We start from the raw sequence: 64,953 nt of genomic DNA on the forward strand, positions 1-64,953 counted from the left end.
AACGCTGTCCACCGCAAGGCCTCACAAACACACCATACCGCTGGAAAGCTTTATTGATATACTCCGTTGTACGCTTCGCAATCATGCGAACTTGATTAAATGAAGAGGCACAAACAGCAAATGCGAATGAAGATATATACATTTTAATACAAAGAAATCTCACCACATTGTACATGTATATTGTGACTAGTCATACCTCCATCCGCATGGTAATCCATACCTTTTAATAAAAAAAATATCAACTTTGCCAAGTACATAGTGTAATTTTTTTCTCTGGCTTTATTAACTGTACTTATGCCTAAAAATACATCACAAAATTTGATTCTAAAAATTAAAAACATAATATATCCAATGATAGGTTTAATATATATAATTTGGCAAATATATTTCTTTGTTCTTAATTACACAAGATGTACATATAAAAATATATATAAATGTATCTGAACTTCATTCCCTTTCCCATCATTATTACTACATGTATTACATAGTAAAAGTTTCAAAAGCCTTCACAAAGTCGCCCCTTTTGAAAACACACAGTACCTTAACATCACTTGCTGAGATAAAGGATTTATTCCACAAAACGTGTTTTGTATGCTAATAATCTATTCTACAGGTTCCCCCCCCCAAAAAATGCATGTTTTCAAATGTTTTATTTGACTGATGATTTACACCATATGAATGCATATGAAGGCAGTCATGAAGTTTGCAGGTGATTGTGTGATTGAGTTTCTGAATGAATGGATTAATTCCTGGGGTTTAACGTCAGACAGACAGACAGACAGACAGATATAATATTATTGGCGTTCCATTCGTTGGAATGATTCACGCCAAAGCAATACAACAGCATCGATTACAGTTCATGGCACAACACACAAAAAGATAGGCAGAGAAAAAAAAACAGTTCATAACAGCAGCATACAAACGCAAATGGACTGAACCAGAAAGTTGCAGAATGGAATTCTGACCATGCAAACCAATAATAAAACACACCATCAAAACCTACGGCAACTGAAAACGTAGTTTCCAAGAGCTTGGAACACTTTTTCCACGTTTCTTACCGGCTTAAGCACAAATTCCATCCACGATCTACGCACTCCTGCACAAACGAGATCATGGAAAAGTTCAGTTCTTTGGGCTGTAAACCTGATGCATTTATAAAAAAAATGTTCAACAGTTTCTTTTACAAAGGCTCGAATCATGTAATTTAAACCTGTGGAGATATGAATTTAATGAGATATGGTTTGTTTGTAATCTATAAAACATAACTCCGGCTCTACGTGATGGGAATGTTTAACAAATGAGAGGAAACTCTGGGGTTGAATTGAAGAAAGAACCCTCCTTTCCCAGAGGTTTCCTACTGACTCTGCCACAGACCAATAAAATTTGACTGCATATTGCTACTAATGGCTGATGGTGTAAAACTAATGTTTCGGTTGACACTGGTGCAAGCAAGAGCTTGTTTTGCTAGGAAATCTGCCAATTCATTTCCAGCTATGCCTGCATGTCCTGGGACCCAACCAAGACTGAGTTTAACTCCTTTAAAATGTAGCACTGTACAAATATGTAAAACCTCTAAAACCATGGATAAGGATACACTCCAACTGAAGTTTCTTATGGCTTTCTAAGCACTTAAAGAATCCGTAAAAATAACAACATTATTCGGATTACAGTCCAGCAAAAAATACAGAAATGTTAAAATAGCCATAAGTTTAGCAGCAAATACTGAACTGAAATCGGATAACCGGAAGCTTTTATTATATTTAAGCCCTGTGATACAAAATGCTGTTCCCGCTTTGCCACTCTCCGGACATTTGGATGCATCCGTGTAAATATTCAGACAGTGTCTGAAATTTTCGCAGAAGTAACTCATTGCAAAGGATTTTATGACATTTACCGGATCAGATTTCTTAATTATATTTTAAAGATCTAATGGGATGTAGGAGGGAACCAAGTGCCAATGTGGAAAGTTAGGGACAGAGATTTTTTGAAGGCAACTTGTGTTACAGTCAGAACGTTCAATTATATCCAGTGCTCTAAGATTAAATGGCTTATACTTCTCATGAACATTCAAAATGCTGTCATATTCACACGTGTTAAAACAGATGATGCTGAGTTATTAGGAGATGCTTCAATACAAGAGAATATTTCAGAGTTGATACCGATACTGGTTAATGGTCACTTCCACAAGGAGAGTGATAATCTATTGACCACGTGCACATAGAGCCTAGTCTTTTGGATGATAATGTCAGGTCTATTGCTGAAAGTTTCCATGAATACGCATTTAAAAGAGTTCCAGAACCTTCATTTAATAAGACCAGTTCATAATCTTGGATAACCTCATACAAAATTCTACCATTTGTGTCAATACCAGTGCTGCCCCACACAGGGTGGTGCGCATTGGAGTCACCAGAGATAATAACAGGATTCGGAGCACATTGACCCAGTAAGGTCTTAAGATGATTGTAGTCTCGCTTCTTACATGGGTTATATAAGTTTACAACATTATCCGACCTGTTACTGTCCTTTACCACCTGCAAACAATGGCACTCAATAACTTTGAATGGGGGTAACTTTACTTCACTAAATGAGAGGCCATTCTTGATAAACATAGCCACCTCTGCTCCCACATAACCTGTCTTCTCTAATTATACCATATCCAGGAAAACTAAAATCATACTCAGGCTTCAAAAATGTTTCCTGTAAACAAACTATGTCTGGTTTTGGATCAAGATTAGAAAGGAAAAAATTAAATTCCTGACCATGGGCATACCACGACGGGGTGTTTTGTTGCAAGATGTTGAAGGACATTATAGTAAGTATACAACCCGAGATTCCACACAAATATACATATTGGAACTTATCCAGTATTTATGCGTAAAGATTTACTGCTGCGTTTTTCCCCACAATTCCTTAATATCGACGACAGAACTACCAAGATGACGCTCTGCACATTCAGCAATATGGTCAATTACTTTTTTCCCTTTTGACCCAGGGGCCTCCGTGGTTCAGTTGGTTAGTGCGCTAGCTGTGAGTTCAAAACCAGTTCATGCTGGCTTCCTCTCCGACCGTATGTGAGAAGGTTTGCCAGCAACCTGCGGATGGTCGTGGGTTTCCCCCAGGCTCTGCCCGGTTTCCACCCACCATAATGCTGGCCGGCGTCGTATAGGTGAAACATTCTTGAGTACGGCGTAAAACACCAATTAAAATAAATAAATAAATAAATTTCCCTTTTGACACTTTGATATAATGAAACAGTATCCCTGTTAGCAGAGTAACAACACTTATTACTGTAGACGAACTATTCATTTCGGTCTGAACAGCCGCCTCAGAATCAGTTTCGGTACTAGTGCTTTTCTTTGAACATTTGCCTAAAGATACCTTTATGATCTACAATGTGAACTACATGGAATTGCATGCTCTTGACCAGTCGGGATATCCCAAATGGATTCGTCAAAACCAGGATCCTATGAAAAATTCATGGCCTTACTTTCCTGGGTTCTCGAACCTTGTGAGTGTCCTTCTCAGCGAAGGACACTTTTTCTGTAACTCTAATAAACTGGGCTTTATTCGCCTCTTTAAGTTTTGGGCAACCCCAATTTACTGAGCTGTGGAGATTTCCACAGTTTACACACTTAGGGGCATTTTTGTTAGGGACAATCGTTGTACTCATGCCTTTGGCTGCATCGAAGGCACCTCTGATTACCACGGCATTCGGAAGCTACACGATTAAAACGTTGGCAACGGAAGCATCGAATAACTGAGGGAATATATTGTAAAACCTCGAATACCCCAAAGCCCAAGGCCACTTCATTGAGGATATTAACATCATCAATGGGTTTAACGTATTAACAATACCTATAACGTAACTTAACAATACTTTCAGTCATACGACCAGGAGTCATTAGGTGTGTGTACATATTTTGTGTCTTCTTGTGGCAGGGCGAGTCCATGACGCCACAGTGCTGCCGCACTGGAGCATCATGCCGAAGACACCAGACATGACACCCCAGTCAGTCAAATTATACTGACGCTAGGCCCAGCAGTCATGTTTCCTAGCTCTAACCTGTCAGTGCTGAGCTTCAAGCGTGGCACCAGCAAGTACGATTTTTAAAGTCTTTGATATTGCCCAACCCGTGTTTGATCCCGAGATCTCCCGGCTTTGAGGCGGAAGAAACAGTCAACTAGACACATGTACTGGTACCTATACTATTGCGGAAAACTGTATCTATTTCTCCCAAATGTTTAGTAAATGGCAAACTTTTCTGCAAAAGACTAATCAGAAACCAGGCCGTATCGTCGAGAAAAATAGGTTAATATAGCTAAGACATGGGTTAACATTTACAAGGCGTATCGCAATGTCAGGCATCAAAGGGGAAGAAACTACAGAGACGTTAAATCTAGATATTGACAATTTGTTCTACAAAAAACAGTCAAAAGGCGGACATAAGAGAACTTTTTCGTTGTGTGACTGAGTCTCTCCTTATGTTTAAGGAGGAAGCGCCTTTACATAAAGTACAGTAAACTACAAATATGGTTGCACTTTTTTGTTTTCACAAACAGTGAATAAGACACCTGAGACAATCCACAAACGTTAACTTTTGTGTTATTTTGAGGTATGTTTGAAAGGCAAAACAGCCTGCTGGAAAAAAACATCAGTACCGTATCAAAAATAATATCTTAATAAACTTGTGTTTCTAAAATGATTTACAATTATTTACTCCAGAAGTACATAGCCTTTTTGTTGAATATAATTCGTCAATAATAGCGAAACCGATTAAGTCATTTCAGAAGATTGAAAGTTGGTGCAAGTTACCAATTATCATCTACTGTCTATTTTCAGATCCAATGAGATTTGTTGGAAATATTCTTTATACTGGGTATCAATACCCCTGATTTAAGAGTAACAGGAAATATGTCAATTCACATTTTTTTCTGACGGAGATGCCTATTATCATGCCATGTAATTTATAAATGATACAAAGGTTGGGGCCTCCGTGGTTCCGATGGCTGGTGCCCTAGCCCAGATTTATGACCCTGGAGCTTCTCACCCATGCGGTCACTGTGGGTTCAAGTCCAGCTCATGCTGACTTTCTCTCCGGCCGTACGTGGTCTGCCAGCAACCTGCGGGCTCTGCTCTTCTGTAAATATACAAATGTATATCAAAAAACATCCCGTTAAAAACTGTCCAAGACATTTGGACATTTTATCTTTTCTAAGAACTTTCCAAGCAAGTTACACCAGGTATGATAATTTTACGTATGATAATTTACAGTGACCAGATTCCTGTTGCGAGCAAACACTTGTGAACTCAAGTTCACCCTGTGCACTGTCTCGATTTGTTAAACTTCATAATTCAAGTATGCACATCATGCAAGTACACACACCATGCACTTACGGTAATTTATTTATTTATATAATTGGTGTTTTACGCCGTACTTAACAATATTTCACTTATACGACGGCGGCCAGCATTATGGTGGGAGGAAACCGGGCATAGCCAGGGGGAAACCCACGACCATCCGTAGGTTGCTGTCAGATCTTCCCACTTCCGACCGGAGAGGAAGCCAGCATGAGCTGGACTTGAACTCACAGCGACCGCATTGGTGAGAGGCTCCTGGGTCAATACGCTGCGCTAGCACGCTAACCGACTGATCCACGGAGGCCCCTCCACTTACGGTAAAAGTAACAAGCTATTCATACAAAACACTTCTTATGAGATCGTTCGGGATCACATGATAGTGTATGGCAGGCCTAGAATCCAACCTTTGAAATTTTTGTAAATCGCTTAGAAAAAGTTTTAAAAGATAAAAGAAACTTTCTTTGACAGTTTCTGATGTAGGCCTAAACTTAAGTGTTATGACTATATACCATTGTTTTCATACCTTTGTGATATAAAGTATGACTTCAATTACAGAGTGGTTAATCATCGTTTCAGAAATGAAAGACAATAAATCTTCTGACCATTTACATTTTCAACCAGGCATCACATTACTTTTCAAAGTGCTGTAAAAATCATTCGAAATTCTTTTTTAATGATTAACAGCAAAGTACAGTAGTAATATACAACCTTTGACAAATCAATCCTCCTTCTGCATAGTGATAATGATAATTAATTATAAATTTAAATCCTGATATATTTTCCTTCAGCCGTATGTAATCATCATGATTGACATTAGGATAATAACTCACAGTATACATATTTGAAACATCCCGCCATTTGCCCTTTCTACAAGGGGCTATTTGTCGTATCATCTTATTGTTAAATTTGTCTAGTCAAGGGCTGACTATACCTTTCAGCAATTTCATAGGCAATTCACACTTTTCAGTTTTGTTCAATGCAGCTTGAATGGCACATCAACACTCGAACCAATATGGTGGAGTGAGTGAGTGAGTGCTTGGGGTTTAATGTTGAACTTAACAATGTTTCAGTCATATGACGACGAAGGAATCTTTAGAGTGCATGTGATGTGCCTCCTTGTTGCAGGATGGATTTCCATCGCTCTTTTATCTAGTGCTAGTATCAAGTACCGAAGGCAAGTAAGCCACCCCGCCTGAGCCATTATACTGATACAGGTCAACCAGCTGTTGCATTATCCCCCTTCATGCTGAATGCCAAGCAAGGAGGTTACAACTTCCTCTTTTAAAGTCTTAGGTGTGACTCGACCCAGGATTGACCCTAGATCCAATATGGTGGAGTTTATGCCTTGTACTTTTTTATGACGACGAGTAATCATATGTGTGTGTGTACATATACTGTGTCTCTTAGTGGCAGGGTGGGTCCATGCTGCCAAAGTGCTGCCACCACTAATGACTAAATAAAAATTCATCATTTCTTCTTTAATATGTACCTTTGTCCTCAGTCAATATCTCAGTCAAGGTATCCATCAAATTTGACTGCAAAAAACAAATAAATAAATAAATAAATAAATTAGGGAACAATTACATGTATTTACTTTGGATTTATAATATCCCGTGTTAGCTATCTTTCAAAATATCCAGTGTGTTTGATACGTATAATGTAATGTAATGTGATGTAATATGTAATATACGTATGACCTTCATCATTCACTCGCTACGACGTAGCGTTAAGCAATAATCATTCACTCCTTCATCATTCACTTTACTCATTAAATGTATGGGATAATTAACAATGGTTCAGGCAACGTGCATTAATGCATAATGCAAATGTTGGTATGGTAAATATATCCTAACATTAGACATGAAGACAATTACCTTTGAGGACTGCTTGTGTTCATATCCACTTTCTTTGATACAGAAGACATAAGTTGTTCTACCACCCATGGATGTGAATCCTTCAGAGATAAGCAGAAAACCTCGAAAGCCTTTGGCCCTCGCTTCGGTAACATGTCCAGTAAACAGACCATTCGATCTTTGGGTGTAGTCTGACACTGACATCTCTGCACATCGTCTTCACTCAATATTTTCTTCTCAAATAGCAAATCTCGCACATCTTGAAATTCAACTTCACTTAAAATAAACGTTCTGTTGACCCTCAACCGTTCTTTGTCCAAGTTAACCATGCCAAACTCTGAAAAACATCAAAAATAGTTGCTTGAGAGTTGCCTGTAACATAAGAGAATTGCTTGGGGGGAGCTGGTGATTACTCTGTAGCCTGCTACTTGTTTGCCTGTAGCCTGCTGGTGCTTTGATAATTGTACCAGAGGGCAATGATAATTGTACCAGAGGGCAATGACAATCTTATCAGACAGCAATGATAATCTTATCTGAAGGCAATGATTTTCTTACCAGAAGACAATGATAATCTTACCAGATGGCAACGATAATCTTACCAGAAGGCAATGACAATCTTACCAGAAGGCAATGAAAAACTTACCAGGAGGCAACAATAATCTTACAAGAAGGCAACAATAATCTTACCAGATGGCAACGATAATCTTACCAGAGGGTAACAATAATCTTACCAGCTGACAATAATACTCTTACCAGATGGCAACGATAATCTTACCAGAAGGCAACGATAGTCTTACTGGAAGGCAAAGCCAGTCTAGCCATCCGGCAATGGTATTCTTACCAGTGGTGGGATTAGGTACTATGCCAGCTTCAGAGTCGTGAATGTCAGCACAAACGTTTGGTAGTGTTTCCAGAGGACTGTGGACATTTCCAGAACTGGAATGTCTTTCACTCGAAGAATTGGAGTCTTGACTTGTAACATTCATTTATTTTTTTAATAGTTGTTCTAGAATTTTTTCTCTATTATTATCTCTCCATTACTGTTATTCTCACTAAAACTGTGAAGTGTTTCATTTTTTTTTTTTTGGAGAGAACGGCTAATCAGACATTTATGCAAGCTCAGTATGTTTTAGGTAAGGACCTGAAATTAACTTCTGGAAACTTCTGATCACATGATTTGGCAGCCATGTTGAATTTTATGCCTTGTCGCACCAGGTCCTTTGTTCATGTTCAAATCCTGTTACCTAATGTCCAATATTGTAGAATGCTCCACGAACCTCATCTTCTTGCAATATCAAGGTATCATAGTAATCATCAAAGCAATGATGATGTGATGACTGCTGTTTCACTGATGTCTGAATCAGTTGTTTGTCAATTTTGTGAAAAATTTTGTCACTCATCCCACTTGTTTTTTGAGAGTTGTACAGTGCATGTGTAATGCTTATCAATATGGTACTTTGGAGTTTTATCGCTAAAGGTAAAGAAAAATTCTACTGCATCACATGACCAGCCCAAAAAAATTAAGAAAACTATTTTTGACCACGTTTACTATTACATGGTCGTCTGAAAAAAGTTTCACAAGTATTTTTGAGTAGACGAATAATGGAGAACATCTAGGCAATACAGTGTATCTCAGTGTACATGCACTCCCTGTGTGCACACCAAGTCTGAAAGTAGGTGCCAGACATTTTTCAACACAACCCTTTAGAGAAAGTGGTAAAGACTCACATTGTCTATACTGGACCTAGATGTAGCATGCATATCACTTTCTACAAAAAGGGGGTTTTCAATAATACATGGGACCAGAGACAGGAAAATCAGCAATTAAAAGTCTCACCTCCGGAGGTACTGCCATTCATGCCATTTCCACCTGGGACAAAAACAAAGTATCAACATTTCAACATGTTGTATTTCAGCTAAAATGAGGTATAAATGTACTATTTCGGTACATTTATTTTTCCATAAAGGCCTTAAAATTAGACCTCTAATGTTAACACTCACATTTTCCTAACAATGAATTTAATCAAACCTGGCCAAATAAAAAACAAGTGGCTGGAAAAGTTAATCCATCAGAACCAAGCAAAATATGTCACTTGAAAAATGCTAAACTTACATGTGCTTAAGATACAGAACATTTGATGTCAAACCGTTAGTAAACTGCTTGTAAGTGAGAAGGTTTGTCCGCAACCTTTGAATGATCGTGGGTTTTTCACGGGTTCTGCCCAGTTTCCTCCAACCGTAATACTTCATACAAGTGAAATATTCTTGACTATGGAGTAACACACCTATCAAATACTAGTAAATAAATACAAGTAAACCGCTTGTGTTGTACTATAGATGGATCATATATCAGGTGGGCATAAAAAATAGGCCGTAGTTTGATGCTCCATTCCTACATTCAAATGGCATGATTTTGTTAATATACTGACTAATTATCAAGGTCATAGCTAGAGTAGTCTGCACACAGGGTTAAAATGAAAACATAGCCTCAAAAGCGCACGTTTCGGTGACCCACAGTGCATCACCACATTGCATCACCTGTCAGGTGTCTTGAGGGTCACACAGAAAAATTCACTGAGGATGAAATAAAAGCACGCATCAAGGACTGCTGGAAAAATTACTCTTAAGGAGATTCAGGACTCAATCAAGAAACATTTGTGAGCCGTCTACAGTGAAGATGGAGGACCAATTGATCTCCTTTTCAAGTAAAATAAGGTAGAACATCATTTTGAAATGTCCGCAACATGCGTTTTTGACTCTATTTTGATTTTGGTCCCATGAACAGAAGTCTTAAAGAATGAAATTGAAACTTGGTCTGTATACTTGGGACATATTGGCTTGTGAGTGTGTAAATTTTTAGAAGCTGACGGAAGAGAGTTTCAGAGATATTGCGTCTCAAAGTACGGCCCATTTTTTTTTTACCCACTCGATACTATTGCAAGTTTGTTATCACAGCATGATATCAGGATTATTCTGCAAGATATCACATGATCATGTTCTTAACATGTCTAATGTGTTGTTGAGTCAGCCAGATAGGACATCTCGGAAGAAAATTTTTGTATAACATTTTCTCATTGAATTTATTTGTTTGATACTTATTTTGTACCATACTAGAGGAGTTTGGCTCATTGTAATCCTTCAACCTTTTTGTTTTCTGCTTAGGCATTCTTCTTAGCAGACTGTTGAAGTTACGCTTTTTGTGAAGCCCTGAATCTGGTGAATCCAACTGGTGTGGTTTTGTCTCAAAAATCAACTTATAAATGTGTATTAATTGCACTGAAAGTTGCTCTTTCACGAGCAAAAAGCTTGAGGATCAAGGGTATACGATGGCCAATACGATGGTTGTAAAGCACTTGTTGTTACCAAAGCCTCATGAAGAGTGACCAACCTTAAATCTACAAATACATTCTGCATGCTTTGTTTCAGAGTTTCTTATTACATACCTTTAAGACAAAACCGGATTTGTGATATTTTCCTGGTCATTTTATTCACATCATTAAAAAGACAGATCATTATAGCCCATTAGGCTGTTTCATATTGAAAATATTTGGCTATCAGCTATAGCCTTTTAAATTACATTTTCACAGTCAGCCTAAAATCTTGAGTCACGCTAAAACCTTAATGGGACACCTACATTGCCACTTCCACTCCACCCACAAAAATGAGCAAGTGAGAACTCTTAAGCAGAATGAGCCACTGAGAACACTTAAGCAGAATGACCTAGTGAGAACAATTATGCAGAATGAGCCAGTGAGAACGCTTCAGTAAACTGAGCCAGTGAGAGCATACTAGATGGCTGCTTTCAGCTTGCATAATAGGTGGCTGCCATCAGTTTGCATACTAGATGGCTGCCATCAGTTTGCATACTAGATGGCTGCTTTCAGCTTGCATAATAGGTGGCTGCCATCAGTTTGCATACTAGATGGCTGCCATCAGCTTGCATACTACATGGCTGCCATCAACTTGCATACTAGATGGTTGCCATCAGCTTGCATACTAGATGGCTGCCATCAGCTTCCATACTAGATGGCTGCCATCAATTTGCATACTAGATGGATGCTATTGGTTTAAATACTGGATGGTTGCTATCAGCTTCCATACTGGATAGCTGCCATCAGCTTGCATACTAGACGGATGCCATCAGCTTGAATACTGGATGGCTGCTCTCAGCTTGCACACTGAATGGCTGCTTTCTGCTTAAATACTGGATGGTTGCCTTCAGCTTGAATACAGGATGGACACCTTCAGTTTGCACTCTGGATGCCTGAAGCATGCATACTGAATGGCTGCACTGCTGCATATTGTCACAATATTCAAACAATGTGATGTTTCATTTTATGCAAAACTTGAAATTTTTCAAAGGTTTTAAATTCAGCAGTCTTTATTACTTAAGTTCTATGTATGTTTAATAATTCTGCCATTGCCATCTGGCTCACGAAGAGAAATGCTAAAACTCACCAAGTGTGACTGTTCGTTCTCCTGAGGCTGGGGATGTGACACCATTAGACTCAGACTTGGGTGCTGATGGCAATGGTGACAAAACATAAAACATAAACATTGCTGGTGATTCACAGATCACTGGAGAAATATCAAACTGGCCAATAAGTCCTGATTTATATTGCAATTTCTTTCTTTATTTGATGAAAAGAGAGCACTATTTTATTTAAGTATTCCAACGACTTGAAAGCTTCTTGTTTTTCCACTGTCTTGTGTATTGGAAGGCTTTGCCAGCAATACAGTGTATGCCAGTGTACATGCAGTCCCCGTGTGCATACCAAGTATGAAAATAGGTGCCAGACATTTTTCAACACAACCCTTTAGAGAATAAAGTATATTACATATACTGGACTTAGATTTAGCTTGCATATCACTGTCTACAAACAGGGGGTTTTCAATAATACATGGGACCAGAGACAGGAAAATCAGCAATTAAAATTCTCACCTCCTGATGTACTGCCATTCATGCCATTTCCACCTGGGACAAAAACAAAATATCAGCATTTCAACATGTTGTATTTCAGCTAAAATATGGTATAAATATACTATTTCTGAAGTACATAAGGACCTTAAAATTAGATGTCTAATGTTAACACTCACATTTTTCTCACAATGAAGTTAATCAAACCTGGCCAAATAAAAAACAAGTGGCTTGAATAGTTAATCCCTCAGAACCAAGCAAAATGTGTCATTTGAAAAACGCTAAACCTATATGTGCTTGGGATACAGAACATTTAATGTCAAACCATTAGTAAAGTGCTTGTAAGTGAGAAGGTCTGTCAGCAACCTTTGAATGATCATGGGTTTTTCACGGGTTCTGCTCAGTTTCCTCCAACCATAATGCTGAGTGCTGTCGTAAAAGTGAAATATTCTTGACTACGGAGTAACACACCTAACAAACACAAGTAAATAAATAGAAGTAAACCACTTGTGTTGCACTATAGATGGATCATATATCAGGTGGGCATAAAAAAATAGTCCGGGCTTTTATGCTCCATTCCTCTATTATCCTTTTTTTAAACCCTTTCAATCTTCAGACATTCAAAAATGGCATGATTTTGTTAATACACTGACTAATTTTAAAGGTCATAGCTAGAGTAGTTTGTACACAGGGTTAAAATGAAAACATAGCCTCAAAAATGCACTTTCCGCGTGTCCGGTGTCATGAGGGTCGCACAGAAAAATTCACTGAGGATGAACTAAAAGCACGCATCAAAGACTGCTGGAAAAAAATTACTCTTAAGGAGATTCGGGACTCAATCAAGAAACATTTGTGCGCCGTCTACTGAGAAGATGGAGGACCGATTGATCTCCTTTTCAAGTAAAATAAGGTAGAACATCATTCTGAAATGTCCCCAACATGCGTTTTTCACACTATTTTGATTTTGGTCCCATGAACAGAAATCTGAAAGGATGAAATTGAAATCTGGTCTGTATACTTGGGACATATTGGCTTGTGAGTGTGTACATTTTTAGAAGCTGACGTAGGACAGTTTCAGAGATATTGAGTGTCAAAGTGCAGCCCATATTTTTATACCCACCCGATACTACTGCAAGTTTGTTATAATACTCTGGTCTCTGGTTTCTTCCATAATGATAATGATATCAGGATTATTCTGCAAGATATCACATGATCATGTTCTTAACATGTCTAATATGTTGTTGAGTCAGCCAGATAGGACATCTCGGAAGAAAATTTTTGTATAACATTTTCTCATTGAATTTATTTCTTTGATACTTATTTTGTACCATACTAGAGTATTCTGGCTCATTGTAATTCTTCAACCTTTTTGTTTTCTGCTTAGGCACTCTTCTTAGCAGACTGTTGAAGTTACGCTTTTTGTGAAGCCCTGAACCTGGTGAATACAACTGGTGTGGTTTTGTCTCAAAAATCAACTCATAAATGTGTATTCATTGCACTGAAAGTTGCCCTTTCACGAGCAAAAAGCTTGAGAATCTAGGGTACACGATGGCCACTAGAGGTGGAAGAAACCAGAGACCAGAGTATTATTATGGATAGGCACATCATTTTGGACAAAGGCAAAAGTGGCTTTCAATATTAGACTAGGCTAACAGCCACACAAACCTTGTTAAGCACTTGTTGTTACCAAAGCCTCATGAAGAGTGACCAACCTTAAATCTACAAATACGTTCTGCATGCTTTGTTTCAGAGTTTCTTATTTTTAAGAAACCTTTAAGACAAAACCGGATTTGTGAAATTTACCTGGTCATTTTACTAACATCATTAAAAAGACAGATCATTATAGCCCATTAGGCTGTTTCATGTTGAAAATATTTGGCTATCAACTATAGCCTTTTAAATTACATTTTGACAGTCAGCCTAAAATCTTGAGTCACGCTAAAACCTTAATGGGACACCTACATTGCCACTTCCCCTCCACCTACAAAAATCAGCAAGTGCGAAATCTTAAGCAGAATGAGTAAGTGAGAACACTTAAGCAGAATGAGCCAGTGAGAACACTTCAGTAAACTGAGCCAGTGAGAGCATACTGGATGGCTGCCATCAGCATGCATACTAGATGGCTGCTTTCAGCTTGCATAATAGGTGGCTGCCATCAGTTTGCATACTCGATGGCTGCCATCAGCTTGCATACTAGATGGCTGCCATCAGTTTGCATACTAGATGGATGCTATTGGTTTAAATACTGGATGGTTGCCATCAGCTTCCATACTGGATGGCTGCTTTCAGCTTACATACTAGACGGATGCCATCAGCTTGAATACTGGATGGCTGCTCTCAGCTTGCACACTGGATGGCTGCTTTCAGCTTAAATACTGGATGGTTGCCATCAGCTTGAATACAGGATAGACACCTTCAGTTTGCACTCTGGATGCCTGAAGCATGCATACTGAATGGCTGCACTGCTGCATATTGTCACAATATTCAAACAATGTGATGTTTCATTTTATGCAAAACTTGAAATTTTTGAAAGGTTTTAAATTCAGCAGTCTTTATTACTTAAGTTCTATGTATGTTTAATAATGCAGCCATTGCCATCTGGCTCACGAAGGGAAATGCTAAAACTCACCAAGTGTGACTGTTCGTTCTCCTGAGGCTGGGGATGTGACACCATTAGACTCAGACTTGGGTGCTGATGGCACTGGTGACAAAACATAAAACATAAACATTGCTGGTGATTCACAGATCACTGGAGAAATATCAAACTGGCCAATAAGTCCTGATTTATATTGCAATTTCTTTCTTTATTTGATGAAAAGAGAGCACTATTTTATTTAAGTATTCCAACTACTTGAAAGCTTCTTGTTTTTCCACTGTCTTGTGTATTGGAAGGCTTTGCCAGCAATACAGTGAATGCCAGTGTACATGCAGTCCCCGTGTGCATACCAAGTATGAAAATAGGTGCCAGACATTTTTCAACACAACCCTTTAGAGAATAAAGTATATTATATATACTGGACTTAGATTTAGCTTGCATATCACTTTCTGCAAAAAGGGGGTTTTCAATAATACATGGGACCAGAGACAGGAAAATCAGCAATTAAAATTCTCACCTCCTGAGGTACTGCCATTCATGCCATTTCCACCTGGGACAAAAACAAAATATCAGCATTTCAACATGTTGTATTTCAGCTAAAATATGGTATAAATATACTATTTCTGAAGTACATAAGGGCCTTAAAATTAGATGTCTAATGTTAACACTCACATTTTTCTCACAATGAAGTTAATCAAACCTGGCCAAATAAAAAACAAGTGGCTTGAATAGTTAATCCATCAGAACCAAGCAAAATGTGTCATTTGAAAAACGCTAAACCTATATGTGCTTGAGATAAAGAACATTTAATGTCAAACCATTAGTAAAGTGCTTGTAAGTGAGAAGGTCTGTCAGCAACCTGTGAATAATCATGGGTTTTACACGGGTTCTGCTCAGTTTCCTCCAACCATAATGCTGAGTGCTGTCGTAAAAGTGAAATATTCTTGACTACGGAGTAACACACCTAACAAACACTAGTAAATAAATAGAAGTAAACCACTTGTGTTGCACTATAGATGGATCATATATCAGGTGGGCATAAAAAAATAGTCCGGGCTTTTATGCTCCATTCCTCTATTATCCTTTTTTTTAAACCCTTTCAAACTTCAGACATTCAAATGGCATGATTTTGTTAATACACTGACTAATTTTCAAGGTCATAGCTAGAGTAGTTTGTACACAGGGTTAAAATGAAAACATAGCCTCAAAAATGCACTTTCTGCGTGTTCGGTGTCATGAGGGTCGCACAGAAAAATTCACTGAGGATGAACTAAAAGCACGCATCAAAGACTGCTGGAAAAAAATTACTCTTAAGGAGATTCGGGACTCAATCAAGAAACATTTGTGCGCCGTCTACTGAGAAGATGGAGGACCAATTGATCTCCTTTTCAAGTAAAATAAGGTAGAACATCATTCTGAAATGTCCCCAACATGCGTTTTTCACACTATTTTGATTTTGGTCCCATGAACAGAAATCTGAAAGGATGAAATTGAAATCTGGTCTGTATACTTGGGACATATTGGCTTGTGAGTGTGTACATTTTTAGAAGCTGACGTAGGACAGTTTCAGAGATATTGAGTGTCAAAGTGCAGCCCATATTTTTATACCCACCCGATACTACTGCAAGTTTGTTACAATACTCTGGTCTCTGGTTTCTTCCATAATGATAATGATATCAGGATTATTCTGCAAGATATCACATGATCATGTTCTTAACATGTCTAATATGTTGTTGAGTCAGCCAGATAGGACATCTCGGAAGAAAATTTTTGTATAACATTTTCTCATTGAATTTATTTGTTTGATACTTATTTTGTACCATACTAGAGTATTCTGGCTCATTGTAATCCTTCAACCTTTTTGTTTTCTGCTTAGGCACTCTTCTTAGCAGACTGTTGAAGTTACGCTTTTTGTGAAGCCCTGAACCTGGTGAATACAACTGGTGTGGTTTTGTCTCAAAAATCAACTCATAAATGTGTATTCATTGCACTGAAAGTTGCCCTTTCACGAGCGAAAAGCTTGAGCATCAAGGGTATACGATGGCCACTAGAGGTGGAAGAAACCAGAGACCAGAGTATTATTATGGATAGGCACATCATTTTGGACAAAGGCAAAAGTGGCTTTCAATATTAGACTAGGCTAACAGCCACACAAACCTTGTTAAGCACTTGTTGTTACCAAAGCCTCATGAAGAGTGACCAACCTTAAATCTACAAATACATTCTGCATGCTTTGTTTCAGAGTTTCTTATTACATACCTTTAAGAAATTTGTGAAATTTACCTGGTCATTTTACTAACATCATTAAAAAGACAGATCATTATAGCCCATCAGGCTGTTTCATGTTGAAAATATTTGGCTATCAACTATAGCCTTTTAAATTACATTTTGACAGTCAGCCTAAAATCTTGAGTCACGCTAAAACCTTAATGGGACACCTACATTGCCACTTCCCCTCCACCTACAAAAATGAGCAAGTGAGAATTCTTAAGCAGAATGAGTAAGTGAGAACACTTAAGCAGAATGAACCAGTGAGAACACTTCAGTAAACTGAGCCAGTGAGAGCATACTGGATGGCTGCCATCAGCATGCATACTAGATGGCTGCTTTCAGCTTGCATAATAGGTGGCTGCCATCAGTTTGCATACTAGATGGCTGCCATCAGCTTGCATACTAGATGGCTGCCATCAGTTTGCATACTAGATGGATGCTATTGGTTTAAATACTGGATAGTTGCCATCAGCTTCCATACTGGATGGCTGCTTTCAGCTTACATACTAGACGGATGCCATCAGCTTGAATACTGGATGGCTGCTCTCAGCTTGCACACTGGATGGCTGCTTTCAGCTTAAATACTGGATGGTTGCCTTCAGCTTGAATACAGGATAGACACCTTCAGTTTGCACTCTGGATGCCTGAAGCATGCATACTGAATGGCTGCACTGCTGCATATTGTCACAATATTCAAACAATGTGATGTTTCATTTTATGCAAAACTTGAAATTTTTGAAAGGTTTTAAATTCAGCAGTCTTTATTACTTAAATTCTATGTATGTTTAATAATTCTGCCATTGCCATCTGGCTCACGAAGAGAAATGCTAAAACTCACCAAGTGTGACTGTTCGTTCTCCTGAGGCTGGGGATGTGACACCATTAGACTCAGCAATTACACTAACAGTGTAAGTCTGCCCTTTCTGCATGCTTGATGCGGCTATGATACAACTCTGTGGTTGGTTATCGTACACTCTTACTTCTTCACGGACTGTATCACCGTCTTGAGGCTTGGCAGTCACGATGACCTTGTCATGGTGACCTTCAACTGACCACATCACCTTGATGCTTCCCGATTCTTCATGGACACTAGTTAGGGTGGGTGCTGATGGCACTGGTGACAAAACATAAAACATAAACATTGCTGGTGATTTACAGATCACTGGAGAAATATCAAATTGGCCAATAGTGCCTGATTTATATTGCAATTTCTTTCTTTATTTGATGAAAAGAGAGCACTATTTTATTTAAGTATTCCAACTACTTGAAAGCTTCTTGTTTTTCCACTGTCTTGTGTATTGGAAGGCTTTGTTAGCAATACAGTGTATGCCAGTGTACATGCAGTGCCCGTGTGCATACCAAGTATGAAAATAGGTGCCAGAAATTTTTCAAAACAACCCTTTAGAGAACAAAGTATACTTGTGCTGTACCATAGATGGATCATATATCAGGTGGGCATAAAAAATAGGCCGTGCTTTGATACTCCATTCCTACATTATCCTTTTTTCAAACCCTTTCAAACTTTAGACATTCAAATGGCATGATTTTGTTAATATACTGACTAATTTTCAAGGTCATAGCTAGAGTAGTCTGCACACAGGGTTAAAATGAAAACATAGCCTCAAAAACGCACGTTCCGGTGACCCACAGTGCATCACCACATTGCATCACCTGTCAGGTGTCTTAAGGGTCGCATGGAAAAATTCACTGAGGATGAAATAAAAGCACGCATCAAGGACTGCTGGAAAAATTACTCTTAAGGAGATTCGGGACTCAATCAAGAAACATTTGTGAGCCGTCTACTGAGAAGATGGAGGACCGATTGATCTCCTTTTCAAGTAAAATAAGGCAGAACATCATTCTGAAATGTCCCCAACATGCGTTTTTTACACTATTTTGATTTTGGTCCCATGAACAGAAATCTGAAAGGATGAAATTGAAATCTGGTCTGTATACTTGGGACATATTGGCTTGTGAGTGTGTACATTTTTAGAAGCTGACGTAGGACGGTTTCAGAGATATTCAGTGTCAAAGTGCAGCCCATATTTTTATACCCACCCGATACTACTGCAAGTTTGTTATAATACTCTGGTCTCTGGTTTCTTCCATAATGATGATGATATCAGGATTATTCTGCAAGATATCACATGATCATGTTCTTAACATGTCTAATATGTTGTTGAGTCAGCCAGATAGGACATCTTGGAAGAAAATTTTTATATAACATTTTCTCATTGAATTTATTTGTTTGATACTTATTTTGTGCCATACTAGAGAATTTTGGCTCATTGTAATCCTTCAACCTTTTTGTTTTCTGCTTAGGCACTCTTCTTAGCAGCCTGTTGAAGTTACGCTTTTTGTGAAGCCCTGAACCTGGTGAATCCAACTAGTGTAGTTTTGTCTCAAAAATCAACTCATAAATGTGTATTCATTGCACTGAAAGTTGCCCTTTCACGAGCGAAAAGCTTGAGGATCTAGGGTATACGATGGCCACTAGAGGTGGAAGAAACCAGAGACCAGAGTATTATTATAGATAGGCACATCATTTTGGACAAAGGCAACAGTGGCTTTCAATATTAGACTAGGCTAACAGCCACACAAACCTTGTAAAGCACTTGTTGTTACCAAAGCCTCATGAAGAGTGACCAACCTTAAACTCATTTTACTCACATCATTAAAAAGACAGATCATTATAGCCCATTAGGCTGTTTCATGTTGAAAATATTTGGCTATCAGCTATAGCCTTTTAAATTACATTTTGACAGTCAGCCCAAAATCTTGAGTCAAGCTAAAACCTTAATCGGACACCTACATTGCCACTTCCCCTCCACCTACAAAAATGATCAAGTGAAAACTCTTAAGCAGAATGAGTAAGTGAGAACACTTAAGCAGAATGAGCCAGTGAGAACAATTACGCAGAATGAGCCAGTGAGAACGCTTCAGTAAACTGAGCCAGTGAGAGCATACTGGATGGCTGCCATCAGCATGCATACTAGATGGCTGCCATCAGCTTGCATAATAGGTGGCTGCCATCAGTTTGCATACTGGATGGCTGCCATCAGCATGCATACTAGATGGCTGCCATCAATTTGCATACTAGATGGCTCCCATCATCTTGCATACTACATGGCTGCCATCAGCTTGCATACTGGATAGCTGCTTTCAGCTTACATACTAAATGGATGCCATCAGCTTGAATACTGGATGGTTGCCATCAGCTTGCATACTGGATGGCTGCTTTCAGCTTACATACTAGATGGATGCCATCAGCTTGAATACTGAACGGCTGCTCTCAGCTTGCACACTGGATGGATGCTTTCAGCTTAAATACTGGATGGTTGCCTTCAGCTTGAATTCAGGATAGACACCTTCAGTTTGCACCCTGGATGCACTGCTGCATATTGTCACAATATTCAAACAATGTGAGGTTTCATTTTATGCAAAACTTGAAATTTTTGAAAGGTTTTAAATTCAGCAGTCTTTATTACTTAAGTTCTATGTATGTTTAATAATGCCTGTCATCAGCGGCCATTGCCATCTGGCTCACGAAGGGAAATGCTAAAACTCACCAAGTGTGACTGTTCGTTCTCCTGAGGCTGGGGATGTGACACCATTAGACTCAGCAATTACACTAACAGTGTAAGTCTGCCCTTTCTCCAGTCTTGATGCGGCTATGATACAACTCTGTGGCTGGTTATCAGAGACTTTTACTTCTTTGCGGGCTTTATCACCTTCTTGAGGCTGGGCAGTCACGATGACCTTGTCATGGTGACCTTCAACTGACCACATCACCTTGATGCCTCCCGATTCTTCATGGACACTAGTTAGGGTGGGTGCTGATGGCACTGGTGACAAAACATAAAACATATACATTTCTGGTGATTCACAGATCACTGGAGAAATATCAAATTGGCCAATAAGGCCTGATTTATATTGCAATTTCTTTCTTTATTTGATGAAAAGAGAGCACTACTTTTTTTTAAGTTTTCCAACTACTTGAAAGCTTCTTGTTTTTCCACTGTCTTGTGTATTGGAAGGCTTTGCTAGCAATACAGTATATGCCAGTGTACATGCAGTCCCCGTGTACATACCAAGCATGAAAATAGGTGCCAGAAATTTTCCGAAACAACCCTTTAGAGAATAAAGTATATTATACATACTGGACTTAGATTTAGCTTGCATATCACTGTCTGCAAAAAGGGGGTTTTCAATAATACATGGGACCAGAGACAGGAAAATCAGCAATTAAAATTCTCACCTCCTGAGGTACTGCCATTCATACCATTTCCATTTGGGACAAAACAAAGTATCAACATTTCAACATGTTGTATTTCAGCTAAAATATGGTATAAATATACTATTTCTGAAGTACATAAAGGCCTTAAAATTAGACCTCTAATGTTAACACTGACGTTTTTCTCACAATGAATTTAATCAAACCTGACCAAATAAAAAACAAGTGGCTCGAAAAGTTAATCCATCAGAACCAAACAAAATATGTCACTTGAAAAACGCTAAACTTACATGTGCTTGAGATACAGAACATTTGATGTCAAACCGTTAGTAAACTGCTTGTAAGTGAGAAGGTCTGTCAGCAGCCTGTGAATGATCCTGGGTTTTTCACGGGTTCTGCTCAGTTTCCTCCAACCATAATACTGGACGCTGTCGTACAAGTGAAATATTCTTGACTACGGAGTAACACACCTTTCAAATTACTAGTAAATAAATACAAGTAAACCGCTTGTGTTGTACTATAGATGGATCATATATCAGGTGGGCAAAAAAAAATAGGCCGTAGTTTGATGCTCCATTCCTCTATTATCCTTTTTTAAACCCTTTCAAACTTTAGACATTCAAATGGCATGCTTTTGTTAATACACTGGCTAATTTTCAAGGTCATAGCCAGAGTAGTCTGTACACAGGGTTAAAATGAAAACATAGCCTCAAATCGCACTTTCCGCGTGTCCGGTGTCATGAGGGTCGCACGGAAATATTCACTGAGGATGAACTAAAAGCACACATCAAAGACTGCTGGAAAAAAATTACTCTTAAGGATATTCGGTACTCAATCAGTTCATGGAAGAAACGTTTACACGCCGTCAACCAAGAAGATGGAGGACCAGTTGATCACCTTTTCAAGTAAAATAAGGTAGAACATCATTTTGAATTGTCCGCAACACTCTATTTTGATCTTAGTCCCGTGAACAGAAATCTTAAAGGATGAAATTGAAATTTGGTCTGCATACTTAGGCCATGATGGCTTTTCAGGATTATTCTGCAAGATATCACATGATCATGTTCTTAACATGCCTAATGTGTTGTTGAGTCAGGCAGATAGGACGTAAGACAGTCTTTGTATGACATTTTGTCATTGAATTTATTTATTTGATCCTTATTTTATGCCTTACTCAACAGTATTTTGGCTCACTGCAATCCTTCAGCCTTTTAGCATGTTAGCAAAGTGTTTATCCAAGCATATTCTGAAGACATTCTTCTTAGAAGACTCTTGAAGTTACGCTTTTTGTGAAGCCCTGAACCTGGCGAATCCAACTACTGTGGTTTTGTCTCAAAAATCAACTTATAAATGTGCATAAATTGCACTGAAAGTTGCTCTTTTACAAGTGAAAACGTTGAGGATCTAGGGTATTCGATGGCCACTAGAGGTGGAAGAAACCAGAGCGACCAGAGTATTAATACAGATAGGCAATTCATTTTGGAAGAGGACAAAAGTGGCTTTCAATATTAGACTAGGCTAACAGCCACACAAACATTGTAAAGCAATTGTTGTTACCAAAGCCTCATGGAGAGTGACCAACCTTGAATCTACAAATACAATCTTCATGTCTGGGTACATTTGAATTTATTTATTTATTTGATTGATTTACACCATACCCACGAATATTTCACATTTACAACAACGGCAATTTCAGAGTTCCTTTTCATATGTCCTTTGAAGTCAAAAACAACTTTTATGAAATTTATCGGTCATTTTATTCACACTCTCTAGCCTATGAACCTGGATCAGGAACAGATCAGGAACTTTTTCACTTAACAAACACTATTTGTTTATCTATTTAATTGGTTTTTACGCCGTACTCAAACATATCTCACTTATACGATGATGGGCAGCATTATGGTGGGAGGAAACTGAGCAGAGCCTGGGGGAAAACCATGAAAATCTTCCCACGAATAGCTTGTGAGGAAGCCAGCATGACCTGGAATTGAACTCACAGCAACTGCATTGGTGAGAGGCTCCTGTGTCATTGTGCCGAGCAGGTTTAAACTTGCTCCTCCTGTGTTCTAGCGGCTGACAGGCAAGCACCTTAGCCCCTTAGCCAAGGGTTACACTCCTTTCGTGACCTTATCAGTATTGTTCTAGTGTAGCTCTCACTTTCAAGTCTACTTCACACATATGTGTCTAGCCCTCATGGTAGCAGCCTTAACAACATATATGTTAATTTCAACTCATGACTGAATTATTGATTGAATGACATTTAACATCGTCCTTTCAATTATATGACGGTTGAACTGAAAATGGAGTGGAGGAAGCCAGAGTTCCGGCCCTCTTGGCAGGTAAATGACATCAACACGAAAAAAAGTACGCAACAAATATAGAGGTACTGGTAACTAAGAGATATAAAATGTGTCTCACAATTTATTCAAGAAAAGTTTTGGGGCTTACATTTCTCCATTTTCATTAAAACTATAGCCTTAGTTTTAGAGTTTCTTATCAGGTACCTATTAAGACAAAAACTGGATCTGTGAAATTTACCTGGACATTTTACTCACCTTCTATAAGACGAGCATTGCTTTCACCTGGATCTGGAACAGAAAAGTATTATTTACTTTATTTATTTATGTATTTGATTGTTGAATAATATAACTTTTCCACTAGACCTTACTTTGGCCCTCTCTATTATGGGTAAAAGAAGTCAGAGTGCCTATCCCAGACAAATGCAGTCAATTATATCCTTGAGAAGTGTTGTTTAATAACTCGCTGTTCAGGAATAAGAAAAATAACTAAAATAACACAAGATAATCACATTTTGCATATATCCTTGACTTTACCATTCTCACATTGCAAACACCCTGAAGGTTAAGAGTTCAATGGCAAAGGAAAGTGGATGTTTTCTATTTGTCTGATGGTTTGGGCAAATCTGAACAGTCATATTCTTGACCCTCAGGTTTATAAAATGAGAATCAACAACCCTGCACCTGATAAGAATTAATCTTGCATTCTTGAACCGCTCTCCCGTACACGTGAGTTGTAAAAAGCGGGTCTCCCGAGCAGAATGACAACATCATTCTTCCCAAATACAATAAGCCCCTATACAGTCCAATATCGACACCAATAGTGATCACTGTGGCGAGAGGTTCATGGGTCATCGCGATGCGCTAGTACACCCAACCTCTCGGCCACAGAGGCACAAACACCAATAAAATAAATATACATAAATAACATTTTCCGGTCAGTTACATGTAGAACATCCCATGTGCACTTTTAACGAACCAAGGTAAATGACTTAACATTCCATAATACCATAAAATATAATTATTAACCAAGATTAGGGGCAGTGTGCAACTTAGTGCAGGTGAAACTTTAGGTTTAATTGCCCTCACCTTCGTTGTTTCCTGGGGCATTATTGTTCATGTTGGTAACAATGAATGAATGAAATATGAAGAGCACATCATTAAAAGACAGATCATTAGCATAATCAAGTAGCATATTTGTCTAAGTCTTTTCACACTGAAAATATTTGGCCATCATTTACACTGCATAGCCTTTTAACTAATATTTTGAAAGTTAGCCCAAAGTCTTTAGTCATGCTAAAACTTAATCATTGCCACTTCCCCTCCACCCACAAAAATTGGCCAGTGAGAACACTACAGCAAGATGAACCATTGAGAACACTTAAGCAGAATGAGCTAGTGAGAACTCTCAAGCAGAATAAGCCATTGAGAACACTTGAGCAGAATGAGGCAGTGAGAACGCTTCAGTAAACTGAACCAGTCAGAACACTCCAGCGAAATGAGCCAATGAGAACACTTCCGCCGAATAAGCCAGTGAGACAGCAAGATAGAGAGTGGGAGAGAGGAATATAGAGGAATATAAATTTTAATTTATTTATCTGATATTTGTGCTACACCATAGTCAGGAATTTCTCATTAATATACATGTATAGAATGGCAGACTGGATTGCCTTGAGTAAGATACCATTTTCAGGGATATCTTCCATGCAGTCCCGATTCCTACATGTAAAAATCATTTCTGACTTAAAAGTTGAAATATGATTATCAAATTTATTTTGGGCACTAGAAATGAAGAGTTTGCCCACATTTTAAATGTTACCTTAAAACAAATGAAAACTTCAAGTATCAAAAAGTATTGAACTAAACTAAGTTTTAAGTTTTCATTTGATGTCTCTTTTGACATGCACTGCAGGTTCCCAAGTTACTCTAAATCACCTGAAATTTTATCCATGACTAAGCTGCTCAAATTTCCAGATTCTGACAGTTTTATTTATTTTAGAAAGCGGTGCTTCCATGGCACAGTCAGCTAGCACGTTAGTGCAGCGTAATGACCCAGGAGTCACCAATGTGGTCGCTGTGAGTTCAAGTCCAGCTCATGCTGGCTTCCTCTTCGGCCGTACGTGGGAAGGTTTGCCAGCAACCTGCGGATGGTCGTGGGTTTCCCCTGGGCTCTGCCCAGTTTCCTCCCACCATAATGCTGGCCGCCGTTATATAAGTGAAATATTCTTCAGTACGGCGTAAAACACTAATCAAATAAATAAATCAATAAATTTTAGAAAGTTGTTCTTAGGTTTGTTTGGAAGATATATGTACAGCGATATCCTATTGAGAAAATGTACCTTTCAGAACCAAAAGAAATATTTTATTACATTTATTTGCCTCAAAAGATGCACTTTTGTGGTCGTAATGTCAGGCTATTTAGGATATATCATGTTAAGCTCTGCTCACAGGAATTAAGCATAACACCCAACTCAAATGGCGTTGAGCTCAGGTCTTTATGTACATGCCAGTCAGTCTTACAATCACACATGTATGGACATCAGTAGCTGGGACCAACTTGGTACGACAACTTCTGTTGAATTTGGTTGTGTCTTAAGCTTAAGTGTAAGCCGAGCTTTAATGTTTCGACAGGCTTGGACCACATGGCAGGTTGTAACAGTAAATCTTTTATACCTACCTTCTTGACATCTAGTTCTACACATGTACCATAGAAAAGCTGAAAACAGATGATAAAGATGTAAAAGTGTATTGCTGAAACTGATTAGTTGCCAACAAAAATATGTACCAGTAGTCAACAACTTAGTGTTCAGGGCCCGTTTGTTCAAAAGTGTTTAATTATCCAAATAGTCAATGCCGATATTAGTTTGGTATTAGACCAAGACTGCAGGTACTAACGTTCAAGTCTGACTTAACTTTTAATACAGTTTTGAACAACCAGCCTCAGGTCAACACAACACATGCCCAAAGAAATGCATTTCAATGAGATGTATACAAAAATACCAGAGCAGCATTGTCATGAGTAAACCTCTGAGGGGAATCTTTATGGGTGTTGATGACAGGTACATATCTGTGGTTACCATGGCAATCGTGGAAATGAGCAAATGTGAGTTGCGACCCACATCATTACATCTATATATACATGCATGTATCCACAAAAGATTAAAACTGCACATGGACAGAAAATCATATCTGTCTATTTCGTATATGTAGGGATGATGGTAAGCTGGTTACCATGGCAATGCTGAAAATGGACTTCACAACATATCATCACCTCTATGTCAAAGTATCCTTTAAGAATTAAAATTAAATATTGGAAAGTTTTGGAGTTGTAGCCAGGACACGAAATTCATGCTTAACTATACAGTAGATAGATCAGGAAAATAGCACTCTAGTTACCATGGTAACCACAGAAGGCGACAAAGGTGAGTTATGACACAATGGCGAACACTGACCATTGCAAACAAACAAGCTCAAATACAGCTGGGAACGAAAGCCGTCATCTGGTGCAAAGTCTTAATTAATCCATTCTACCGAACTTGAATTCAGTGCCATTAAGCGCCAAATGTAGTAACCAGCTTTCTGCTCTCACCGGATTTCGTTGAGGTCCACACTCTATTTATTAATTGTGTCAATGCATCTGTGCTGTTTCCTGTCTTTTGTGCCATCAAGTCTAGCCAACAAGAGGCTTGAAGAAGGCTTCTGTGTTAAACCAAAACATTTCTAAACAGTCCTACTCATCGGGGAAAATGGGGGGGGGGGGGGGGGCGCAAATCAGCAGATGAAACTCCTTTATGAACACAGCATGTGCTTGTATGTGGCATCAGTCAGGCATTATGCTCTTTATGAGTTACCGGTAGGTGGAGAAAGGTGACAATCAATTTGAACAGAATTTCAACTTTCACTCGTCAACAACTTTCCAATTTCAATGACAACCCCTCGTGTCAGGGGTTTTATCATTTCACTCTGTGGGCGAAACCATTTTACCAGACGGGTGGTGAGAGTTTCATAAACCAAAGCTGGATATTACACACACTACAAGTGGCTACGTACAAAATTTATTATTATTCATCCAAAAAGTAAATAAAAAGTACTCAGGAAAAGAAAATATGCTGGTCTGGCCCTTGAAACGCATGTGATTCTAAGCAGTTGTATGACAAATATGTTTTATAGTTGCTGCCCTACACGGCATGCATGATAGAACATCCCTCTTGTGTCTTTGCACTTAATGTATATGCAAATCGAGGACTCAATATATAATATGTGTTCTTGAGATATTTGACCTTTAATGTGAGTTAAGGATTAAACATCGACTAGACCAGGACGCTGAACTTCATTGTCCATTTTGCTATTCATATTTATTACATTTATTTAATATTTATTTGACTGTTCTTTGATGCTGTAGTCAAGAATTCGTCACTTTTATGTACGCGGTCAGTTTTATAGGAAGAGGATGCCACGCAGAAACATGAGCACACATAGCGGCAAAGAAACACACGCACACACAGTGGCACATAAAAAAAAAACACACACATCGGCACGGAAACATGCACGCACAGTGGCACATAAAAAACTGCACACAGCAGCACAAAAACACACGCACACACAGCGGCACAGAAACATGCACACACAGTGGCACATAAAAAATTGCACAAATTGGCATAGAAACATGCACGCACAGTGGCACATAAAAGAACGCACACAGCAGCACAGAAATACACGCACACACAGCGGCACAGAAACATGCACATACAGTGGCACATAAAAAAATGCACACATCATCACGAAAACGTGCACGCACAGCGGCACATAAAAAAATGCACACAGCGGCACAGAAACATGCACGCACAGGGGCACATAAAAAAATGCACACATCGGCACAGAAACATGCACGCAGGCAGCACGTAAAAATATGCACATAGAGGCACATAAACACATGCACTCAGCGGTACTGAAACACACACAGAGCGACACAGAATGCAGGCACACAACGGCACAGAAACACACAGCGGTACAGAAACGCACACACACAGCAGCACAGAAATGCACACACACACACAGTGGCACAGAAACGCACAAACACACAGCGGTACAGAAACGCACACACACACAGAGGCACAGAAACACACACACACAGCAGCACAGAAACACACGCACAGCGGCACAGAAACACATGCACACAGTGGCACAGAAACACACACACACAGCGGCACAGAAACACACGCACACACAGCGGAACAGAAACACATGCACACAGCGGCACAGAAACACACACACAGCAGCATAGAAACAAACGCACACACAGCGGCACAGAAACACACGCATACAGCAGCACAGAAACACACACACACAGCGGCATAAAAACACATGCACACAGCGGCACAGAAACACGCACAGAGTGACATAGAAATGCATGCACACAGCAGCACAGAAACACACACACACAGCGGCACAGACACACACACACACAGTGGCACAGAAACACACACACAGAAACACACACACACATTGGCACAGACACAAAAACATGCACACACAGTGGCACAGAAACACATGCAAACAGCGGCAGAGAAACACATACACAGCGGCACAGAAACACACGCACACAGCGGCACAGAAACACACGCACACAGCGGCACAGAAACACATGCACACAGAGGCACAGAAACAAACAGAAACACATACAGACAGCGGCACAGAAACACATGCATACAGCAGCACAGAAACACACACACACAGGGACAAAGAAACACAGACACAGCAGCACAGAAACACACACACACGCAGCGGCACAGAAACACGCACGCACAGTGACACAGAAACACACGAACACACAGGGGCACAGAAACACACACACACACAGCGGCACAGAAACACACGCACACAGCGGCACAGAAACGCACACACACAGCAGCACAGAAACACACACACACAGCGGCACAGACACACACAAACACAGTGGCACAGAAACACACACACAGCGGCACAGAAACACACACACACAGCGGCACAGAAACACATGCACACAGCGGCACAGAAACACATGCACACAGCGGCACAGAAACAAACAGAAACACATACAGACAGTGGCACAGAAACACACGCACACAGCGGCACAGAAACACGCACACACAGGGACAAAGAAACACACACACACTGCGGCACAGAAACACACACACACAGCGGCACAGACACAGAAACATGCACACACAGTGGCACAGAAACAAATGCAAACAGCGGCACAGAAACACATACACAGCGGCACAGAAACACATGCACACAGCGGCACAGAAACACATGCACACAGCGGCACAGAAACAAACAGAAACACATACAGACAGCGGCACAGAAAGACGCACACACAGCGGCACAGAAACACGCACGCACAGTGGCACAGAAACACACACACAGCAGCACAGAAACACACACACACTGCGGCACAGAAACACACGCACAGAGTGACACAGAAACACATGAACACACAGGGGCACAGAAACACACACACACAGCGGCACAGAAACACACGCACACAGTGACACAGAAACACATGAACACACAGGGGCACAGAAACACACGCACACAGCGGCACAGAAACACACACACAGCGGCACAGAAACACACACACAGCGGCACAGAAACACGCATGCACAGTGACACAGAAACACACACACACTGCGGCACAGAAACACACGCACACAGTGACACAGAAACACATGAACACACAGGGGCACAGAAACACATGCACACAGCGGCACAGAAACACACACACACACAGCGGCACAGAAACACGCATGCACAGTGACACAGAAACACATGAACACACAGGGGCACAGAAACACACACACACAGCGGCACAGAAACACACGCACACAGCGGCACAGAAACACACGCACACAGGGACAAAGAAACATGCACGCACAGTGGCACAGAAACATGCACGCACAGTGACACAGAAACACACGCACACAAAGGGGCACAGAAACACATGAACACAATGGCATAGATATGCGGACTGGTTCAAATCCAGATATCACCTAGTCCATTCATTCACAAGGGTACAATAAAATCAACTGTCTACTCACCTGCTACTACCATTACAACTAAAAGGATAATCCCTGGTATCAAGGTCCAGGTATTGTTACCCATGGTTTCCTTATCTGGCATATTGGTAAATAAGAAAATAGAACAGATTTGAGATACAGCACATTTTATGCATTGTTGTTTACTCAGTTTAAAACTACGACATGTAAGCAGCATCAGTTTGAAGAGACAAGTCTGAATTCAAATTCTGACAAACAACACACAAGAAAGACAACATGGAAAACTTAGATTTGACTAAGCAAGAGCTCGAGTGTTGGAGACAAGCGAATGCAAAACTTCAGCTCAACACATAAAATACTTAAGTCATGAATTTGCCAGTTTGTGGTAATTAATACGCACACAGACGAAGCGATGGAACTTCCCCCTCATGTGGTTAATATGTATGTAAAACTTCAGGTGGCTCCTCTGGAATAAGTGAGACATTCTTCAGCACTGCACAAAACACCAGTCAAATAAATACATAAAATTTCAGCACAATACATGCAGTACTTCTTGAGATAACACACCTACTTGTAACATTTACTTAAATTCCGTAATGTATGGTATTTAATATGAAACACAGTGCATCAACAATAGAACATCCCCTTTGGGTTATTACACTTTACATGTGTGCAAAACATGAGGTCAATACAGGCAGTACTTTTTCAAGATATAACCATTAACATTTTGTTGAACATTATTTTGCTTGTTAATGGAAGCCTATGCCGACGTTCAGGACATGACTTACTGTATAAGCTTAAGCACAAGCGAGCTAATAATTATATAAGCATTAATGGAACTACATGTACATGTCTATCACATTCCTATGATCTGAATAGAGGCACAGGCCCAATGACCTTGAAAAGTAGGTCAAGGTCAATGATAAAAATCAGTGCCCTGAAAAGGCCGAGTCAACATTTCAGGAATTTAATTCACAAGTTCAAACAGGTTTGGATGAGACAGGGTGGGCACTCTCACATGGACAAAAGGCAATGAAAATGCGATTTTAGCTGGGTTAGTTTGCGAGAGCCCCCACACTGTCTCGTCCATATCTGCATGAGCTTGAAGGACCCCTGGAATGTCGACTGCTTATACTCAACTAGGTTCAGCCGCCTTTGGTAAAGTTAAGGAAAAGTACAGGAAACTTATAACTGGAAATCATTTAAAACTTTGATTGATGCCAAATTCAAGCAATTTAATTTTATATGATGGCAGTGAGTTTTTAACTGTAGTGTCACCACTCATCTCGTAGGAAATGTTACTCTATGTATAAAGTGTAAAAAATGGCAGACAGTTACCAACACAGAGGCTTGAACTCCTGACTTTGTAGTCATTATATGAGAAGAATGGCTTACCTAGAGTCGTGTTGGTCTCAGGCTGGCTTGTTGTGCTTCTGTTAGACTCAGCCTTGTTAGTTGTGGTGGGCTCAGTCTGACTTGTTGTGTTAGACTCAGCTGTGCTAGTCGGGTAAGGAAACCTGAAAAGATCCAAAGAAAACAGCTTTACATATTTATATGCTAATGGACATACCGGTACATTATTAATTTACTTATCAATTAATTTTGATACATTTTAAATATCCTTGACTTGCCCACTTTCCTTTATATTGAGACTTCTATTGGTCTTTGGTAGTTGTTCTTCAATCAACTAGCTTACCTCCGAAACCTGCCATTAAAAATATTCTGAGGTCGCACCTAACCACAGCTTACTCTTAAAACCGCACGTTTAAAACGAGAGTGGCATCAAGGGAGGTAACTAGGTGCAGCCCTATTTGTTGTTTTTTTTCTTGACAGGCTGAAATATATCAATCTTACCTGGGTGTTCATGGAGATAAGAAAAAATCCATGAAATAAAAGGAAGCAAGTGATAAATGGGTAAAAAAGTGTAGAAAAATTTTTTCACCCTTGATGGCATGAACATTATTTCCCGGGTATATTGTACATAACCCAGTAACAACTTTAACAACAATGTATTGTTTTTGTTCAGGAAGAATGCAGCAAGACATTATGTTTTTATTCTTTGCACAAAACATCACAGACTTTTTGGATTTTGGCTTTGTAACTTGCAACCTGTTTTGAAAAAGGACGGCAGAATGGTACATGTAAATATGTGTGTGTCTTACCTGGGTGTACACGGATAGGATGAATTTTTGGGTTTATGGGTCCCTGGGGGGCAGGGGACACAGTTGCCTATTAAAAATTAAATGGAAACAAAAAGCAGAATTTATGGAGTTTTCATTTTTCCATAAGAAAACACTTAAAGAAAAAAATATGATGGAAGAATCAAGAGATCATCAAAAGATTATTGGATAAATGACTGCTTAATCCCATATTCATGGTAATTAAACAATCAAAACCTTTAAACCATTGGCAAGTCACTGACAAACTTTCCCAAGAATTATGCAGAGATTTGCATGCCCAATAGGGGAGTGTCGAGTTGGAACTCTTTTGTCGTCAAAGGTAAAAACAGTCTTACTGTGTCATGTGAAAAATGTTAGGCAAGCTTTCTTGACATTAGTTTACTGATCACCTGTCTTACACTTTTCCACTGGCACAAATGACACCTCTTTCCTTGAGGAACTTCTCAAGTTCACAAATGTTCAGATTCTCAATTTTCTGTATCATTTGTCTCCTGTAAATTACTTTTTACGACACTTTTCACAGACGCCCATGTCATAGCGAATGAGATAAATAATAGCTGCCTAACATTTTTGACAGGTCACATGATACAGCCGGACTTGAATGAGTTAGTCCTTGAAACTCCCATATTATTGCTGGAGGACAAGTTGTCTTCAGAGAACAATAAATTGACTGCATGTGTAAACTTCTCTTTGTAAACTTAGAAGCACACCAGTCTTATACTTCGATCATCACAGATATATAGTGCTCTTTGTGCACAAGCATTACTATCCTCGATATCTATTACCTGTAAAGTTCCTGAAAACATTTAAAATAATTCAGAATATTTCTTATCACATAACTAGACACCTTTCACTTAACCTATTTCAGACTAATTATGAGATCACATATCTCCCTCCCTCTTCCTAAAATCTACACTCGACGCTTTACCATGAAAATGGAATTGACGCTTGCAGATTAAATGATTGGACACATTGAATACATTCACAATAAAAATTTCATACACAGGGACAAAAAACCCAATAATTTTTTAATGGGCATTGGGAGACAATGAAATAAATTGCCTGACAATCTTGAAGTAGTGTAATGTAATGTTGTCAAGTTGTGTCACTCTTAAAAAAATTGAAGAATTTTAATATAACTTCTGATATACTGTACTAACAGTTACTGGTATTACTGTAATATTATTATTGATTTTCACCTGTATTTTCAACTGCCAAATCATCCGAACATGTCAACATTTTAGTGAAATAAACACTTCACAGAGTTCAGGGAACATGAGGAAGTAAAAGTTCAGGTTAGTACGTAAGTCGGGAATTTGTAATTTATGGCAGTTAAAATGCACCCCCCAACACTGCCCCGGCCCCCGTGTTATCGTACTCCACTTGTATGCAACAGCTGAGCTCAGTACAACCAGTACATTTTAAGGCACCACCCCTCACATTACTTTCCCTCAACTTAGATCACCATGTATGTCCCCTACACCACACATATTGATTACAGATTCATCTACATAATTTCTTTCTCCACATAACAATAAACTTTGCTTTTGAGTTACTTCCCCAAGATCCTTTAAGTTACGGGGTGAATAACTTCTGCTTTGCAGAGAAAGTTCCTACCCTATAAAAACAATTTTTTTCTCGAGCTTGATGCTATATATGACCACAATCCACAGGTTTCTGGCAGGCATTCACATATACTATTACATTCATAGTGTTACATTAAAATACAGTGATAGCAATGCTGTTCCACTGATTTATTTATTTGATTGGTCTTTTACGCCATACTCAAGAATATTTCACTTATGCAATGGCAGCTAGCATTATGGTGGGAGGGAACCGGGCAGAGCCCAGGGAAAAATCCATGATCATCCACAGGTTGCTGGTAGACCTTCCCATATACCTGTTCCACTGATACGGTATTATTACACTAATAGTGTTACAGTGTTATATTATTACTGTTACATTAATATTCTGTTACTATGCTGTTAAACTACAACTATAAGGAACTACTGTTACATCATTAATATACACGTAGTACTATTGTAGTATTTTACATTACAGTACTGTCCCAGCAATACTGTTATATTATTATACATGTACTATGATAGTAATTTATTTATTGTACTATGACAGTAATTTCTTTCATCCGCATGGATTCTGAATCTCAGTGTCCAAATGGACAATAAATCTGTGTGAATGGATGCTGAATCTCAGTATCCAAATGGATGCTAAATCTGCGTGAATGGATGCTGAATCTCAGTGTCCAAATGCATGCTAAATCTGTGTGAATGGATGCTGAATCTCAGTATCCAAATGGATGCTAAATCTTTACGAATGGATGCTGAATCTCAGTATCCAAATGGATGCTAAATCTGTGTGAATGGATGCTGAATCTAGCTGAATTTATGTTGACATTCTTCATATGGATGTTGTCTGTCAGAATGGATGTTGTGGATTTGCCATTCATTTCTTTATTTCTTTCTTTATTTATTTGATTGGTATATTACACCTACACTAAAATGTGACAGGAGTCAGTATTATGGTGGGAGGAAACTGGACGGAGCCTGAAGGAAACCGACCACCATCCGCAGGCTACCAGTAGACTTTCATAGGTATTATTACAGTCATACCTTTACATTATAATATTGTTACAGCAATACAGTTTAATTAATATAATACTATTACAGCAATAGTATTACAGCAATAGTATTGCACTGTTACACTATTAGAGTACTACTGTTAAATTATAACCCTGTTACACTATCACTGTTATGATATAGTACTAATACAGTAATACTGAAACACCATACTTTTAGAGGAATACTGTTTCATTACAATTAATACTATTACATCAGTATTGTTGCACTATTACATTATTACAGTAATAGTGTTACATGGTCTGTGTTTGTTATGTGACTTCTGGTGTCCTTTTTGACTGAATAGTAAATGAATTATCCATAGTAGATCGACTACTTGACGTTTTATTGTCGCGATAAAACTGAAATACTGTTGAAAGCGATGTTAAAACTTTCACTCGCTCACTCACTGTTGCACTATTACAGCAATTTTTTTTTCATGATAACCCTATTACAATACCGTTTCAGGGATATCATGATTACCGCACAGCAATCCTTACCTGATTCATTCAGCTGTCTCCCAGAAAGACAATTTCCTCGTTCGCAGTCACAATCATTGACCTGACATGTATAGTTTGCTTTTCCACCATGATACCCTTTTTCAAGATTGCACTTGCACACAGCATCATGCGTGCGGTTTCCCTTTCTATAAAGAATGAGGCCCTTGTCCGAACAATTATATATTGGCCAACAAGCATCTACACAGCTGAGTTTGTCCGAGGAACACTCGAGATCGTTAAATTTGTCCTCATCACAGGGAAGGCAAGTTGGCAGAATTTCTGGAGGGGAACCTTCATACCATGAATAGGTCCCTAATAAGAACAAAAACAATACAAATGAAAATGAATGGGGAGTATATATGTCATGTATGTTTGGTAATTTTGGCTATAAGCATTCAGGAGACAAAGATTTGTACAGACAGAATCTGAGTGCTGCAATTCTGTGTTTTCGTAAAGCACAGATTACTTCCCTTGTCATGGATTCTCCGCCCCTGACGGCAGGTATTAGTCCAACTACCCAATGTTGTTAGCACTTAGAAAGTATCAGTGATGGAAGTTCAACAACCTCAGTGATCAACTGTGACTAATCCACCTGTGAAATTTCTTGTAATGTTAACTACTTCTGAATCAGTCAAGAAATTGAGAAATTGACAAAGTAAACAGAAATAATTTATATAGTGCCAGGTGCTTTCGAAATGAAAAAGAGGATAGATATACATCTATGTACTGTCAAAGGAGGTACAACCTGGAAAAGGGAGGTAATCTATGTATTACGAAAATACAAGTACCTCAAGCAATGACCAAAGCAAGTTTGGTCGTGGGATAGTTAAATTAGATTCAACAATGAGGTATATTTTGAACAATTTCTAATATTAACCTGCTTCGGGAGTTCAATTAAATTAAACATTGAGATCTATTTTCAACAATATCTGGTATTTACCTCCTAGGTCGAGGGGTAATTAAAAAAAGGCCATATTTTATGTTCATTTCACGTGCCACTAGACTGGTCGAGGAGGTTAGTAACTGTTTGTTTTCCTTCATTTACCAAACATCCTACAGAGGTGAATTATTTGATAGGACCCAGCCATGTTTACGTGAGTGCCAATTCAAACATAAAAAAGTTAAATGAGCAGTCATCCTGGCAAAATTACGTTTACAGGATATTTTTACAAAAAATCTGGTAATATTAAGAAAGGCGAAAGATAAATTTGTTCATTCTTTTCATAAAAGAAGTTGTCTATATTTGTCACAGTGCCATATAAGGCGGTGTCATTTATGGGAAAAGTTGCGAAAAACTGATTTAAGAAGTTCCGTGAAAGTAGCCCCAGGTATATATAGACCTTTAAAAAAAAAAAAAAATTTACCTTTTTCACACATTATAGGCTTTAAACATCCCCCCACAGCATGATCATAATCCGTATCCCAGCAATGTTCCTTAAAGTCACCATGACAGGTTTTTCCATCCACACATTTTAACACTGCTCTCTTTTCGGGATAGTTTCCAGCAATCACAAAGCAACTACACAAGATGAAGATCTGCAGTAAAGCATTCTTCATAGTTATCGATTGGAAAAGCAAAACAACAAGAATAAATAAAAACGTCTGTTGAAAGTCTCTCAGCTCTTTGCCGTCCACAGAATGAACCGGTTCTGTCGGGTACGGTACTTCCCCAGCTCTGTTAATTTGGTTGCGTGCCGATGGTGTGTTCGTGGGCACGGTACGTATGTCACCCAATAACAACTTATAGCCATGAAACAACACACCGACCACCCCTGAACGATTCACAGAAGTTAGTTCTTCTAATTCTTCCTTCGTTAACCCGTCAATTTGATGTAACCTTCTACTAACTTTCAGTCACTTGCCTACTTACTTTCACTTTCTGCCGGATGTGCGTGGCTCAATCAGATTATATCTTACAAAGTATGGCATGGCGCCATTCGACCAATCAAATGCCACAATACAAAGACCAAATTCAAGGCAAAGTAGAAACGGGTGAAACAACAACAACGTGTGTATTATTTACAACATACGTACAGAAATAGATTAGGTACCAGTGTGCAGTACCGGTATGGTACCGAGCATTTATAGTTTAATAATAATATATTTTTATTAATGCATGTACCTTATAGCATGAAAAACTCGTTTAATTGCATTTGGTTCGCCTTTAAACATGTGAATTTCAAACCTTGAAATTCCGCATGGGACTCAGCATTCATACATAGTTTCGAGTACTCGGGATTCTGGCAATGACCAGTACGTCATAAATAATAGAGAGGTAAATGGACCTAAATGCTGATTTTCCATGTGCTGCAATTACTGTAGTTCCCCGTTTTGCCACTAGGGGGAGTTAACTGGTAACTCCTGTCCCCCCAATTTTATCCGTGTGTGCAGTATTACAAGACAGTATAATCCTCGGTCGCAGTTGGGTGGCAGAGTTAAATGATAATTTAATTATAATTATGTAATTATAATTTAACTCATTTATAATTCATGAACAACACACATAGCATATTCCTGCAGTCACTGCCCTTCACAACTATACTTCAGTTTCAGTTTTTGCTTTCAATACTTGTTCACAACATAAAACACGAATCAAATAAATAATGTGATCAACACATGTTTAAGTACATGTATGTTGGCACGGTAACTTACAAATCTTGTATGTAAGGTGCATTAGTCAGGGTGGGTCACCAGGTCCTGCTCTGAGTGTCTGTGTAAACAAACATATGTTTCCTTGATAACTGGGTCTCACAGCAGTGTATTTATGTAACGGGAGCAGCTTTCCAGTGCTTAAACTAGCAGTAGTTAGCAGGAACTTCCCTTAAGCTCAGTTGGTAGAGTGCTGGACGTGGGCTGCGGAGACCCAAGTTGGAATCCTTGTGTCACCCATGTAGTGAAATCCTTCAACCATTACATATGTACATGTAAGGAAATTGTACACTCTAAATTGGTAATTCTGAAATTGATGTATTGTTATCATACATTACATCCAGGCTACCATATTTTATCCTGGCCAAACGAAAACTTTCTGTGTATTTCACACTTGTACCTGTAATGTGCTGTCAGATATCTCAATTCACTGGAAACAACCTCAGCATTCTGCAAATAAGTTTTAAGTTATGTTAGAAAATTACCATTACGCATTGCTTTCAAATTAAGTTTCATAAAGGTCAAAGGGGAAATGACAGCCATTTTGCAATAATCACTTCTCATTTCTCATTTCGTTATGTGCTGCCATGGGCAGTTATCTGCTATAAATTTCACTGACAAACAATAAAATTTACCCTCAAGTTTCTTGATATCAAGCTTTCTCCAGTATTCATATTGTTTTCGGTTTCAGTGTGCGCTCTCACCAAATGTGCTGTGAAGTTCAGACTGTCAACTCTCCAGTCACATTGATGGACATTTTCAAAAATTCAGGCTTGTTTGTACACTTTATTTTTTTGTATGTATAATTTAAACATAGTTGTTTGACTATGTCTAGTAATGTTAAGCACTTATATATTGTGTATTCTATCACTGTTTTCTTTCCTGGCTTCCTGGCTGTAACCCAGAGTTTTACTTTACATACTACTTAAGCCAATAATCAATTTATTACACACATATTTTTTTTTCTACAATTTTATCATTTTTTTGTATGCACATGTAATTCAGCTGCCAATATCATTTTAATGTCTAAACAGTGTTTCCAATTCTTGAGTGACAAAATAAGAACTCTTGTTACAGGTTATCCCCTTCATATGGAGCCGACCTCTCTTAGCTGATGTGTCTAACTACTCAGTGCTCACAAGTGGTGGAGCTGTGCAAACATGTCCTTGGAGAGTTCAACATTGACTGATACAGAGGGTGGTCACTTAATTGTTTTTACCTATTCATTCATATTGTTTGTGGTTCATTTTTACATGTCGCGTAGTTTGTTAGGTTGTTTGTCTTGTAAGTACATCTGTAATCAATACCCATCTTAACAATTTAGGTTTAAAAATTTTTGGCTATCTGTATTTGTCATACAGGTATGCCATTTAATGTATTAGCCTTCAGCATGCATATTAATAACTGGGTCATATCTAGTATCTTCATATTTCTTTGGGGTATTTTAATCCATTTTAATGTTTTTTGCTGCTGTTATTTTCTGTTCAAAAATTTTCTTAATTGCATCAATGGGGAACTCGTAAAACTCCTTCACGCCTGAATCAAAACAGTCCAAATCATGAACTCATGTGTTCTTTCTTTTATTAAGCCACAGTTATCACGATATATGTGCTCATGTAACATATGTGAAGTACACATGCACTGCAACGTCACAGAAGACAACAGTGCGTTTTACTGTCATTAAGACCTTGTGTGTAGCTCATCCTGGAGTCTCCCATAACAATGTATGTTGTTCAGGCCTAAGTATTTCACAATGGCCTTTGTGGCAGAGGGTTTAGCTCTGTCTGTTTTCCTCCGACCATAATGAGTCTTCAGTAAGCATGGTAAAATAAATAAATAATTAATCAACTGTTTCACACATATCAATATCAGTCTGTAGCATGAATTTCCACATTGTGCGACTGCTTCGCTGGCCTAGTAGCTACAGCGTCCTCCTCGATGTCAGGACACCAGTCCTGGGGACAAAGCCAGGTCAAGTCATACCAAACATTTTACACTTGGTACTTGTTGCTGCCTTGTTTGACGCTCAGCACTGACAGGTTACAGAAAGTAAACATAAGTGGTTGGGCCCAGTGTCAGTGTAATGTCACTGCATGAGATGTTTTGTGGCATTACACTTAAGTGGCGGGATGTACACACCCTGCCACTCCTCGTGATCATATGTCTGAAAAATTGTTAGGTATGACGTTAAACCCAAGTATACATATTTACATACTACACTTGGTATCATACATGTACTGTTTTTTTGTTTGGCAATTCATTTATATGAGTAAATATCATTTTATGTATTTTATTTCATGGACACTTTTAAAACCATACTCTAGATGTATATCGGAGTATCCCTCATTGCAGAATTTCTTACCTGAAATTGCAGTTTATTTAAGGTACCTGATATTATAATATGTATTGTCTGTAAGCACTTTTGGCTTCCCCCTCATTTGTACAACAGGCTTGGACATATCCTTTTGGTTTGCCGCACACTTTCGGCTCTCTATTGCTACATTTTCATTTTCATTTTCTTTCAAAGTCGTGCTCTTTTGTCTCGAAACTGCCATTTATAAAGTCCTTGTGCAACATTTGAACTTTTTGTTATGGGCACTGATGTCAATTCTCACTGTTTCATCACAGATGTGGCTATTCGTTGACAGCATTCCAGTTCTCTCTTCAAAATTTCGAGAGAAAAGTTTGTTTTTGGGAACTCCTTTACTAATGGCCCCGTTAGCAGCCTCAGCCTTGTTACTCAGCAAGTGGCTGGATTATCCAAGGCTAAAAGCCGCACGTTGCCTGATTGTAGGGCTAGCAATAAGTTCAAAATTGTCACTCACAAAACACTGTTTTTAATGCAGTTATCTCCCTTGGTTCCTCCCCACACATATTAATAATATAATAATAATAATATCTTTATTTATTGAAGGTAGCTTGGTCAATTTCCAATGAAACTGTTCTTTCCCAAGGCCTTCACAGAGAAAACAGTATGTAGGAAACATATGAAAAGATTAAAATACATAAAAAAAAATACATCAGTATTTATAAAACAAAAGAAAGCATTGTGTATTTTGAAAAGTGACATACATTCATACATACACACTCAACAACACAACCAATAGTGCTGTCCCTGCAACTGTCCCTGCAACTGTCCCAACTAGCAGGAGAAGTAGGGTAGTGAGACGGCCCATTACCTACTGTTTCCTGCCCTCCTGCTGGCTGCAACACTGACACACATGTACAGAGAACAAGCCCAATGAGTGGAAGATGGCCCCTTTCCCATCCCCTGTTTGGTTTGAACAACGCACATGCGTGAACAGTGTCACAGGGATGTAGTCTTACGAAGAGGTTTTCTACAGTAATAATAATAATACATCAAAGTATAAAAAAAATAAAACAAAGAAATAAAAAAGAAAGTACGTTTTAAGTTTGAACATATTACATTTAGATTCTGAACAAGTAAAGTTAAGAGAGATGGGATATTATCTAGATGATATATACATTGAAGGCATGCATGCATACATGTACATTTCAGTTGGTGTCTGTAATTTTAAGTAGCATGATTGAAAACTTGATAGGGAAGGGGTTTCTTTCATAGTTTGATGCCTATACATGTAAAACTTTTTGTCATGTAATTTGCCCTGCCTTTAGGCAAATGGACATCATGTTGTGTTCATCTAATAACAGTATTGTACAGCTGTTTATTTGGAGGGAAAAGTTGTTTAATATAGTTTGGACAGATGAGTTATGCAATCAATTTCATAGTTTACCCTTTTATTAAAATGCATCCATTTTAGTCCTGCCAGCAAAGTTTTTTCAGATGTGTTTATGCTTTCTTGTAGAACTGAACAAGAAGTTCTTTTCTCTAGCTTGGCTATCCTTTCTCTGTGTTTTATTGAACAGTTTCCCCATGCTGAACAGCAATAATCAAAGTGAGGAAGAAAATAAGATTGGTAGAAAATATCACGCTATTAATGTGTTAGAAGAGCTCTCTTCCTGCATAGAATCCGTAACAATTTAGAAATCTTTTTACACACCTTTTTGATTTGTGTGTTCCAGGAAAGATGTCCATCAATATAAATACCAAGAAGTTTAACAATGCTGACTCATTCAAGTTTACTTCCATCAAGCAGAAAGGAACATTGTTGATTAACTGGAGACCAGTGTAATGTATTCAGATTTTTGGGGATTAATGAACAGGAGGTTTTTGTTGCACCAGTCTGTAATGCCGTCCATACTGCTGTTTATATGGTGCTCAGCGTCAGACACATTACCTGAGGAGCAGTATGTAGTTGTGTCGTCAGCAAAGTTGTCAGTAGAATTGCCACTGTCTTGGGAATAATGGTAGTTCATTTATGTATAGTATAAAAAGTAAAGGCCCCAATATGGAGCCAGCCTTGCAAGACACTGGCTTTAATATCCTTAGCATTATACATTTCTCCTCCATTCAAGTCACGTGACTTGGCGACCATCTTGGATTTTGATGAAAACCTCAAAAAATCTTTTTCTCCAGAAGGGCCGATGCAACTGAGCTGAAATTTAAACTGAAAGTGTACAAAGCCTAGGTTTGTTAAGTTTGAGAACAAGAACTTTCTTGGCTGAAAATTGTACAAGCTCGCTATTGGGTGAAATTGTCATGACCTCAAATTCCATTTTTAGCTAATAATTTCTACACTTGTTCAGATGATGTCCTGCAAATAGTCCTGTCTGACACAGTTTTAGACACTGATTCTGAAAATGCAATTTTTGCAAAACCGGATGTGACATCATCAAAACCGGAAGTGGGTATATCTGCTAAACCAATTTTACGACGTAACATCATTCCAGGGCAAGCAGACAAATTTTACATAACCGGAAGTGATTTTCTGGAAATCGGAAATTTTCAAAATTGAAAAACTTCTAAGCTAAAGAGGCTCGACAGAAATGCGTGAAACTTAGGTGGGTGACAGACCTGGAGATGTGCTCTTACGAGTAAAGATTTGGGTGTCCTCAAGTCATGTGATGTTGTGGCCATATAAGGTTGATATGAAAATGTTTGAGAGTCATTTTCTCCAGAACACTATGTCCGATTGACTTGAAATTTAGCTCACATAACAAGCGTTCCCTGGAGACTATTTGGAAGAAAGAATGCAATGCTTATGCAAATTAGGTTTTACATGATGCAGCAGAAGTGATATCGCATGTTTTGTTTTGTTTTTTTTTGTATTTTTTGAACTTCAGTATTCTAGACATGCTGTCTGACGTAATTTGACATCCTGGTCATGAATTTTGTCTTAATTTTTCCCTGTAAGATGTAGTTATGTAGCAAATTGCGATCAAAAATCAGAAATTTGCAATTCCCACCCCCCCCTTCATATTTGTAGGTCTCGTGACAGAAAACTGATACAGCTGTAAAGTTCAAAATTGCTGAGTGAAAGGGACTATATATGCACTGTATGTATGCTGAAAATGTTGAGCTGTCTTAATAAATAGATTATGTACAGGGCTTCACAATTTGGGAAAGGCCAATTTACTGTATTTTGGCACATTTACAAGAACATGTTATATAATGCATATGCAATCTGTTGGTGTCTAGGATGAATGTAGAAATATTGTAAGTATGTCATTGTGTGGTCTCTCAGTTGTCGTGTGCTCTCTCAGTTGTCATTGTGTGGTCTCTCAGTTGGCATTGTGTGGTCTCAGTTGTCATTGTGTGGTCTCTCAGTTACCATAGTGTTGTCTCTCAGTTATCATTGTGTGGTCTCTCAATTGTCATTGTGTGGTCTCTCAGTTACCATAGTGTGGTCTCTCAGTTACCATAGTGTGGTCTCTCAGTTGTCATTGTGTGGTCTCTCAGTTACCATTGTGTGGTCTCTCAGTTGTCATTGTGGGATCTATGAGTTGTCATTATGTGGTCTCTCAGTTGTCATAGTGTGGTCTCTCAGTTACCATAGTGTGGTCTCTCAGTTACCATAGTGTGGTCTCCCCATTGTCATAGTGTGGTCTCTCAGTTACCATAGTGTGGTCTCTCAGTTACCATAGTGTGGTCTCTCAGTTGTCATTGTGTGCTCTCTCAGTTACCATAGTGTGGTCTCTCAGTTACCATAGTGTGGTCTCTCAGTTACCATAGTGTGGTCTCTCAGTTGTCATAGTGTGGTCTTTCAGTTGTCATTGTGTGTTTTCTCATTTACCATAGTATGGTCTCTCAGTTGTCATTGTGTGGTCTCTCAGTTACCATAATGTGGTCTCTCAGTTGTCATTGTGTGGTCTCTCAGTTACCATAATGTGGTCTCTCAGTTGTCATTGTGTGATCTCTCAGTTACCATAGTATGGTCTCTCAGTTGTCATTGTGTGGTCTCTCAGTTACCATTGTGGGATCTCACAATTGTCATTGTGTGGTCTCTCAGTTGTCATTGTGTGGTCTCTCAGTTGTCATTGTGTGTTTTCTCATTTACCATAGTATGGTCTCTCAGTTGTCATTGTGTGGTCTCTCAGTTACCATAATGTGGTCTCTCAGTTGTCATTGTGTGATCTCTCAGTTACCATAGTATGGTCTCTCAGTTGTCATTGTGTGGTCTCTCAGTTACCATTGTGGGATCTCACAATTGTCATTGTGTGGTCTCACAGTTGTCATTGTGTGGTCTCTCAGTTGTCATTGTGTGGTCTCTCAGTTGTCATAGTGTGGTCTCTCAGTTGTCATAGTGTGGTCTCACCGTTGTCATTGCATTGTTTCCCAGTTGTCATGGTGTGGTCTCTCAGTTGTGATAGTGTGGTCTCTCAGTTGTGATAGTGTTTTCTCTCAGTTGTCATAGTGTGGTCTCTCAGTTGTCTTTGTGTGGTTTCCCAATTGTCATGGTGTGGTCTCTCAGTTGTCATTGCATGGTCTCTCAGTTGTCATTGTGTGGTCTCCCAATTGTCATTATGTGGTCTCTCAGTTGCCATTGTGTGTTCTCCCAATTGTCATTGTGTTGTCTGTCAGTTGTCATTATGTGGTCTCTCAGTTGTCATTGTGTGGTCTCTCTGTTGTCATTGTGTGGTCTCTCAGTTGTCATTGTGTGGTCTCCCAATTGTCATTGTGTGATCTCTCAGTTGTCATAGTGTGGTCCCTCAGTTGTCATAGTGTGGTCTCTCAGCTGTCATTGTGTGGTCTCTCAGTTGTCATTGTGTGGTCTCTCAGTTGTCATTGTGTGGTCTCTCATTTGTCATTGTGTGGTCTCCCAGTTGCCATTGTGTGGTCTCTCAGTTATCATTGTGTGGTCTCTCATTTGTCATTGTGTGGTCTTTCAGGTTAAACGCCTTGTTGCATACTGTAATCAGCATGGCTGTCTGTCCATCTTCCTGTCAGGGGCCTCCGTGGCTCAGTCGGTTAAAGCGCTAGCGCAGCGTAATGACCCAGGAGTCTCTCACCAATGCGGTCGCTGTGAGTTCAAGTCCAGCTCATGCTGGCGGCCGTACGTGAGAAGGTCTGTCAGCAACCTGCGGATGGGTCGTGGGTTTCCCCCGGTTTCCACCCACCATAATGCTGACCGCCGTCGTATGAGTGAAATATTCTTGAGTACGGCGTAAAACACCAATCAAAAAAAAAAAAAAAAAAAAAAAAAATCTTCCTGTCATGTTCCATGTTACTCTTCTAAAGCGCTGCACCAATATTTATAAAAACTTCAATACATCTGCATCATGCATAATTTTCACGTCATTTGCATAGAGGTTGAAAAATGTTATGTCTCTCAACATCCAGCATGCTTTGCCGTAAATGTTTTGTATACATCTTTCCTGTCAACTAAACGTGCTAATCGGCTTATGTCATACCCCAAGAGTTGGCATCTGTTGTCAGCTGAGTATTGGCTCATCCAATAATAGGATTGCGGTGGCCACCCACAGTACACAGATAGCCAGTCTCGTGTAGCGATGTATATCGAATACTGCCCCAGCCAGCTAGTGGTTGAACTCACAGGGTCTCTTACTACCATAGCACAGCCATTCACAGCATTACAATATCCACCCATAGTGCACGGATTGATAAATTCAGTTTGAGATTTACATATAAAGACCACTTCTCGCACTTACATCTCTTACCACTGCAACAATTTACAATTTTATAACATGTATAGCCTGGTTTCCTCCCACCATAATGCTAGCTGCCGTTGTGTAAGTGAAATATTCTTGAGTACAGCGTAAAACACCAATCAAATAAATAAATAAAGATAACATGTATGTCCCTGCTGTGCAATGTTTATGTATATATTAAACAGTCATATTTATTACACTACGTCATAAGTTTGGCTTTTCTTGTGGATTTAATTGCGGTGTCTTAATGCGATCTAATGTATGAATAATATCTGTATGTGACAGTGTTGTTCTGCTTTATTTTGGTTTAGATGGCAGTATTTGAACATATCTCACTTAACACTATACAGTTTTATGAACTGCTCAATCAGGACAGCTACATGTTTTCACTGACTGGCCTGTTTTTATTAATCACATTCTTCAAATCAGCAACATATGTTAATTTTGATTTGTCATTCTGTCTGCTCACCCAGCACTGTCCACCTGTCTGTCACACAGGTCTCATTGTCTCATTCTCATAAAATTTGATTTGCATGTGTTCATTTTGTGTAACCTCACATCAAGTTTAAAATCCAGCTTACTCCATGAATAATTGCTGCATATTTAGTGTGTTGTGTTAATCTTAATTTGCCATAAATATGGCCTTGAAGAGTGCATTACTTTTCAACTTCATGCATATTATTGATTCTGTTAACTTTATTCTTAATGTTATATTCGTATCTTTGAAGGTCAGCCATCAAGCTGTAGATGGTCGTGAGTTTTCCCCAAGCTTTGCCGGTTTAATACTGGCTGCCATCATGTAAGTCAAATATTTTTGAGTACTGTATTAAACTCCACTTATATAAATAAATTATGGTAATGTTATAAATGTTCTTTAAAGTCACATCTACTTGCTTCTTTAAAACCTTTAATGTAGTCAAAAGGTTTTTCCCCTCTCTCATTTGACAACACATGGGTTTTCTCCAGTTTACTCTACCTGTAAAAGTTACTGCCATCATATCAGTATGTCAGAAAGCAAGAGTTAAGTTAGTAAAGAAATAAATACGCACGGTAAAAAAAAAGTAAACATAATAAAAGCTACAGAATACACAAATAATAATAAATCATGCTCATTTCAGTTCATTTCATTCATTTTCGTTTCTTTTATTGTAGTAGCTGTCATTACAGGTTGAATTACAAATATTCATGAATTTCATCATATTTGGCCACTGTCCTAGCAGGTTAGTTTTATTAATTCCATTCATATAATTTGCCCCTAAAGGGTACATTTATCGTACATATACCTCACCCATCCAAGCTTACTCAACAAAGCTCTGTGAGTGTAGATATTGTAAATACTTCAGGGTTCTGGTAATCACCAAAGGTTGTGTGCACAACACCCAGACAGGGGAATGAGTAGATTCAGCATAGTATCTACAGTATAAATAACGTTTACAAGAAGTAACTGTCCAGTAGCCTTTAGGTTGAAGGCCACTTATACTCAGATACTTGCCCCAGTACTGATAAACATAGTGTGAGTCAAAACATAGCATCCAATGACAGGAATATTTCAAGTCCACATTTCATGCACACCAGTTACTTTAATGAGCAATTTTTTAAAAATCTTTATCAATTGAGGGGACATATTCCCTTTTTTTCCTATTTTCTCATTGTATTCTTCTTTTGTTTTCTTTAATCTACCATACTTACAATTGTAGTTGACAAACAAATTTGAAGGTTTATTATACTTTCTTTGCTCCAGTCTGTGTCAGCTACCAGTGTATCAACCCTTCATATGCCTAGTTTCAAAAGATCCATTTTCAGTTATTTTTTATTGTATTTTTTCCACTTCTGGTAAAATAAAACTGCCAGCTTCTGATGACCTGTAATCAGCATCTCAAAATTCATCAGATAGCGTAGTTGTATGTAATATTATCTAATAACGGGTTGCAGAAATCCTAAAAATATTTTCACATTTTCACAAATTTTAGCGACATAAATGGACTAGTATGCTATTAAAGGTTTTACACTAAATTCAAGATGGCCAACAAGTCACATTACCCAATTTGCTCATACACACATTGCATGTTTTTTTGTTTCCAAATAGCATCAACTGATGGAATGTTACCTTTATTTATTTCATTGGTGTTTTACGCCATACTGGGGTGTTACATGTGCTAAATATAGGAGTATAAGGAGATATACCCACTTCTGGTTTCAGTGATGTCACTTCAGGTTATATATTTGCATATTTACAATCATTGTCCAAAACTGCAACACATAGAACAGTTTTGCAGAAAGTACAATTTGTCAAATTGCCAAAACTAAATCAGACAGTGTAGAAACTATGGCACAAAGGCGGCACAAAAGGCAAAACTGTCCAGTGTGGCAAAATAGTTACAACAAAGAGCGTTAGTTTATCTACATGCTTACCAATTTTTAGCCTCACCGTAGCAATGGTTCCTGGTTGTGTGACTTTTAAGAATGAGAAACACAGCAGTTTTTGAGTGTTAGCTGCTATTCTCTGGGCATCGCAGAAAGAAAATGAAATGATATTCAAGTTCATCAGGCAAAACTTCATCTAATTGTATACAGGTCATTTTTGACATCACAGAACTGATTTATTTATTTTGTGTATTTGATTGGTGTTTTATGCCGTGCTCAGGAATATTTCACTTATATGACGTCAGTCAGTATTGTGATGGGAGGAAACCGGACTGAAGGAAACCACAACCTTCTCTTACTTTAAGAGGAATACCACATTCCAGTTGTAGATGTTACCAAAAAGTATACTTTTTGTGAATCAAAGCAGTCATGTTTTCTTAATTTCTCCTGATTATGGGTATTAATTCAATGAGGGGCATTACCTGCGGTATAGACATACTTTGGATTCTTTCAACACCAAGTGCACAGCACGTGTTCAAATTGTCATTCTGGTTTGCACAAACAACAGTTTGCATTCGGTGTGTATGGAACACATATGCGTGTATGATTTTCCTTGTGAAGTACTAGTATTTGATTTGCCTGATGAAAAATCTTTTCTTCATGCAGCTCTGCCAAATATATATTTTCTCATTAACATTTGTTATATTTATTTGCAGATTGACAACTCCATTTTCTGAAGTGGTGGAACAGTTTACACTGTCATCATTGTCTTCATGTTAACAGCAGGAAGATCCATTTTGGGCTCCATACAACATGGAACTTCAAGCAAAATGCTCGCCGTCAATCCAAGACCTCATACAGAAATGCATCATACACCTTTCACAGACTTAAATGTACTGTGTGCATGATAGTACGAGCTCATCAATGCAGAAATGGCAAAGCTCTTGCACGCTTGTTAAAATGTAGGCAGAAAGAGATAATATTTAAATTGTGTAATATGTATTACATAGAGGTTAATGACGTAAAATTTTACCCCCAAAAGTTTATTTTTAGAGGAAAATAAATGTTGTCAGATATTACTTTTGGTGCGATAACTTACGTATTCCTTTAGGATATTGTCCTACCTTCCAAACAATCCCCAAAACACCCTTCTAACATTAATAGAACTCTCAGAATAAGGCACAATTTTTGTGATGGCCCAAATTTTAGGTCACAGTCGAGTCTCTTGGCGTTCAGCATGAAGGGGATAGTGCAACGACTGGTTGACCCGTATCAGTATAATGGCTCGGGCGGGGCGGCTTATTTGTTTCAGGTAAGTCATCTCAGTGAAGCACCACTAGATAAAAGAGCGTTGAAAATGCGTCCTGCACTCTAAGGATTCCTTCATGGTCATATGACTGAAAAATTGTTACATAGGACGTTAAAGCTCAAGCACTCACTCACTTCGTTAACGCGTCAGTTTGACGTAGCCTGTTTGTTCCCTAGCTTTCAGACGCTTGTTAAGTGTCGAGTCAGTGCCATAGCTGTAGAATGCACTTGTGCTACAGTTAGGTCATATGTATGGTATATATGGTATATTGATTTATTTATTATGATTGGTCAGTTATATATAGCACCTGCCCTACGATTGGTCAGTTATATATAGCACCTGCCCTATTGTTCGTCAGTAATATATAGCACCTGCCCATCTATTGGTCATTTAGCTGGGGGGAGTGTCATTGTGAATTATGATAATAAATTATGATAATGATTATTTAAAAATAGAAATATGATCAAAATTCAGGTTGTTAGCTGACACCAAATGCTATAGTGCAAATATATTTATTAAAAATGTGTCATCCTCATTTATAACATTAATATTACACAGATAACATAGTTGGTCCCAAATAACCACCATACAAAATTATTTTGTCTTTGTCTCTTCACAGAAAAATAAAAAAAAGTATTGATTGATTTATTTTATTGATGTTTTAACCGTACTCAAGAATATTTCAGTTACTCAACGGCAGTCAGCATTATGGTGGGAGGAAGCCATGCAGGGCCTGGATGAAACCTACGACCATCCGCAGATTGCTAGAAGACCTTCCCACGTACGACCAGAGAGGAAGCCAGCACAAAATATTGAAGAACTCATTTACAACGAACTTTTTCATCAGAACTATGTCATTTTTATGTTTTCTCACCTTTTTATTACTTCTTGATTGTCGTAAAATCGCTGTAAGTGAAAAAATTTTTGGGGGTGTGTTGGTGGAGGGGGGGGGGAGATAAATAAATCGACGAGGTCTACGCAAACTGAATGACTATACTGACCATATTTCTGTCACTCAGGTCCCATGAAACAATTCATGAGAGCTGGGAAATGTAAAAATTGTGTGCCCAAGGGCAGGACAGAGCACAAACACATCTTACAATTAACTGAGCCTTGCCCTGGGGCCTGAGGCTCCATAGAATCAACATCTTCTGGGTCATGACTGAACACTTTTTAGAGGGTACATAAAGTTAAGAATAATGTGTGCCTCAAATAGAAAGCAACAGAGAACTTCCAGAAATACTTTCAAGTAATTTTTTTCTACATTTTCTTTTATTATCAAGAAATTAAACAAAAGCAATTGAAAATTTTCTGAACGAGGTTGATTTTTTGAGTGTATTTTTCAAAACCTTTTTTTAAAAATTCTAGCAGCTAAAACTCCATTAAAACTGAATTTAAAATGATCCAAGGTTGTTATTCAGAGTTGATTTCACAGATATTAACTGTTTTTAAAATACCATTTCAGTTCCAGTAAACAAATAGGGGAAATTTTATGAAGAAAGTGATGTAACATCAGGTTCCTTAATGGGTTCATATTTGAAATTAAATATACATTTTGAAAAAGCTTTTGCTCTGTACACTGAATAGCACTGACGTCATATTGTTTTCCTATTAAGTCTTTTGTTTGTTGTTTTATTTCAGGCTCAAGAATATTTCTCTTGTATGACGTTGGCCAGTTGGCCAGCATTATGGTGGAAGGAAACCGGACAGAGCCCAGTGGAAAACCCACGACCATCCGCGGGTTGCGAATAAACTTTCCCATGTATGATCACAGATGAAGCCAACGTGAGCTGGACTTGAACTCACAGCTACTAAGGCTGCTGAGAGACTCCTGTGTCACTGTGCTGCACTAGCACACCCATCACTACCATACAGGACCCTGCTAACTTTTAAAGTTATGTTGAAATCAACAGGAACAATGCATGCAGTGAGAAAGAGAAACTCAAGACAGTGGTAGTCATTATGACATGATTGTTATTTTCGTTTATTTTCTTTTCTTTTTTTTTTTTTTTTGGCTTTATAATTTTGATACAAAGATATCTAAACGAAGCTTCATATTTTACCAGGACATAATCCTTTAACAATAATATTCACAAAGAAACCGGGTACCATAAGAAACATTCATTTATTTATTAGATAAATGATATAATATCTGGATTTCATCACAGCTACAGAAAAGTTTGAATACCTTATTTTTTTAAATATAACATTAAATTTCTTTCTTTGGATACTTAATATGGATCACAGCCATCACTTCCACTTGTGGGAAGGAATGTGGAGCAGGCACTACAGCCTGGCACTATGAACAAGCTCCCAGACATGAACTTAACAGTTCAGTTACAGCTCTTATTGTTACATTTTCTCCCATTAACAGCAAACACGAATACAGACATTTGTCAAAACATCCCTTGCATGACCCAAGGTTATAACATAACATGGCACAATATTGCATGACTCAAGGTTATAACATGGCACAATATTGTAGTCCAGCTCCTGAACCCTGGTTACCTCCCCTGTTCCAACAACATAGGTGTCAATATGGTTCAGTGTTTGGGCTAAGCAATATGGACCCCACCTAGTCCCATTATACTGACACCGGGCCAACCTGTCCTGTTCCCTTGCTCTAACCTCTCAGTGTTAAACACCACGAGAGGCAGCAACAAGTACCATTTTTGAAGTCTCTGGTAGATCCAGGTTAGATCCTGAACTGCTGCCTCTCGTGGTGTTTAGCACTGAGAGGTTAGAGCAAGGGAACAGGACAGGTTGGCCCGGTGTCAGAATAATGGGACTAGGTGGGGTGTCATGCCTGCTGTCTTCAGCATACTTCAGTGGCAGCATGGACTCGTCCTACATAAAGAAGACACAGTATACGTACACACGCCTAATGACTGCTTGTCATCAAATGACTGAAAGATTGATAAGTGTGACGTTCAACTATTTAATGCACCTGTTAAGGGTCAAAGTTTATACAGGAAGTAATAATGTGATGGACCACAGTGCTTCATTAATATATTTGTAATTAGGTGAATAACAGTTCACCTGTTCCTTCTTTGTTACTCAGTCGTGTATGATGTAAGTGTAGGTCATTTAAGCCCGGATGTTACCAGTCTGAAAATTAGTGCTTGATAAACCTTGTAACTGAAAACATATACATACATATATCTACCTACAGATCTGATACTTGATCTAATATACCTGAACAACCCTGTATGGGTTATCTCAATTATCAGCCAACACAGCTTGCCCAGCATTTTTTTTTTTTATTGCCGTACTCAAGAATATTTCACTTATACGACGGCGGTCAGCATTATGGTGGGTGGAAACCGGGCAGAACCCGGGGGAAACCCACGACCATCCGCAGGTTGCTGCAGACCTTCCCACGTACGGCCGGAGAGGAAGCCAGCATCGCCCAGCATTAAATACGCCTTTACGCGCATGCATCGCTATCTATGTTCGTCTTACATCACTGCCCATACTTGCAAATTTTGTACAGAAACCTTGCAGGTCATCACAGGAAGTGATGTCAGAAAAAGCCAACAATCCTTCTCAACCTTTGTTTCTGAAAATATCTTCCACACATGCATTCTCTTTATCTGAAATATCACCGACATGATTCTAACATAAAATCTGAAACAATTTTGTGGTGAGTGCTGATTAAATAGTTCCGTGTAAGGACACACGTGGTGAGACTAAGCCTAAACAACCCTACGTGCGTCTCTCCAACTCCAAACTTGCATAGTGGTGGTGTTGCCCTTCCTATGGTCTGGCGCAATGGAGGGCTGTAACGCAGACGAAACGAGACAAATTATTTAGATGGCATAGAACTTTTAATGGAAGATGGCGGACAACCAGTCTCATCCTCCCGATCAACCAATCAGAACAATCGTTTCACTCAGCGTCAACGCACATGTTGGGGATCCCCTCCTGCGTAAGACCTAAGAGTTATGTCCCTTAGAACAACATTGCTAATTACCTACGATCGCTATAAAGCGAGCGTAGAGAACGGAACATGGGCTGTAAGAAGAATACCAGCGTTACTGCTGCAATTCATACTCTTCACATTTTTTTTTTTCATGCCATTTTTCACTTGCACCATAGTGCGTTTGGTCCACATAAACTGGCACTTTTCCACGTGTGACCTACATCATTTATAGCTGGAGGTGGCCTTTATCAAACTTCATGCCAGACAACATGGAAGAGCACGGTGAACTGCTTATTGCTACCTAGACCAGTTGAACAATTATCGCATGAAATTCGAGAAAATTCCCCATCCATAAGAATATAATGGAAAACCCATGTGTCATGTCCTTCAAGCAGTTGAAGGGCAACCACCCAAGTCATTCAGCAACAACTCACTCCAATTTGTACCATGAACTCGCTCAATCGCCTACATGCAACAGTTCCAGGTCAAGTGAATGAGACGCAAAGACCGAGGAGAGTCCGTTATCGGCACAGTGTGTCCAGTTGTAATATCAAATGATTCGTCAAACTGCTCAGTTCAGAATGCTATAGTCCAAATGTTCAGTCTAGAACTTGACAGTTCATGTGCTCTGTCTAGATTTCAATAGTTCAAGTACTCTGCTAGCACTGTGGTGGGGTAGACCTTGACCATCCACAGGCTGCTGCCAGACCTTCCCATGTAAGATCGGAGAGGAATCGAGAATGGGATGGACTTGGTTCATGATGACCGCACTAGTGACCGGTTTCTTGAGTCACTGTGTTGCGCAAGCAGATTAGCCAATCGGCCATTCATTGCATTTGCCTCAGCAGTTTTGAATTTGTAATAACAAACTAAATATGTAAGCAAAACGCTAGAATTTGATGATCAAACATTAGAAAGTCTACTCCACAACGATCGACCCACGTCTGTGACGTAACGGCCGTACATTCGGTGGTTTCTCTATGTGTACAACACAGACCACAGGAGATGATCGCTATGCTTTTACAACTAATTTTGAGATTATTCCAAGCGTGACTTGCGGCTGCAGTAACACAATGCAGGATACTGCCAAGTTATATAGGCCTACATGGCCTAAAAATGGCACAGATTTACAAAATATATCGATCGAAGTCAAGGCCAGATCTCGTCAAAAACGCACTTTGATAAAGGAGGACTTGGTTGCAGTCGAATTAGACTTTCTCATTCAGCCAGGCGTACTACAAGAAAAAGCCAGAGGAGGAGGCTTAATGTAGATACATGTAGGCATAGGGTCCAACTTTAATGTTTCATTTTTTTTTTTTATTTTTTTTTTTAAATAGCTGGACTTTTGTTTTTAGGGAACATTTAGTGAATATAAAGTCGCTTCAGAAAATAGGTCAAAGGTCGTTTGTGCTGACCACAATCTATAACATAGAAACGACTTATAAAATATCTCTGCATTTGGAAGAGTGGTTTCAGAGATATCACATTTTCAAGCTAAATATGAACCCTGAGACAGTACAGTTAAGAGTCGGTTGTTAACGGACGGACGGACAGACACGGGGATTGACATGACCCCAACTACACCTTTTGGTCAAATTTAATTGACTCGTCACATCGTCTTCGGTTCTGTCTGTACACGTTCATCAGCTTTTGAAGAACACATAGCCTTTGGTTCCGTTTGCTCACATTCATCAGATGTAGATGGATACAGAGTCTTTGGTTTCGTTTGCTCACATTCGTCAGATGTAGAAGAACAAAGAGCCTTTGGTTCCGTTTGCTCACATTCGGCAGTTGTAAATGGATACACAGTCTTTGGTTCGGTTTGCTCATATGTATCTCTATTGTCAGAGGACACTTCCCCTTCAGGCTCTGGCCTCAGTGAGTTTTCCCCAGCAGAATCTGTTTCCATCTCGTCTAGACGTGTAGCTCTGTTTTGTGCAACGTTCAGTTCATCAGCATTGTCGCCAACATTGCTTTCCTCTGGGACATTTTCACTGTTCCCGGTGTCCTCTGTATCGTCTGGCATGCTATCACATGGCAATGACTGAGATTGCGGTATGTCCTGAAATAAGACCGTAAAAAGTAGCATGAATTCAGACTACCTTAAATCTCCTTTGTTTATGAAATATTAGATTAATCTTTAATAATACAGATCCAATTATAGAAATCGACAACCCCAAAAAATTTGGCAAAAAATGCTCTGAGACTCTGCCTAGTCTAAATTAGAGTCAAGAACAAAGAACCAACCTGTAGGAGTAACATGAATACAAAACCTCAGCACAATATACATTACATACCTGTACTTTATCATTTCGCTCAACAAGGATAACAATACACAAAAGACATATAGTCATCAATTTTGTAACTTACTCTATTTATTTATATGAACGGTCTTTTATGTGGCTGCCTTCAGACTGTTTTATTTATTTATTTATTTGATTGTTGTTTTATGCCGTACTCAAAGATATTTCACTTATACGACGGCGTCCAGCATTATTGTGGGAGGAAGCCAGGTACAGCCAGTGGGAGGCTGCTGGCAGACATTCCCACATACGGTCGGACAGGAAGCCAGCATGAGCTGGACTTGAATTCACAGCGACCACATTGGTGAAAGGCTCCTAGGTCATTACGCTGCGCTAGCCAACTGAGCCATGGAGGACACCACCCCTTCTGACGGTGGCCAGCATTGTGGTTTGTGATTTGCAGAAATTACAACCAAAACATGCACACGGGGAATCAATGATGGAATATTCCCTAGTTTTTGTTCTTGTGCTGTAAGTGTACGCAAACCCTTTTTGAGATACCACCCAAAATAGTTTTGAACTACCACGCAGCACTGTACCAGAAAATTAGAACTATTTCCTTTATAGGTTTCTTACAGCAGCTGTAGCCTAATTCCTCAACTTTTTCGCATATGAAAGAGCAAAATTCAGCACAAAAAAGCATATTTATAATTTGATTTTTGAGACAAATCTATATTGGTTGCATTGGGCAATTTTAAGGCTTTAGGTATAATTTTATCAGAGTCTTTAGAGAATAATGCCTTCAGAATATGCATGAATAAACACTCTGCAAACATATGAAAAGGTTGAAGAATTACAGTATTGATTTATTTATTTGAACGGGGGTTTACACTGTACTCAAGAAATTCACTTACACGACGGTGGTCAGCATTACAGTGGGAGAAACCCGGCCAGAGCCTGGGCAAAACCCAGGACCATCCACAGGTTGCTGCCAGATCTTCCCACGTACAGCCGGAGAGTAAGCCAGCATAAGCATAGACGACAGTGGTCAGCATTACAGTGGGAGAAACTCGGCCAGAGCCTGGACAAAACCCAGGACCATCCATAGGTTTCTGCAAGGCCTTCTCACGTACAGCCGGAGAGGAAGCCAGCATGAGCATAGACGACGGTGGTCAGCATTATAGTGGGGGAAACCCAGGCAAAGCCTGAACAAAACCCAGGACCATCCGCATGTTGCTGGCAAACCCTCCCACATACAGCCGGAGAGGAAGCCAGCATGAGCATAGACGATGGTGGTCAGCATTACAGTGGGAGAAACCCTGCCAGAGCCTGGACGAAACCCAGGACCATCCACAGGTTGCTGCCAGATCTTCCCACGTACAGCCGGAGAGTAAGCCAGCATGAGCACAGACGACGGTGGTCAGCATTATGTGGGGAGAAACCCACATACAGTGGGAGAAACGTACAGCCGGAGAGTAAGCCAGCATGAGCACAGACGACAGTGGTCATTATGTGGGGAGAAACCCTGCCAGAGCCTGGACAAAACCCAGGACCATCCATAGGTTGCTGCAAGACCTTCTCACGTACAGAAGCAGAGTAAGCCAGCATGAGCATAGACGATAGTGGTCAGCATTACAGTGGGGGAAACCCAGGCAAAGCCTGAACAAAACCCAGGACCATCCGCACGTTGCTGCCAGACCTTCCCACGTACAGCCGGAGAGGAAGCCAGCATGAGCATAGACGATGGTGGTCAGCATTATAGTGGGAGAAACCCAGGCAAAGCCTGAACAAAACCCAGGACCATCCGCACGTTGCTGGCAAACTCTCCCACATACAGCCAGAGAGGAAGCCAGCATGAGCACAGACGACGGTGGTCAGCATTATAGTGGGGGAAACCCAGGCAAAGCCTGAACAAAACCCAGGACCATCCGCATGTTGCTGGCAAACCCTCCCACACACAGCCGTAGAGGAAGTCAGCATTATGGGGGGAGAAACCCGGACTGAGCGCGGGAAATCTGACAGAATCTAACTCCCACAAATGACCGGAGAGGAGACCAGCACAAAAGCTGGACTTGAACTCAGTGACCATATTACTGAGAGGCTCCTGAATGACTGTGCCATGCTGGCATGCACACCACCTCAGCCACGGAAGCCCATATAGTGCTTTAATATTTCCAAGCTTTTCCACTCTATTTTACAGTTTATACTTGTAAAATTTATTTATTTATTTGATTATTCTTTAATGCCTTGCTAAAAAAAAAATTTCACTTCTACCGTGTCTATTACGGCACTTGGTTTCATGGGTAGAGGAAAGGGGAATGCACTGGGTATAAAACCATCCACCTAAGAAGAAGTAACCGCTTTGGTGGCCTAATGGTTAGAGCGTCTGCCTCAAAGCCATGGGATCAAACCCAGGTCAGGTCATACCGAAGACTTTAAAAATGGTACTAGCTGCTTCCGCGCTTAGCCCACAGCACTGAACACGGGAACTGGTTGGGACTGGTTGGCCTGGTGTCAGTATAATGGGATTGAGCAGGGTGTCATGTCTAAGTACGACATTAAAACCCAAGGGTATATACATGTATCTATGATAAACAACAAAGGTACTTACATAATTATGTACATGTACATTGTCTCCATAGTGAATGTTCCACACGTTGATACATCCCTTCATCGCAGGATTTCCCTCAACTGCCCCGGCAGATGAGGAAGCCTCTGGAACACAAACATCACAAACTCTAACCACATGAAATTAAAATACTGTGATTGACATAAAATCTTGCCCTGAAAAGTGAAATGTACCACAAGCTAGTGATATTCTTATATTCTTATGAAAAGGCAAAAATATTCATATCTTTTTAACGAAAGGCAAGCTTAATGCTGTCAGAAAAGTTTGGTATTCTTATCAGTATGTAAAAAATATTCATACATTTATTAGAAGAAAGGAACATTCTTACCTGTAGTTGGATCAGGTGCTGTGTTATCACCAGAGTTATAACTGTCTTGTTCACTAGCAGTATTGTGCGTCGTCTCTTCTTGTGTAGGATGGACATCTGGACGTTCAGTAGAGGCAATGTCACATTCATGAACGCTATCGTTGTTGGTTGTTTCTTCTGCGGGGTGATTGCGGTCTTCTGGATTCAGCAGCATAGGTTTGCTTTCCTCAACCATAGTAACGCTCTGGTGAGAGGCTTGTCTATCAGTGCTATGACAACTGCCATTCTGTTGACGCACACCTTGTTCACCTGTAACTCCCAAAGCAAGAATACATGTACATTCTTTCTGAAGGAGAATTTATTTTTAAATAAAAAGATAAATAGATATTTATTTGATTGGTGTTTTACGCTGTACTCAAGAATATTTCCCTTATACAGTGGCACCCAGCATTATGGTGGGTGGAAACCGGCAGAGCCCAAGGGAAACCCACGACCATCCGCAGGTATCTGTAGACCTTCACACCTATTGCCGGAAAGGAAGCCAGCTAGAGCTGGACTTGAACTCAAAAGCGACCGCATTGGTGAGAGGCTTCCACCCACCATGATGCTGGCTGCCTTCATATAACTGAAATATTCTTGAGTACAGCGTAAAACACCAATCAAATAAATAAATAAATAAATATTTATTTGATTGAAGTTTTACACTGGACTCAAGAATTTATTTATTTATTTGATTGGTGTTTTACGCTGAACTCTAAAATATTTTACTTATACGACGGCAGCCAGCATTATGGTGGGAGGAAACCGGGCAGAGCCCGGGGGAAACTCATGACCATCTGCAGGCTGCTGTCAGACCTTCCCACGTCGTATGGCTGGAGAAGAAGCTAGCATGAGCTGGACTTGAACTCACAGCAACCGTGTTGGTGAGAGACTCCTGGGTCATTAACGCTGCGCTAGCGCACTAACCAACTGACCCACGGAGGAACCTCACACAATAAAATCAAGTGAATTATTTTGGACGCATTAAAAGATTTATCATAAAAATCTTTATTATAAAAGATTTATCAACGAGAATTGATGGATTGAAAAGCAGTCTTGATCAGGCTCTGACCACTCTTGCTGTTATAAACAGAACTTTTGTAACAATCAATTGCCACCTTAGGGTGGAAATAATGTGGTGTCACGGTGATGAGACAGGGAGTGATGTCAGAAAACCCTCTCAACCTTGACTTCTAATAACAGTTTGTATATACACAGGCATTCTCCTTCATCTGAAGTAAACGGCCTGAGAATTCCAAAAAGCCGGCCGAAAATTAGGTGTAACGGGTCAATTTAAAACAGGCCTGCCAAAAAAAAACCCCACGAAATAAAATCACAGCCCAAGTATGAGATGTCAATGTATGGAACCAATGTAGTCACTGTGAGTTCAAGTCTGGCTTCCTCTCCGGTTCTACATGGGAAGGTCTTCCAGCAACCTGCGGATGGTCGTGGGTTTCTCCGAGGCTCTGCCCGGTTTCCATCCACTATAATGCTGGTGCCGTCATATAAGTGAAATATTCTTGAGTACGGCGTAAAACACCAATCAAATAAATAAATAAATAAATCAATGTATTGACACCTATAAGTCTGTTTTCTAATTTATGGTGGTGTGATAAAGACACAACAAATTGATTATTCACTGCAAACCACAGAGAGATGTTACACGAGAAAGCTCTTAGCTGAAAGCTACTGAACAACAAATTATCTCCCTTTGCTTCTGTGCACGCGTGCGCATGTGTGCTCGTACTGCTGCATGCACTTCCGTCTTTGCCGAGCTAAAAGTGAAACTAATGTTGACTGCAAAAAATCATTATGACAAGTCAGAAGGATATATTTCTGTCGACAGCAACAACATTTCGACTCAAGAATGGATTTATACTCGCAGGAATGATAATACAGGTCATATTCTCTTCTGCTTTAGAGTGAATTTAAAGGGCCATTTCATTTCGCTAAGTGCGCTTTTTTGGAATTCTGAATTTGAAATGCTGAAGCAAGTAAATTGTCAGAAATTGTTAAAAATAGAGCTCCATGTTCAATTTAATTGAGCTACTAAACTGACAGGCCATGTTTAAAAAATTGCAGATCATCTGCAATTTGGCCTGTTAAAAATTTATGACAGAAAAAAGTTGTAGGCCACAGGAGATTTTCTAATTCGAGCCCTGAACATGGTTCTAACCAACACCTGAAACAATTTTAAACTTGAATAGTTCACTTGAATTAGTTTAAACTAATAGTTCCGTGCAAGGACACAAGTGGTGCGGCCAAGCCTAATTATAAACAAGACTATAGAAATGTGTGTCGCTTATTGTATTAATGACCTTTACATGTATGCAAGACCTGGGCTCAATACATGTATGGAATACCTGGGCTCAATACATGTATGGAATACCTGGGCTCAATACATGTATGCAAGACCTGGGCTCAATACATGTATGGAATACCTGGGCTCAATACATGTATGGAATACCTGGGCTCAATACATGTATGGAATACCTGGGCTAAATACATGTATGGAATACCTGGGCTAAATACATGTATGCAAGACCTGGGCTCAATACATGTATGCAAGACCTGGGCTCAATACATGTATGCACGACCTGGGCTCAATACATGTATGCAAGACCTGGGCTCAATACATGTATGCAAGACCTGGGCTCAATACATGTATGCAAGTCCTGGCTCAATACATGGAATACTCCACTCTTAAGATACCATGCACCCTTAGCATTTACCTTAATATGGCGTCAGCTGTTACTGGATGCTGCATAACACTGACACTCGGGGAATGACATAGGTAACAAAATGTGAATTTGAAAAAAAAGAATAAATAAATGAAAAAAGCTTGTGAAACTCTGCTTGTGTAAGGGAACAGTGATATGACCTTAACGCATCACTACATGTATGAAGCAGATGGTTTTAACAGCAAATCATTTATACCTACCTTTTTTTTTTTTACATTTCTTCCATATGCACCATGCTATTATGGCAACTAAAAACAGAGAATAAAAGTCACATATGTACTTAAGACATCGTAAACATATTACATTTCACAACTGTCATTTATTTGACTGGTGTTTTACGCCGTACTCAAGAACTCTCTTCTACGACGGAGGCCAGCATTATGGTGGGAGAAAACCGATCAGAGCCTGGGTGAAACCCATCCGCAGGTTGCTGGCAAAACTTCCCAAGTACGTCCAGAGAGGAGCACCATTTTTAAAATTTCCTGTGCAATGATGTATAGGACATATAGGACAAATGTTCGTCTCAGTTGAAACTGATCAAAAAATATTCCGACCATATAAACAAATTTAACAAGCAACAATACACACCTAAAAATGACTGCAAAATTTACCCCTAACAAAGTTACACATTCTACCTGATTGTGTTCTGAGGTTTGTTTGGAAGGTAGGTTGATACATTACAGGATATAGGTCAGTTTCAACACCAACTTAAAATATTTTATGACCATTATTTATCTCTAAAGATGTAACTTTTTTTTTACCCTAATTGGTCATTCATCACCTATCCAAGAGCATGTGTCTTGCATGATATACATGTTTCCCAATGGAAGAAACCAGTTAGGCCTAGAGGAAAGCACTATTAACTTGAGTTCACCAAAACTTTTGACAGATCAGTAAAACTCAAAGGAAACCAACAAAGCCTGGGGGAAACCAGCAAGGCCAAGAGGAAAAGTCAAAGAAACGTGAAAGAATCCATCAAACTCTTGGCAAACTAGAAGTCCATTAGATACCTGCACATCTCATTAGGTATGGCTGTTATAAATATGCAGCCACATCCATTCCCTGTGAGACAAAATGAAACACAAACGACTTACCGGTACCTAGAAGAATAACCAGAGGAATATACAGAAGAATAGGCAACAAAATCCAAAGTAAGTTTAAGTTCTTATTTCCAGACGCAGAAACTGTAGAATGAAAAAAAAAAACACAAAACAAATAAAAACAGAAAAAGTTACAGTAATTATGTATAAAATGACCAAACATTTTGTAAATGACCATGTTTCATTTGACGTCCTTATTTATATCAAATGCCAATTTTGGGAACTTCCGACTGATTATAAATTAGCTGTAAGGAAAATACTATGCAAATAAAGCATAATATTATGTATTTCCCTGCTGAGCTTCTCAAACAAGAAGAGAGACTCTGTCGAACGGGTACAATAGGCTTAATTTTTTATTTGATTGGTGACAAGATTGGTGACAAGACAAGTGCTTCCAACCACTAGACCAAAATAATTTCCAGTTCTTGACGTGTCTGAACATGTCTAAATGGCCGACATTTTTCTACGAGAGAAGCTTGAACTCCTGACTCTGTAGAGCTTAGATGAGAAAGAATGGATTACCTGAAGTTGTGTTGAGCAAAGTTCCGTTTGTCGTGGTTGTGTTGGGAAAACTGAAAAGATCAGCAGAGAACAACTTCAATTATTATGCCAATGCACATGAATGTATCTCTGATCACTGTCAAAAGAAAACATTAATTTTAATATCTGATATTTAAATAACTTCGCCAATAAAGCTCACTGGATCAGCCGATATTTATTTATTTATTTATTTATTTGATTGGTGTTTTATGCCATACTCAAGAATATTTCACTTATACGACGGTGGGCAGAAGTATGGTGGGAGGAAACCATGAGGAAACCGGGCAGAGCCCTGGGGAAACACATGACCAACCACAAGTTGCTGATAAACCTTCCTATCTAGAGGAGGCCAGCATGAGCTGGAGGAACTCACAACAACCGTATTGGTGAGAGGTTCCTGGGTCATTGAACTGCAGTGGCATGCTAACCACTTCAGCCATGGATTAGCTGATAATTTAACTTCAATAAATTTTGTCAGAATATGTGGAAACCAGACAAGTCACTCCACCCACTCCTAGAATAAAACGTCTCCAGACATGATGTTCCATCTACACACATTACACTGACACCAAATATGACACCTCACCCATTCACAACATTCTCACACTAAACATGACACCTACACAGACATAGTATACCAACACCAAACATGACACCCTACTGAGTTGCTGTGAAGTGACACACCCCACCCAATCATAGTACGCTGAGACTACTTGCAGTCATGGTACACCGATGCCTGACTCACCAATACCTGCTATCCCATCATCTCCAAGCAAGGAAGTTCAAGGGTTAATATCAAAAAAACAACTAAAACAGTACATTCTATGTACCGTTCAAAAACTACATTTTGTTTGAGGTTTGCTGAAACAGTGTTTTAGATACCAGTAATAATTTAAATCTTTTTTGACCAGCCACTGTCTATCTACATACACTAGCACTAGCCATACGCATGTATGCAGGCCAACAGGTGTCAAAGCCATACCACAGATATCTCTATTTTTAAAATCTTCAAGATGAGACTTAAAGATCTAGTCAAGTGTCAAGATCTGTACATCTTGAAAGCGTTGTTGAGTGATAAGTATCGAGATTGTACAAATAGCCTTCCTAAACTGTAACAAAAATATTTTTTCAATTTTGCCTGGTGTAAACACTTGAAATCATCCGTAGCTGAGGTATATCGCATGCTTATGACATCATT

At 39.2% G+C, this 64,953-nt stretch overlaps 2 protein-coding genes and 1 long non-coding RNA gene across 4 annotated transcripts; 1 reads left to right on the forward strand and 2 right to left on the reverse strand.

Annotated features, from left to right (window-relative positions):
- Positions 1–638: 638 nt before the first annotated feature.
- Positions 639–20,842, reverse strand: LOC135464648 (uncharacterized). Its single transcript, XM_064742128.1, has 10 exons — positions 20,567–20,842; positions 17,836–18,111; positions 15,244–15,276; positions 14,760–14,831; positions 12,155–12,187; positions 11,671–11,733; positions 9,050–9,082; positions 7,234–7,549; positions 6,849–6,894; positions 639–5,138 (listed from the first exon to the last, which is right to left on the reverse strand). The coding sequence occupies exons 1-9, from the start codon at positions 20,784–20,786 to the stop codon at positions 6,885–6,887; spliced, it is 1,056 nt and encodes a 351-aa protein (XP_064598198.1). The 5' UTR covers positions 20,787–20,842; the 3' UTR covers positions 639–5,138; positions 6,849–6,884.
- A 17,029-nt stretch (positions 20,843–37,871) lies between these two features.
- LOC135464688 (uncharacterized) lies at positions 37,872–52,199 on the forward strand. Of its 2 annotated transcripts, none has more exons than XR_010443677.1 (6): positions 37,872–37,947; positions 39,222–39,305; positions 39,608–39,727; positions 47,290–47,360; positions 49,642–50,237; positions 51,876–52,199. It is a non-coding gene; the product is annotated as an uncharacterized LOC135464688 (long non-coding RNA). The 2 variants fall into 2 exon arrangements; XR_010443678.1 differs by lacking the exon at positions 37,872–37,947 and adding an exon at positions 37,955–38,156.
- A 2,951-nt stretch (positions 52,200–55,150) lies between these two features.
- Positions 55,151–59,570, reverse strand: LOC135464383 (uncharacterized). The gene is made up of 3 exons (XM_064741811.1): positions 59,357–59,570; positions 59,011–59,114; positions 55,151–56,218 (listed from the first exon to the last, which is right to left on the reverse strand). The coding sequence occupies exons 1-3, from the start codon at positions 59,568–59,570 to the stop codon at positions 55,766–55,768; spliced, it is 771 nt and encodes a 256-aa protein (XP_064597881.1). The 3' UTR covers positions 55,151–55,765.
- Between the last annotated feature and the right edge of the window lie 5,383 nt (positions 59,571–64,953).

The sequence above is a fragment of the Liolophura sinensis genome, chromosome 4, assembly GCF_032854445.1.
Source record: "Liolophura sinensis isolate JHLJ2023 chromosome 4, CUHK_Ljap_v2, whole genome shotgun sequence".
In the NCBI taxonomy this organism is placed as follows: Eukaryota; Metazoa; Mollusca; class Polyplacophora; order Chitonida; family Chitonidae; genus Liolophura; species Liolophura sinensis.

Excerpts from the sequence above, each read along its gene's own strand:
- LOC135464648 (XM_064742128.1), bottom strand. The coding sequence starts at position 20,786 with ATGTGGTCAGTTGAAGGTCACCATGACAAGGTCATCGTGACTGCCCAG. Across the intron at positions 15,277-17,835 it reads AGAACGAACAGTCACACTTG|GTGGAAATGGCATGAATGGC; the intron begins GTGAGTTTTAGC and ends TTTTTGTCCCAG. Across the intron at positions 14,832-15,243 it reads GAATGGCAGTACCTCAGGAG|TGCCATCAGCACCCAAGTCT; the intron begins GTGAGAATTTTA and ends TTTTGTCACCAG.
- LOC135464383 (XM_064741811.1), bottom strand. The coding sequence starts at position 59,570 with ATGGTTGAGGAAAGCAAACCTATGCTGCTGAATCCAGAAGACCGCAAT. Across the intron at positions 59,115-59,356 it reads AGCACCTGATCCAACTACAG|AGGCTTCCTCATCTGCCGGG; the intron begins GTAAGAATGTTC and ends TTTGTGTTCCAG. Across the intron at positions 56,219-59,010 it reads ATGTACATGTACATAATTAT|GACATACCGCAATCTCAGTC; the intron begins GTAAGTACCTTT and ends GTCTTATTTCAG.